Source organism: Pinus tabuliformis, chromosome 7, assembly GCF_031772625.1.
Source record: "Pinus tabuliformis cultivar Carrire ecotype Pingquan chromosome 7, CPIR1, whole genome shotgun sequence".
Lineage (NCBI taxonomy): Eukaryota > Viridiplantae > Streptophyta > Pinopsida > Pinales > Pinaceae > Pinus > Pinus tabuliformis.
Window position 1 is genome coordinate 953,562,188 of NC_142293.1, and position 72,089 is coordinate 953,634,276.

A 72,089-nucleotide genomic window follows, 5' to 3' on the forward strand; every position below is an offset into this window, starting at 1 on the left:
CATAGCACTCCTGAAATTCCAAGGGCAAAAATCCAATCAAAATAATCTCCTACTTCATCTACCAAGACAGTCCTAGGAGAGAAAAATTATGAATCTCCAACAACAGGGATAGCATTTTTCACCTCCACAGGAGAGCCCATTATAGTTGAAGAAGTAGGAATACCTGGTGAAGAATAAGAAGTAGAACCTCTCTCCCATAGTCCATTAATAGAAGAACCAGAGGAGGGAATAACCTTGCAGGTTGAACCCTATACTGACTCTGAAGAAACTATAATGGCAGAAGAAGAACAACATGGAGAATTCTCATCATTTGGAGGAGGGGGTAGAGGAAGAGGAAGAGGAAATAATGGAGGAGGTAGAGGTAATAATGGAGGAGGCAGAGGAAATAGGGAAGTAGATAACTCTTTTGGATTCCCTATAGTGGATGAGGAAATACATACCACAATGAAAAATATCTCACCATCTATCCTCCCAAACTTCTATGGGTTGAGAAGTGAGGACCCTGAAACATTTTTGTTTGAGTTTGAAGTCTTGTGTGGAACTTATGACTATCTAGAAGACTCTCAAAAACTTAAATTGTTTCCTTCAACACTAAAAGGAGCTGCTTTGAAATGGTTCATGGGATTAGTCACTCAATCCATTAGAACATGGAATGACATGAAAAATGCATTTTTGGATAGGTACTTGGATTATTGCATGCCTACCAATCATAAATATGAGGTGTTCAAAATGATGCAAAGAGAGGATGAAAACTTAGAAGATTTGATTGAGAGATTCAATTATAATTTGAAAAGAGCAAAGATGAACAATTTAGATGAAGAAACTTTGAAAGCTCTTTTGTTAAAGGCCATTATAGATGAGTGGATAGATGTCCTTAACATAATGGGGAAGGGAGATATCTCCCAACTTCCATTGAGTGATATAGGAGAATTGTGTGTTCATCTCTCAAGAGGGAAATTTAAAATAGGGAAAGGCCTGAGATACCCTTCTCTTGTTAGAGAAAACAAATCTGCAACTAGATCTATTACCAGGGCAGAAATTGGCAATATTCTTGATGAGTTTAAAACTGACATTCTAGGGAGCCTTAGTGAGCAACTAGACACCCTTAAAATTCAAAACAAGTAGAAAATAGAGGCTAATGCTCTAGCCATTTTTTGTCCAAAATGCAGAAAGAAACATGCTCTAAGGGAATTCCCTTTAGATGCAAAAATTGTAGAAACTTGTATGATATGTTCGGAAAGCCATGAAACCAATGATTTTCCTTCAATCCCAGGTGTTAAGGTTGTCTTTCAAGAGGAAACAGTCCCAAATTCTTCAGAATCTCTTTGTTTTGTTACAAGAAAACCTTGGTTGGGACCACAAAATCAGCTATTTAACAATCAAATGTATCTTCAACCCCCACCAAACTGGAATTCTTGGCAACAACCTTGGCCTCAACCTCAACCTCAACCTCAATCACAACAATGGGCACAAGGGGTACAAAATACTTATGGGATATTTTCTCAGTACTATCAATATCCTCCATCCTATCAGAATTATCCTCCCCTACATAATCAGCAACAAAATTAGCAGCCACAACTTCAAAATCAGATTCCTCAACTTTCATTGTCATTTCCACAATAACCCCCACAACAAAGTCAAAATCTTCAACTCTTGCTGCCATTTCAGTAGAAATCAAATCAGCTACCTGCCCAACCATTACCAAACCCCAACAATAAAAACCCTCAGAATTCTTACATGGTAGAAGGACAACAATTTCCAACTTACATGATTATCCTCTAGACCTTAACAATGTTCAACTCTGACAAGAGGAAAACCTATAAAATCCTTTCTTTAGGATATTGTTGGCCATCCATCTTCAAAGATGCTAAAGAATATGTCAGGAGATGTGACGGCTGCCAAAGAGTAGGGAAACCTGCTCACTCAAATGAAATGCCATTACAAACTCAGGTACTTATTGAACCCTTTGAAAAATGGGCTTTAGACTTTATTGGACCAATTAATCCTCCATCTAAGCAGAAAAAGTATATATTGGTATGCACTGATTATGTCACCAAATGGGTAGAAGCCAGAGTATTACCTTTCACTAATGAAAAATCTATAGTTAATTTACTTTTTAAGGATATGTTCACTCGTTTTGGCGTCCCAAGAGAAATTGTGACAGATCAAGGATTTCAATTATGTTGGCATTATGACACAGGTTGGCGCTATGGCACTGGTATGGCACAAGTGTTGTCCTTGATGGCAACTCACTCTGGTGATAGATCTCAGTTCAGGCTCTCAAAATGAAAGAAAAATATATATACGCAGGTTCACCATGACGAAGACGCGTATACACGCGGGTTAGTCGTTCAAAAGTCACGTATACGTATACATGCACTTTCATGCAAGGAAAAGCGCGTACATGTGGGAGAACTTATTTTTGGTCCATGGTATTTCGTCCTTGGTATTTGAACCTACGGTTTTGGGCCATGGTATCTCGTCAGAAGTGTTGATCCCAAGTATTGGGTCCATGGTATTGATTTTTTATGGTTTTGGACAATGGTATTGTGAAAGGCCTAAGACTATAAAAGAGGAAGGAGATCATTTGGCAAGGGATCATCTGAATTATTGAATATCTGATAAAAGTGCTAGATCTAGAATAATTGTGACTGGGTTATGGTGCAGATCTGGATCTAAATGAAGGAAGAACCTGAGCACAAGGAGAAAGATAAGTTCTATTGATGGGTCAAAATCTTAAGGCTTGAATAATAGCATATTTATATGATTTTAATCTGCTATATGTGGCGCATGCTTGATCTATAAATCTAGTAATCTGGGTTAACTAATGTCTGAATGTTTGAAAGAGTGAACTATCCTTTATAGATCTATACACAGGTTCAGTGAAGTGAAGGTGCGTATACATGCTGGTTCTGTGAGTAAAAACAACGTATACGCAAGTTGATCTAAACACAGAAGCGTATGCACACAGGTTTCTGGTTATTGAAGTAGCGTACGTCTTTTGAATTGTGTTCTAGCTACTTCTGTTTATTGCTGCAGTGTTCTGGGTTCAGAATTGGTGTGTGGTTACTGTTACTGTGTTCTGGGTACAGCTGTCAGAGAAGTGTCTATTTGATTCAGTGTTAATTTGTGGAAAGGAGATTGTTTGATGCAGAAATTCTTGATGATTGATTGATGTTCATGGATCCAGTCTGAAAATTTATGAAACGTGGTCCCTGGAAGCAAAGAGAAGGTTGTAGCCTTCTGCAGGTAGTAGCCTGCATACTAGTATCCTAGCTAGTACAAGAGCTAAGGGGGTTGTAGCTCCCTTCCAGGAAAAGCTGGAGAACGAGAGAGGGTTGTAGCTCTCTGCAGGTAGCAGCCTGCGTACTGGTAAAGGACTGCACCAGTACAGAAACATTGTAAAAAGAAGTTTCTAATTAAAAGAAGATAGAGATGAATTGCAGCAGGTGGTTTTCACCCACATTGGGTTTCCACCTTATATCTTGTGTTCTTGTGTGTGATTGTCTTCTACTCTATTTCACTGTTTCTGGTTACTGTTCTGATACACAGATTAATGATCAACATCTGTAAGATAAATTAAATTATAAGTCTACATGGTATATGCGGGTTTCCTTATCTGTAGTTGCGTATATACACGGTTTTAACAAACTAAAGTGGTGGGCCCCAGTATTGTAGCAATAATGCTACAACTCCTGGAACTCCCTTCTTTAATTTTATCAACCCGGTAGTTCGTACAAACTTGGAAGTGACGGTGCTGTATGCACAAGTACTAGCTCTTGTCGCAACTGTCACTTGGTCAGCTGGCACAAGTCCGCTAGGGCTCAAGCCAACTTCTATATGCTCTCAGAAGAAGCTTACTAAATGATGGACGAAGGCTATCTTAAAGGAAATTAATCTACTTTGCAAAAATGAACTGAAAGCCAACCAAAACATGGAAACCCTAGTAAACCCTAATCTGACTAGCTTAACCTCTAGGATGCAATGGGTGGAGTGCAAGCGTCTGGAAATGATGCCATTACTTCTAATGATGTAAAATGCATGAACTTAAACTACTTTTATTGAAAAGAACATGTTTTTGTATTTTTGCTTAAGTGGATGGAGTGATTATGAATTTGTTTCTTATTAGGGTTTGGCTGTGCAGAGGTGGTGTGAAGGGAGAGAAATCTTGGGAAAGGTCAGGAGGGCTAGGAGAGGTCCCAGAGGATCCCTAGCATCAGTCCATAGAAGTCCACAACGTTCAGGTGCTCGGCAACCGAGTTTGCAGGCTTCTACAGGATGTCTGCAGGGGATTCTACAGGAAACTCAGGGATTTCTACAGGAAGTTCTGGAATTCTTCTACAGGATGTTTCGAATTGGGATGTTCGAGGATGGATGGTTGATGGAAGATGCATGGATGGTTATGGAGGTAGGATGGGGGTATGAAGTGACCCAGGAACTGATGGATGGAGTGGTGAGATGATGTGGAAGGCTGACTTGCATCAACGAAGGTTTAGGCAATGGAAAAGCAAGAAGGTAGGATTACGTGGCAAAAGAGCAGATGGGAGATGAGGAAACAAACTTGGTGATGGAGGAGCTAATCTGGACGAGGCTCAGATGAAAGAGGAAGTGATTTAGGTGATAGAGATGCCCTGCACAATGCTCATTCAAACGAATCAATGAATCCTTGCAAACAAACCAAGTCCTGGCTAACTTAATCCAATTGTCAATGAAATGAATAAACAGCAGCTTTGTTTGGAAAGAGAACCACGTACATCATGTGAGTAAGAACATTAAAAAAGATCTAAATGCATGACAAACTCCTATCAATCGATTCTAACCATAAAAAGCTACTTTAACCATCAAAAACAACCAAAATAACAAAGCAAGATTTAAAGAGCAGATTTCAATTGAAGAACGCAGCAAACACATATAAAGATAAACAAGGGAGGTACTGGGCACTTGAGATGGGCCCAAACCCAAGAGCTACAGCCTCCCAAGAGATATTTAGAGCTGGTGTAAAGCTGGATTCATCTTTATTAAACAAGAATGAAGAGTTACATCAAAATTGTCCACAAGAAGGACTTGAACATGAGCTGAAAGCAAAGCTAGTCTATTGCATAAAAATCGAACTACAAACTAGCTAACTAATGGCTAAAACAAAATGACTAACTGGCTACAAAATGACTAACCACTAGCTAACCCAAATGAGGCCCTAGGCCTTCTTATTTATACAATTTGAGGACCCAACAGTCCTCCTAAAATTTAGGGACTTGGCTGCCCAAGACTTGTAGTTAACAGCAGTCCTACTTGACTTTCTTGGCTGCCCTTGTGCTCATTGATTTGGTGGCCTTTGAACTTCGAGCTGATGGTGGAGAATTCGAGGTAAGGGCCCATAAATGAGGGGGACACCTTCCTACAAATCCTCTAGCTTGTTCTCCCACGAATTTGGCTGCCAAGTGCTCATTAAGACCTTCAATTTTGTCTCCAAGTTGACCAAAAAGGCTACACAAAGCACCCATTAGACTTGTTGGCATAATGACTAACAAAATTCACTCTATTAACATAAAAATAATCAAAAACATGCAATAAACAAATGAGAATGGTGGACTAAGCCAAATTAGGAGGTTGAATGAGCCCAAATAATTGTACATTTTTGGGGCTCATCATCACCCCCTACTGAAAGTGTTGCTCATCCTCTGAGCAACCAATCTCTCTCCTCATCTTTGATGGCCCTGGTGGCCTCCTTGTCATGCCAAGCTTCTGAAGTGATGTCCTCTTTTCTGTCATGAAACCATGCTTCTTTGCTTCTTCCCACTGCCTGTTCCTTTTCCTAGTGAATTCTCAGCCTTGGTATGAGTGTGCAAGAATATTCAATCTGATGGCAGCAATGGTGGCAAAAGGAGATGAAACCAGTGGAGGATGGAAGAAAAGAGTGGTTGCATGTCTCCTCAACAGTCTTCAAGCTTCAAATCCCTCTCCATAATGGATTCTAGCCTACCCAAAGGCTTCTACAGGATGTTTCTGGTAAAAATACAGAACTTCCTGTAGAAAGTTGAACCATGACTAAATTGTGTCTGAACCCTGAAAAGAATGAGTGTTCATAGAGGGGATGGATGTGCTTAGGGTGGCCAACACAGGTGCTACCTCCTTAGCTAAAATCTCGGCCGATTTCTCCTTTTGCTGCCCTTTTTTCAAACTTCCTGTAGAAACAGTCCTCTGTCTTCCTGTAGAAACAGTCTGATAACTTTTCTCTGTCTTCCTGTAGAAACAGACAGCACCATTGTATCCTTCTTGGCTGTGGGCAATTCTCCTTTCAGCTTGGTTGTGGCAGCCTTCATATTCTCCCCCTTTCTGCTCTTCTTCCTCACTGTTAGAAGGACTGATATCTTTGGCCAAAATTCTTCATTCATTTTTGTGGCACATTCACTTAATGACTGTAGAAGAAAATAGGAAATGCTTAACTTCTTTTATGGAGGTGAATCAATTCCATGTCTAAGTGCACACAGCAACCTAAAATGATAACCATGGATAATGATGAATTATGAATTCCCTTGGCATGGTGAGAGTGCTTCCTTTCCTTATGCTTTGGTTAGAAAAGGAAATGTTGTTGATGGTTTCCCCTTGGACTCAAGGAAGAATTCCTGGGCTGTGTGATATTAATGAACAACAATTCCTTGGCTTCAAGACTTTTGCTGCCCAAATACTCGGCTGTCCGTGTATAAAAGGAAGACTTAGGTTTCCATAGACAAGGTACAGAGCTCAATTCTCATCCCCAGTGATCATACAGTCAGCTCGGAAAACCAAATCTGCCTTAATTCCAGGAAAATTCCTTTTTCTGGGGTCAGCAGTTCCTTCAGAATTGTCAGTTTCTTCATTACCAGCACAGTTGCTTCCCCGCAATGCTATAGAGCTCTGTCTAACCAACGCCAGGAGACCTTTCAAACAAGTCAAAGCCACAGATGGAAGTCTTTTAGCACATCGTCCAATTGCAGAGACTGCATCTGCGGCAAACTTTCTATCTGGATCCCTAATATAGTCCTGAAACTCTAGCAATATTGTATGAATAGATGATTCTGTTGCAATGAGAGACAAGATCTCCAGCTTGATTGCTTGCATATGGCATGTATCAAAAGATTGCACGAAGAAATCTTCAAAGAATGGCTCGAATAAGGAGGGCATTGCTGCAACAAATGCCAGATTTGATAGTACCACATACTGTGAGTCGTAAGAGGACCTGAGAAGGAACAAAAGCAGCTTCACAATTCTTCTCACATCCTTAACTGGAGCCATAAGCCAATGGACTCCAGCAGCAGCAACAACGACCCCACTGTTTTGACTCCATAACAAAGGCAATGTGCATTGCAATAGAAGTTTCAAATCACTATGTAGCTCAATAGTAGGAATAGCATCATCTGACTCCGATGAATCACTGCTCAAGGAAGTCGTCCTTGATAACTTACGTTGATCATTTCTCAAGCAGCTTGAAACCAGGCCCTTTCCTTCCATTTTTTTTTTTGACCTTCCTCTACGTTAGAGGCACTGCTTCTGCCATATCCGTGGTTCATAAAACCCTCTGATGAACTATCAGAATTTTCTGTTTCAATGTTTAGTCTCTTTGAATAACCTGAATTGAATGCGGCAGACATTTTTGAAATTCCATGCGCTCATTAATTTCTGCGTGATTGTTGGTGGAGTGAGGTGGCAAAGACGTGTGCTGGCCCATATGAACTGCTTTGTTATCATGAACTGCTGTTGTTAACTATTTGTTCTCTGCTTCTATTCAATTCCATTAGTTGCACTAGAGTTTAGAATATCCCCAACTGTCTGTGTTTTGTTTTTGAACTTCACGTGAATGGCTGATCCATGCATGCGTGATTTTTGCCTTGCTGAGTGCAATTGAACGTGGCTCTCTTCTTGGCTGAATCCACTCATCTCATTCATTCATGCATTGCTTTAGATTAGATCTATGCAAACAGATGAACAAGGTTTAGTCACGTACCTGAAATCAAACGGCTGCTTGTGAAGCTTCTTGCTGCTGCATGCTTTGATTCTGCTGCTGCATGCTTGGATCCTTTGATTGCATGAGGCTTGGCTAATGATGTTTGATTGCTTTTCCTTGTGCAGGTGTCCTCTGGCCGGATCTGAGCTGCATGCAATCGTTTCCACGTTCAACTCTGCCCGTTCAAGCTGCTGCTGCTGCATGGTCACAAAACCAGAACTTCTTTTTGCCATTTCTCCCAAACGGTAGATCGGATTGATCTGAAACTCGGTGAGCATGTTCCTACCATCATTATGCATCTCCCATAGCAAATTCGTGATCAATGGATGCACGGATTTTGAGAAAAATGGAAAATGGCTGAAGATTTCAGAGGTCGATTTCTCGGAAACCGTGCATCGGAATCGGCTGAAACTGCTTGGGTAGGTTACTATCACCCATGTGCATCTCCCCATGAAACAAGTTTTGAAACAGATGCACGGTTATGGAGAAAATGCAAAAATGGCTGATGGTGATGGAGGCTGATTTCTTGGAAACCGTGCACCGGAATTGCATGAAACTTCTCAGGCATGTTGTCATCAACCTTGTACAATTCCCCACAAAACGGTTTGTCAAATGGATGCATGGTTTTCAAGTTATGGCAAAAACAAATTTCGTTCTATGGATTTTTGCTTCAAGGCACTTTGCATGTGTTTGCATGGTATGACAAAATGAATTTTGGCTGTGATGCAGGTATGGAGATGATGGAGGAGGAGTTGGAAGATTGCATGAGGACTTCTGAACCCTTGAGGAAGCTACCATGTTCGCCAAACCACTTTTTGAAATGCATGCCTAGTTTCTCACAATTTCTACAGGAAGTTCCTGTAGAAGCACAATGAGGAGCACAAGGAGGTGGAAAAAATGATGGATGAAGGCAAGGGATGGACACACAAGTGCTTGTAGGCCTAATCAATAGATTCCCACCATTAGATTCACTTTTGAAATTGGATTTGGCTCGTCCAAAGGTTCTACAGGATGTTTCCTGTAGAAATACAGAGCTTCCTATAGAAGGCAAGAAAATTCCTTTGACCTTGATTTGAGTGCTCCTCCTGTGATGAAACGTCCTTCTTTAACCTGCAATGTCATTGCTGCAACATGAAATTATTCAATGGAGATTAGCTTTATTTTTCTTTTTCTTTTTTCTCTTTTTTTTTTTGAAAAACAACTAGGGCGCCTCATGGAGGTTTTCACCCTAATTGCTTGCCCTGGGCGCCTCCAAGGGAGGTTTTCACCCAGAGATCTTATTCTCTTTTCTCTTTTTTTTTTTTCAACCCATTGACCGCCTCATGGAGGTTTTCAATCAATGAGCCAATCTAAGGCGCCTTCGAGGAGGTTTTCACCTTAGATTTCTATTTTCCTCTTTTTTCATTTTTTTCTTTTTCTTTTTCTCTCTTTTTTTTTTTTTTTTTTCTACCCTACCCTACTTGAAAAACAAAATCATTTTCAAGTATAAGAATACTTCCAATGGAGCCATGTGCACATCGAGATTAGAGAAAAAATGATGTGAAGGCTCGGAATGCATGCTTGGACAAGTATCCAGATCTCAGAGACCAAATGATCTGATCTTGAAGGGGTCAAACATCGCTGAGGAAGAGAGTACTGCTGCAACTTAGTGACCTTCTGAAACCATATCTCAATATAGCTTTGATATCCTTGGTCATCTTGCTGATTTGGATCATTCTTCATGTCACCTTCTATCATGACCTTCTGATCTTCCTCTTTTTGTTGATCTTTCTCTTGAGTACATGGAGGATTTGATGATAACCATGAGGGAACTCTCTCGATCTCTGATTTAGATCTCTTCTCTTCATCAAGTGCAGCCCATGGTTCTTTGATCTCCTCTTTGGAATCTTCTTTTGCTTTTGGTCCTTCAATGTTGTCAATAGATTCTTTCTTTTGCAACACTCTTCTTGAGCTTTGGTGAACATCATTAGGCTCAAGAGGAGTTGTTTGGATATGTTGTGCCTCAGATTTGCAATGGGGTTGAGCTGCTCCATTGTGTGGCTTTGGAAATGGTACGGGTAGTTGAGTGGAGGTGTGAAATTGAGATGGAGATGGATGGCATTGTGGTTGGGTAGGCATTTGGGGTTGCCTTGGTGGAGGAGGAGGCGATGGTTGTGGATGAGCAGGTGGTGGAGGAAAATGAGCGGGATGAGAGTTGTACTGGGGCCTCCACCCTTGATAAGGTGCATTCCACTGAGGCTGTGGCTGAGCATAAGAGTGAAACGAATGAGCAGTTGGTTGGGCATAATATGGATCTGTGAAGGAATAAGGAGGAGGTGTGAACCAGGAAGGATGAGCAGGGGGACCCCAAGAAGGCATGAAGGTGGCTTGATAAGGGTCATAATAGGTCTCGGGTGTACCTTGCAGTTCCTGCTGGTAGGGTATGGGTCCATGTGGCCTCCTTTGGTTCATATAACAGAGTGATTCAGTGGCTCCCTTGGCTCTTTGATATGTAGCTTTGATTCTGGGCAAGGAAGGGCACTGATCTGGAGGATGGTATTCTTCACAGATGAAACACACTTCTAGGGAGTGCATTGGACATTCGTTCCTAGGATGCTTTCTAGTGCACCTAGGACAAAAGATGACCAAAGCCCTCTTGGATTCCTCTTGCTTCTTTTGGATCCGCAAGGTATCCAGTTGCATGGCAAGAAACTGCCTCATATCACTCTTGAAATCTTTGATCTGGTTTTCAAATTCATCTTTGGACAAGATGTTGCCCCCAACATCTCTACTTGTAGCCATTTGCTCCAGAGGAATGTTTTCTTCTTCTTCTCCCCTAGAGGTTCTTTAAATATGCCTTGATGTCCACCCAGGGGTTCTTTAATCACAGCCATCGAAGAAGAGATAACGTTGGCTGTGTGAAGCAGTGGGGGGTTGTGCAATCATTTTTCTAACTTATCTCTACTCCTACAAGGCATGAAATGAAATCTTTTTGGTTGATTTTTGCTTTTTCCTACTTCTACTTGCAAAACTAAAATAGATTGAACTGCAACTAACTATCTTGCGAAAATGAAAATGCGGAATTGAAATGAAAGCAGGAAAGGACTAATCTATTTTGCTCAAATCAAATTGCAAGAATGGAAATTCTAGTCTACGCTTGCAGAAAGGAAATGCTAATCTATGAAAGCAGGAAATGCTAATCTACTTTTGCATAAATGAAATTGCATAATGGAAATGAAATAAACTACTTAGCAGAAGGTTGTAGTAGAAAATAGAAGAATAGCAACAATCACCAATACTCTGCCGCTTCCCCGGCAACGGTGCCAAAAAGATGGTGGGCCCCAGTATTGTAGCAATAATGCTACAACTCCTGGAACTCCCTTCTTTAATTTTATCAACCCGGTAGTTCGTACAAACTTGGAAGCGACGGTGCTGTATGCACAAGTACTAGCTCTTGTCGCAGCTGTCACTTGGTCAGCTGGCACAAGTCCGCTAGGGCTCAAGCCAACTTCTATATGCTCTCAGAAGAAGCTTGCTAAATGATGGACGAAGGCTATCTTAAAGGAAATTAATCTACTTTGCAAAAATGAACTGAAAGCCAACCAAAACATGGAAACCCTAGTAAACCCTAATCTGACTAGCTTAACCTCTAGGATGCAATGGGTGGAGTGCAAGCGTCTGGAAATGATGCCATTACTTCTAATGATGTAAAATGCATGAAATTAAACTACTTTTATTGAAAAGAACATGTTTTTGTATTTTTGCTTAAGTGGATGGAGTGATTATGAATTTGTTTCTTGTTAGGGTTTGGTTGTGCAGAGGTGGTGCGAAGGGAGAGAAAGCTTGGGAAAGGTCAGGAGGGCTAGGAGAGGTCCCAGAGGATCCCTAGCATCAGTCCATAGAAGTCCACAACGTTCAGGTGCTCGGCAACCAAGTTTGCAGGCTTCTACAGGATGTCTGCAGGGGATTCTACAGGAAACTCAGGGATTTCTACAGGAAGTTCTGCAATTCTTCTACAGGATGTTTCGAATTGGGATGTTCGAGGATGGATGGTTGATGGAAGATGCATGGATGGTTATGGAGGTAGGATGGGGGTATGAAGTGACCCAGGAACTGATGGATGGAGTGGTGAGATGATGTGGAAGGCTGACTTGCATCAACGAAGGTTTAGGCAATGGAAAAGCAAGAAGGTAGGATTACGTGGAAAAAGAGTAGATGGGAGATGAGGAAACAAACTTGGTGATGGAGGAGCTGATCTGGATGAGGCTCAGATGAAAGAGGAAGTGATGAAGGTGATAGAGATGCCCTGCACAACGCTCATTCAAACGAATCAATGAATCCTTGCAAACAAACCAAGTCCTGGCTAACTTAATCCAACTGTCAATGAAATGAATAAACAGCAGCTTTGTTTGGAAAGAGAACCACGTACATCACGTGAGTAAGAACATTAAAAAAGATCTAAATGCATGACAAACTCCTATCAATCGATTCTAACCATAAAAAGCTACTTTAACCATCAAAAACAACCAAAATAACAAAGCAAGATCTAAAGAGCAGATTTCAATTGAAGAACGCAGCAAACACATATAAAGATAAACAAGGGAGGTACTGGGCACTTGAGATGGGCCCAAACCCAAGAGCTACAGCCTCCCAAGAGAGATTTAGAGCTGGTGTAAAGCTGGATTCATCTTTATTAAACAAGAATGAAGAGTTACATCAAAACTGTCCACAAGAAGGACTTGAACATGAGCTGAAAGCAAAGCTAGTCTATTGCATAAAAATCGAACTACAAACTAGCTAACTAATGGCTAAAACAAAATGACTAAATGGCTACAAAATGACTAACCACTAGCTAACCCAAATGAGGCCCTAGGCCTTCTTATTTATACAATTTGAGGACCCAACAGTCCTCCTAAAATTTAGGGACTTGGCTGCCCAAGACTTGTAGTTAACAGCAGTCCTACTTGACTTTCTTGGCTGCCCTTGTGCTCATTGATTTGGTGGCCTTTGAACTCCGAGCTGATGGTGGAGAATTCGAGGTAAGGGCCCATAAATGAGGGGGACACCTTCCTACAAATCCTCTAGCTTGTTCTCCCACGAATTTGGCTGCCAAGTGCTCATTAAGACCTTCAATTGTGTCTCCAAGTTGACCAAAAAGGCTACACAAAGCACCCATTAGACTTGTTGGCATAATGACTAACCAAATTCACTCTATTAACATAAAAATAATCAAAAACATGCAATAAACAAATGAGAATGGTGGACTAAGCCAAATTAGGAGGTTGAATGAGCCCAAATAATTGTACATTTTTGGGGCTCATCATAAAGTAGCGTATATGATCTGGGTTTGAAAAAGAAAAAAATTGACTTGATAATATTGATTCACCCCCCTCTCAGTATTATTTCCAACAATTCGTATCAGAGCAGGTCCTTCAGAAGAAGCTTGATCGCTTGAAGGAAGATCTATCATCATGAGCAACTATGAGAGAGAAGCATCAATCAGGCCACCAATTTTCGATGGGACCAACTTCGTCTATTGGAAGGTAAGAGTCACAACCTATCTTCAATCTCTTGGTACAGAAGTCTGGGATATCATAGATACAGGGTACACTTTTCCTTCAGCAACTCCTACAAATCCGACTGGTAAGAAGCATTTGTTCCACCTGAAATCAACAACAAGATGATGCATCAACTACTCCCAACTTTTGTCTGAGGTATTCAAAATTTTCCCTGGGCATTGGTTTTGTGAGAATATCAGCAATTTGTTCCTTAGAGGGAACATACTCCAATTTGACCTTTTGTTCCAATACTTGTTCCCGGAGAAAATGATACTTGATATGGGGCTTATTGTCAGAACGGATCCCGTAGTGGTAAAATATATGGATGGATATCCGCAACTTAAGGGGATGTTACAAAAGGCTGGATGATTATGTTTTATTGAAAAATTTGATGGCTACCACAAGGAAATTACTAAATCTTTTGCAAGATCATTTGATGGCAAGGAAGTGGAGATAGGGGATATCAAATTTGCAGTTATGGAATCCTTCATAGTAGAAGCAACAAAACTCTTGAGACTAGGAGAAATATGGTTTAAAAACAAGGAATTTCATGACGAATCTTGGAAGGTCATCCTTAAAAACCCAGGTATGGATCTTACAGTATTTACAAATGGGATTCCAATTTCAGCACTCAAGAACAAATGGAGTAACATGTTGTTAATATTGCAAAAATTCATTACATGTGAAGGAAGGTTTGGGTCTATGTATGTTTATCATATACGCTTGTTAATGAATTTTCTAGAGAATGGAACCATCAATCTTCCCTTTTTCCTTCTGAATAGTCTGAAAAGAATTTCCAAAAGAAATTTGAATCAATAGAAACAACTCTATAACATCATGGATTAGTGAAGATTCTAGTTGAATTCCATTTGAGAAGTATAGAGGATATGTGGGAAGAATTCTTGGTAAGGAATTTCTTCCAGGATGCTCCAGATTTATTTGAGGGAAGTCATGTCAAAAGAAATAGGAGAAATATCAGCATTAAAAACTCCTCACAAAAAGATGATGCAGAGATAGCTCTTAAACCAGAGGTTAGGAAGAAGACTAAACAAAAGAGAAAAATGAAAGAAAGGATTGACGAAATCAATAAGGACATTCCTGAACCTTCATCACCACAAGAATATGAACAGTTTCTCTCTAAAATACTAACCAAGATCAAGGAGCAAATCAAGAAAGATAAGGAGAAAAGAAAGAAGAAAAACGAGACAAAAGAAGAAACCATAAGCTTCCAAAATGTGAGGAGGAGCTCTAGACTTCGAGGTAAGGTGAGGAGGAAAAATCAAATGTGGCCCGGTTTATAAACTTAGAAGAAGAAACCCCAGTTCAGTCTCCTGACAATATTCCATCTGAACACAGTCCACATGACTCCCCTCAACAGAATTTTGAAGGCAGCCCAAGTAGAGCTTCTCCTGGTTTAGATCCAATACAATAGCAAATCTATGACTACATAGAGTCATTAGAGAAAAATAATACCTCGATAGATCCAGGAACTTCAACTAATCCAGAGCAGCCTGTCACCCCACAAGAAACTCTAACTAGCTCTCTCAAACAAGAAATCTTTGAGCTAGAAATTCTAAACAGGCACATCCAAAAATAAAATGAAACCTTGAGGGAACAAAACAAGTTGGATAGAGATATTCATGACAACACAATGCTACACTTGGGATTATGGTATAAGAAAAATAGGAATCTAAAAAGGAAAAATAAGAAGCTGAGCAGAACACTTATTAACCTCAAATACAGACTTCTTATGAGGAAGCCAAGGATGGCAGCCAGTGCAAAGAAAAGCATATGTGTTGGCAGAAGTGTCAGAACAAATGCAATAGGAGGAAGAAGTTCACAATTTTGATTTCATGGGGACATGCAATGGTTTTGCAGTGGGGGTATGTTGAGCCTCAAAACTACTCTTTCCCTAGCAACTCTTCTCATCCCTTTTCTTTGTTTTTCCATGAAGAAAATGCATTCTTATCATCAATGACCAGTATATATTGCCTTAAGGAGGACATTTAGTGATTTACATGTTATGCTTTTATGTTTTGCTGTTTGAATAAGTTTTTGCATATTAGCTACTGAACGCAGCCTATTCTGCAGCTTATCAACTGTTCCATAACTACCTTCGTGCTTTAACAGGTTCCAGGTGTCAGAAGGAGAAGTTAACCACATGGGCAGCTTGGAAATCATCATGACATGGATCGTGTCCTATTCACCTAGCCCAGGTCGAAAAGAAAGATGGTACAAGACTACGATCAATGGAGAAGTCAAAAATAGAGACTGAAGGCGACAGGACTTTGTTTCATGGATAACCAACACATTTCACAGTAATGGGAAGCGTTATCTGAAACAACTTCCTGAACCCACAGATTCCAATAGCAATTTGTGCAACTGAATCCAACAGCCACCATCTTGGATTTATGTCTCCAGCAGCCGAGGAATAAAATCCCATGTGCCTGTCTTCTACGTGTTTTTAGTTGTAGCTTATTTTTCTCCACAAACAGTTGCATAATTTTCTTATAAATACCTGTGTAAAGAACTTAGAAGGAGTTTGAATTTCCTCATGTATTAAGCTCAGACTTATTATTCTGTAATTTTGAAACTCATTTTCCTGTTTTTAGTATGAAGACTGCATGTTTTATGGATATATGAAAGAGTTTCTTGGAGATTGATTGAGCACACATATCCTGATGAGTTGCAGAGGGCCCCTGCGCTCACTAAGGTTTTATTTTATTTTGTTTTTACTTTTCTAGTTAAACTGTAAATTCATCATTTCTTCCATAGTGTTCATAACCATTTTCATACTAACCTTGTTTATAATGCAATATTTATCATTTCCTTACTGATGCAGAATATCTTCTTTCAGTGCAAAATAGCTTCTTTTTGTTTAATTTCTTTCTAGTTTTTATTAGTAGTTAGAAGTTGAAATTCAGTAGTGTAATGTATTTTGTTTCATTTAATGTTTCACTAGTCTTTAAATTTTCAAATAGACTGATCAATGCCATTATTGTTCTTTCCATTTTATTACTAGTTTATTGACTCATGGTGTTAATGAATGTTTCTGAAGAGCCCTTCTAGTTGATAACTCACCTTAAACTAAGTGGTTGAATACTTAATTCATACAATGAGCCTTTACTGCATTCCTGCTTTTATCTTCTCTTAGAATAATGAAGTACAGAATTCCTCAAAATGTCATCATAAGGAGATTTTTCTCCCAAAATTGAGAGGCATAGTAACTAAGTATTTCATTTAGTTTTGTTTCTGTAATAGATTAGACATTAGTTGCAATTTCACTTTCAGTTTTAGCATTTCATTTAGTTTTGTTTCTGTAATAGATTAGACATTAGTTGCAATTTCACTTTCAGTTTTAGTATTTCATTTAGTTTTGTTTCTGTAATCGATTAGACAGTAGTTGTAATTTCACTTTTTAGTTTTTAGTTCATGATTTGGAATCAATGATAAGCGCAGAAATAGAAACTTTGTTTTCATTTCTTGATTAAACTTTACTTCCAAATATTACTTAAAGCACTTTTATTTCTCCTTTTTTAGATTCTAAACAGTCTTTATAGAAGTTAGATTTAGGATTTTGACAGTTACATTGTAAATCATTAGGTACTAAAAGACCAAAAACCCCAAAACAACATAAAACATAAAAGCAACGAAGTAAGGAGGGTTATCTAGCACATACAGTGCACTACACTTCATCAGTGTACGATACCCGGATTGATCATTTATGTAGATCAATTTATGACACTAAATTGACCAAATAGGCACCCTCCGATTGGGGCACATGGCAGCCTCTTATTGGGCCACCTCAAATCATACCGCCAATTAAAACGAGCCACCTCCACATGTATAATGATGCCACATGTAAAAACCTGATTGGTCCATCACCAAATGTATCCTACACAGTCAACTAATGGAGTCAGTTGTACGAAATCCCCAGTCAACAGCCTAGTCAACCCTATTGTTGACTTTTTAGCCATTGGTCAAAAACTTAAAAACACCATAACTTTCACATATGAAATTGGATTGAGGTGATTCAAGCATCATTGAAATCAATATGGAGAAAACTACAACTTAACGTTGTTTTCGAGATATTCCGAGCACTTTCATTTTTGAGCCCATTTTTTTATCTCCGGATCATACCTCCCCACTAGGAACTTTTGGACCTCCAAAAGTCTATCTTCACTCCGCAAATAAGTGTGGAAAAAGATCATTTACTTTCCCAATCTCAATCATTCTTGTTCTGTTTGAAATGGAACCTTTAACCCCTAGTCAAGGTACTCCACCTTGCCTCTTGAAGTCCTTATCTTCTTGTCAAGAATTATGGCTTACTACAATTCCTCTAAACATTCATTAACAAAAACTTTGATGGATGGAATTTCAACATTCTCTCCAAAACCATATTTCTTTGCCTCAAACAAACTTCACCTTTAAGTCTCTCTTTATTGAAACCAAACTTGATTTTCCACTTGGAAATCATAAGCAACTTTGCTCACCATGCATTGCTTTACACTTTTCTTTATTGTCCTCAAGCTGCACTTGTACTCTTAGATGCACTGGCTTCACTTGTACTCTTAAATGTGCATTGGCTGCATTTGTTCAATGAAATTCTTAACTTTTTCCACATTATTATGGTATTCCTCTGCACAATCTTTACCAAAGATCAAATTCACAAGCAAGCTTCATATTGAAATACTTGTATGAGTGCTTGAAACAATTGTAGACATGTTGGATGAAATAAAAATGGTCATCCCAAAATCCCAAACAAATGGACTCATCATCAAGCCAAAATAGCATAACATGCCAAAGAAAGCACACTTGTTTCAGATAATTGATTGTACATGAACTAGTTTACAAAGTACTCAAACGAGAATATACAAGAAGTAATTACAATTTTACAAAGCAAGAAAATTGTACAAAACATTCTACCCATTATTTGCCTAACCAGACTTATGGGTTCTCTTTCTGCACCATCTTCGCTTCAAAGGATGCTTCAGGAGTTGCATCAACTTCCAATTTTCCACCTATTTCTTTTTTTGTAAGGGAAAGCATTACCTCTTTTTCCTTTTCGGGACGAAGATCCAGATGGATTTTCCAACACTTTTCATTCTGGTGCACATTCATGCTACAATGGGTATAAAAATTCTTATGCTTGCCCATCAACAAGGAATTCTTCATATCTGGGAGAGATTCCTCATATCTTGTCCCAAGGATTTGTTCCATTCTTTTGACCATCGTCTTATGTTTCTCACAATCAGCCACACAATGGTCAACTGCATCACAAAATGTGCAAGGAAATATTTCCCATAAATTATCAAAATCACCAACATTTATAGAATTCCCATGACATTTATACTTGTCCTTTGAGCTGTGACTTTGATGAGAAGAACTGGACTTGGCATGTCCCTTGGAACATTCATGCCTCTATCACTACAATCATGGTGTGACATATCATCACTTGATGATTTCTTTACCTCAACAATTTTGGAGCACCCTCCTATTTCTTCATGGTCATAACCAATCCTTCATACCGTGGTCGTTCCTTCACCTTGATAGGATTAGTGATGCCTTGGATATTGATTCTGAGGCCTCTCCCACCATAACTCATCTGAGTTAAAAGCTTCATACCAATACCTTTAGTATGCTTCTCAAAAGTTGCAAAAAGATGTGTTATCAACATTAGTTGAAGGACTAGAACAAGAAACACTAATTACCTCCGTTGGCCTATCACCTATATTTTTTGTCTTAGATGTTGATGACAAAGTGGATGATGAATCTAGCCAATCACTTTTACCAATTGGAACATAGGGAGAATCTTTCAGATGCTGACAAAAATTGCAAGCATCATTCTCAACATAGGGTCCATATCCTATATATGAACCATGCCCACAAACTGGCTTCATCTTGGATGGATTCTTAGTTTCTTCGAGGATGGAACACTCACTAGTTTGTTCCTCCACTACATGCTACAATTGTAGATGCATTTTCCTTTTCTCCTCCTCTACAACTTCAAGAAATCTCCTTAGCTCGACATTCGCCATTCAAACATATAGATTAATCTCCTCCAACTCTTGGAGTCTTTCATGCGTCAATTTCTTTCCCATACTTTCAACTTGGTAAAAACCTAGTCTGATACCACCTAATCCAAAAATGGGAGAAAAACACTCCTCGATAAAAACCGATCGTCCACTAACACTTTGAAAGCTAAAAAAATGGGTCTTAAAGGTAAAATAAGTTTCACAACCTCTTCAGAATGGTGAGTTAAGTTTTCACATGAACTTAAAAGAGAAACAAATTCACATGCAACTCAAGATGATAAAAATGAAGAGAAGAAATAAACATTTGATAACAAATTTCACCCCTTTCGGGCTACGCCTCCTGTCCCTGCTCCAATGGCTAGGATTTCCATCTTGATTTCAACATAAAATGAGTACATCACAAATTGATGACACAAGAGTGGCTTGTTTCTCATACAAATAAACATTCTCCTACAAAGGATTCTCACTCAGAAATATGACTTCCTACAGCAAGTCATGACTGTCAACAAAAAAAGGAATCTAACACAATAGGTCCTTGTACTCCACCTAAAATCCAAGCACAAAAATATACAATAACTCCACAATGAAGTGTTGAAGAGAGCTTCTCTCTTGAGCACATCGATAAAAGACTGTCAATAGTTTCTCTATTGAAGTAACAATTGTTGCAGATGAAACTAGAAGGCTGGAAAACCTCTGACTAGGCTCTCTCCATGCTCAAATATGCCTCCATACTGCCTCAAAATTTTCTCTGCCTCTAGTACTAAAAGTCTTGATTCTGCAAAAAATCCACGATAAAGTTCTCAAGTTAGAAATTTTAAGTTGCCATTAAGTTCAGGACACTGAAAATCCCATATCTATGCTCTTCTTGAGCTCAGAAAAATTAAAACCTGAGCAAGATATGCTTCTCCAAGTCAAGCTTTCCTATATGTCATGTGAATTGGCAAAAAGATGCTAACTGTGAGATGATTTCGCCCTTTATACAGTCCTTCGGGCGATAATTCCGCTCGGGACCGACGCGATTCTTACTGAAAAAGGTGCATTTTTTCACTTCATTAATGATCTGATTTAGAATATTAGATTGTTGTGCGAATATCCTCCTCAGATTAGAAACAAAATGCTTTCATTGTGCTTAAGGATTCATGAATTTTTGCAAGTGAAATGATGATTTTTTATGTTAATTTTATGAAAAATTTAACATAAATAAGAGACTGAACAACAGCATAAACATGTACAAAACATCATCAAAAACACATTACAACAGGAACATCATAAAGGAGTTCACCCCTCCTGGGCTACGTCCCCTTGGTCCAGCTTCCAATGGCTTGGGTCTATCTATTATGCTCAAAAGTGTAAAACAGTGTGTTTACAATGCTTAAATGCTTCTGAAACCTACTCCAATGAGTCCAGAATACTCAAAAAATGGTCCCCTAGCCTCTTTTTTCTCCTCATTTGGTCGAAAACTACCTTAATTATGACTTCTACTAGCCTTTCCACAATTTCCTCCTCCAAATCTGGCTAACTACAGTTAAAACATTATTCGGAGTTAATTCTGGTAGTTTCGTCGAAATTGGTGGTCTCGCCAACTTCCTCGCAAATGAACCCATCTATCTCACAGTTAAGGTTGAATGGCCATATGCAAGGTGGTTAGGTCTGGCGATTAAGGTGATAGTTCCAGTCATAAACTATCAGCACCAACAGCCCCATCGCAAATCGCAATCGGTGGGAACCGGCGGGTCTTACGGTTTGTGAACGCAGTGTGGGTGATGTGGGATTGCGATAATCGGCAGACCTGACAGACTATTAACAACAATATCACTTGTATGGCATCTGTAATATATCGCAATCGGTGGAGCCAAGGTAATACATGTAATGGGGCTTTACTCTATGTGATATATGATTGCAAAATCACAATTGCAACGTGATCCTGTCAAGGCCGATTTCGTAACACCTCCCTTCTGCTATGTGCGATTGTGATCGTCGCATCACAACCCTAACTTGATCTAGGGCCAATTCTTTAACACCAACCCACCTGCGATATGTTAGTTAAGAACCAACCTGTGGGTGTGGCAATAAAGATTGGTGTTGTTTTGGGTGAGGTCGTCGGTTCGACCTCGACCTCCCCACATAAAATTTTATTCGACTTTTGAGAGGGCACGTGGTGAGCTCCTAGTTTTCCATGTGTCACCCTCTCATTGGTCCACCTGTATAGAGTTCAACCAATAACATCCTTCCAACTAATGGTTGTACGAAGGTGTGACATGGAACTCAACCATTCATTGATGAGATTACGATGCCACCTTAACTGCACAGTCAGTGCCAACTGGGTAGCCTAGTCAGCAGTATAGACTATTGACTGGGTTGTCCCTTTTTGTTTTCCAAAAATTTACCTGTTTTCCAAATTGAACAAAACTCATTTCTAAAGCCATACGGTGTCCTTTCGCACAAAACGAGTTGCTCCAGATTCATCATGAATAGCACTATGTGGTCATTCTTGTTCCACACCATTTTGACAACTTTTATTTTTTAGCATAATTTTGAGCACCTGATCACTCCTCCCCACTGGAAGCCTTTTGGACCCCAAAATATCCCTTTCATTTGTCCAGCAGGTGAGGGTGTACTTCCCTCACCTTTCCAATCTCGATCCATTTATCACTAACTTAGAACTTGTGATCTACACGATGCTTGTTGTGCCTTGCTTTGTACTTGCCTTTGCCCTTTTCAAGTTGGTCTTTCACTATTTGATGCACCATCTGGATTCGTTCAATGAACTCTTTGGCTTTGTCCATGTTACTATCAGTAGCAACATCCTTCTTACCAAGATGATACAACACATTATGATGCAAATGGTAAAAAATTACTCTACTTGATTCCTTTGACTCAAGCTTGAATATATGTCTTGAAAGTATGTATTTTTCTTAACTTAACTTTCATGTAAAACAACATGATGCTTGAGGAAAGTAGTTATACAAACTATAGGCCTAGAAAATACGTCAACAAAATTGCCACTTATACCTTTCTTATACCTTTTGACTGAGTGGAATAGTAGAAGAAAACCCATCCAATGGAAGTGCCTTTGTCGCTGCAACTTAAACATTGTACCAATGAAAATTTCTAAATGAAATGATATGGGCTTACCATATTGCATAAAGACTGCGCCCATGGCATAGTCACATACATCAACCTGAAACTCAAATTACTTTTTCAAGTTTAGAAGAACAAGTATAAAGGCTGAACTGATCTTTTGTCTTAAATCATAAAATGCCTCTTGTTGTTTTCTTCCCCACTAGAAGACCTTTTTCACAACTGTCAAAGAATGAAAATGAGCTACAATAGAAGAAAATTTAACAAAATATTTCCTCCAACATTGGGCTGCTCCCAAAAAACCTCTTATCAAAATGACTATCTTGAGCATTGACCAACCTGTAATGGCATCAATCTTGGAAAATTCTAAATTCAGCTCATCTTATCCAATATCATGGCCCAAGTACATCAAAGAAGTTTTATCCAACATATACTTTGACATATTCAATAGCAAATATTCTTGACATAAGACATCAAGTATTTCTTTCTCATACTTGACATGTTCATAATGAAATTTTTCTGAAAATGAAAATGTCATCCAAGTAGACTATCATCTCTAGAGATGGTTGCAATACATCTTGCTTCATATCCATGAAATTAGTAGGACCATGGAAAATACCAAAATGCATAACAAGCCATTTAAACAAACCTTGCTTGGTTTTGAATGTCGTCTTCCATATGTCTCCTTTAACAACTCTACTTTGATTAAAACCACTTCTTGAATCCCATTCAATGAAATGCTTACCGTTATTCTTGGGCACCAAAACAAGAGGTGAACCACATGGTAAAGGAGAAGGTCGAATGATCATTTGTTCAACAATCCTTGGCTTTTCTTTGTTATTTCTACACTTTCCCTTCTTGACATCCGATGCATGTCAATGTTTGAAAGAAGACACTTTTGCTTCAATGGTATTTCATGTTGGATTCCCCTCTTGGAAGTAAATCCTTTTACTTTCTGAAACACCTCATCATCATGGTTAGCAACATCAACCAAATCAGTTTTCGAATTTGAATTACAACCATCAAATGCTTCATAATCAATATCAACATTGGGTTTTGTCATAATAAGCACTAAATTCTTGCTTGAATTCACTAGTCTTTTCATTTTCCCTGCATTAACTAATGAAAGATTTAGTTTATTGTGATGAGCTTGCAAAATATACTCCACACCATCCTTGAACAATTGGTACTTGTTTTCATGATGATAGAAGATTGATTTTCTATCATAGAAGTAAGGACTACCCAAAACAGTTTTTGATATATCAAGCGGTACAACAGCTAATTCAACTTCGTCAATGAAGTTTGTTGTGATTGAAAACCGAAGAATACATTTTCTTATAACTTGTAAGTTTGTGTCCTTGCATATCCAACCCAATGGATATGCATTGGGATGTAAAATGATTTCAAGATAAAGTTGTTTATTTAAGTTATTAGATATCAAGTTTGCTTGAGACCCACCATCAAAAAGTGTGTCAATTTTTGTATGTTTTGAGAGTACTCTCACATGAAATAATTCAATCCTTGTTTCTTCATTTGGAATACTAGTGTGACAATTTGGTATACTAGTGTTAGCAATGGATTATTTTCCTTATATACGCATGGTTGTAATTTTAGTTTCATCACCCGAATCGGATCCCAAATCCTCTTGAATGACGATAGTTGTCTTTTCTTTTCCTTTGTTGTTGATTTTTTTTGGTTTCATTTCAGGATAAAGATTCCAAAAATGAGGTTCATCGTGACCCTCTCTCGAACAATGTTTACATATTGTTTTATCTCCTTCCTTTTTAATGGATGCATTTTTGTTTCCCTTGAAACCCTTTTCTTTGTCTTTACCCTTAAATGGATTTTTACTACCTTCTTCTAGAGTGTATTTCCCTCTTGCCTCAAGATGAGTGGCTTGCACACACACATCATCTAGATTATTGGGATTAAACATTAAGATAGTATGCCTAAGGTAACTGTGTAAACCCCCTATGTACTTCAGCAACGTGTCCTGTGATTAAAAATATACTCCTAACATCAAAGACCCTTTTCTAAATTCTTGGATGTAATCTTGCACATTTTGACCTTTAAGCTGTCTAAAGTTTTGCCAATTCATGATGACTTTCTACATATAAGCTAGAGGGTATAATTGTCTTTTGATTGCAGCAATGAAATCATTCCAAGAAATTGACGGTCCCAAAATTGGTGGTCCTGCTAACTTCCCCACCAACAAACCTGTCTATCTTGCAGTTAAGGTCGAGTGGTCATATGCAAGGTGGTTAGGTCCGGTGGTTAAGGCGATGGTTCCGGTCATAAACTATCGGCACTGACAGCCCCATCACAAATTGCAATTGGTAGGTCTTATGGTTTTTGAAAGCAACATGGGCGATGTGCGATTGTAATAAGCAGTGGACCCGATGGACTATCAACAACAGTATAACTTGTATCACATCCGGAATATATCGCAATCGCCAAAGCCAGGGTAATACATGTAACAGGGCTTTACTCTGTGCGTTATGTGATTGTGAAATCACAATCCCAACTTGATCCTGTCGAGGTTGATTTCGTAACACCTCCCTTCTGCAATGTGCAATTGTGACGATCGCATTTGCAACCCTGACTTATTCTGGGGCCAATTCTTTAACACTGACCTGCCCACGATATGTTAGTTAAGAACCAACCTGCGGGCATGATGGAAAACCTTGGAGTTTTTGTGGGTGAGGTTTTTGATTCGACCCCAACCTCCCCACATAAAATTGTATTTGATCTTTGAGAGGGCATGTGGCGGGCTCCGGGTTTTCCACGTGTCACCCTCTCATTGGTCAACCTGTATAGCCTACAACCAATAGAATCATGCCAACTCATGCATGTACAAACGTGCCACATGACACTCAAGCATTCCCTAATGAGATTATGGTGCCACCTTAGTTGCATCTTCAGCACCAACTGGGCAGCCTAGTTAGCAGTACTGACTGCTGACTGGGTTGTCCCCTTTTTTTCCAAAAATTTACCTATTTTCCAAAGTGAACAAAACACGTTTCTGAATCCATATGGTGTGTTTCGTGCGAAACGAGTTGCGTTGGATTCATCACAATGAGCACTAGACGATCATTCAAGTTCCACACCATTATGACACCTTTTATTTTTTAGCATAATTTTGAGCACCTCATCAATTAAATTATGTTATAAACCATTAAGTGCTAAATTAGTTCTACGTGACACCCATGTGGACAAGGGATGGCGTTAATGGCCTACCCCGCTAGCTAAGCCCTTTGTTCTATCAGCATGGTCATATGATAGAAAAAAGGCCAGGGGTCTAGGCAAACTGCCTGCCCCCAATGACTTTTCCCTCTATTCCATCAAGATAAGGTGACATGGAAATTGATGTGGCTGGGGCTGGACTAGTCACTCACCCCCACCAACAGAGCCCTAATTTGTGGTCATGTGGATAAGGCATGACACTAGTGCCTAGGGCTTAGTCCCTGCCATCTTCATCATAACACTCTATCGGTGGTCCTGTGATGAACATCAAGACCAAGGGTTGTAGCCTCTTGCTCTCCCCTTTCCCTTCCGCCTGTGGACACGTGGTTCCCTCATGACCAGGGGCTAGTGCTCACCACCCGGCCCCTCCACCCAAATCGTCGAACCATTGTAACTTAAATATAACTAGTGGCCTATACGGTTAAGAACCAATCGTATGGCGTGATTATGGAACGTTAAGTGTGGTAGGTCTAGGGGTTGAACCCCATCGAGGCCCTTAAGCCTGTTATGAATTTTTTGACTGATCATAGAGGGCCACATGGCGCTCTCTAATTATGCCACATGACAGCCTGTTATTGGGCCATCTCAAATCCAAACATCAATAAAAATGAGCCACTCGCACCTATATGATGATGCCACATCTTAAAAACTAATTGGTCCACTTCCAATCGCTCCTTGCATGGTCAGTTGATCACATATGTTGTATGGACTCCCCAATCAGCAGCCAAGTCAACCCTGTTGTTGACTTTTTATTTGTTGGTCAAAAACTTCATAATTCCATAACTTCCTCATATTACATTGGATATAGGTGATTCAAGCATCGTTCGAATAAGGAAGACGAACACTACAACTTGACACTAGTTTTGGGAGATTCTAAGCACTTTCCTTTTTGAGGCATTTTTTTATCTCTGGATCATTGGACCCATTAATCCTCCAAGAAAAAGATTGATTATGTTGCTTAATGGGTAGAGGCTAAGCCACTAAAAAATTTTGTTGATACAGTTGTTGTTACAATTCCTTTTAAGGATATTTTTCACTCACTTTGGTGAAACAAGAGAAATTGTGACAAATTAGGGTGCACATTTGTAACAACCCCAGGTTAAAAGTTCATGTAATAAAGTTAATAAAGGAAATATAAGACCAAAATCATGGGACATGTATTCCAAGCTTAATGTTGTTCAGATCATCCTAGTGGGCATCACTTATTGTTTATTATGGCTAAGGGGAAATTGGCAAAGGCTTTGAAAAGGAAAAAATACATTATTGCCATTTTATTTATGAAAATAAAGGAAATAAGGAGAAAATGAAGGTGAAATCTCACACGTTTCATGTGAGGATGAAATTGAAGGAAAATACAATAAAAATGAAGAAATTAGAGGAATCAATAATAAAAAGGATTCAGAGAATTAGTTTGTATCCTTTTTCTAGTTTAGTTTTGGAATTTGGTTTCAGAGAGGAGAAGAGAACCAAGAGGAGAAATCAAGCAAGAAAAGGAAGGACAAGGAAAGAAAAAGAAGGTCAAGGAAAGAAAAAGAAAGAAAAGGAAATCAAATGAAAGCAAGGATGAAGCAAGGAAAAGTTGGATTAAGCAACTTCAAAGGGAAAATTTGTAGGTAACAGGTTGCATGTATGTTTTCCTAGATAGATTTGGCATGAATGGCATATACATGGGTGTATTTGGTTCATCTTTTGTCATTGTCATGGGTTTTTCCTAGTTTGATAGTGGTTTCATCCTTGCCTTGCAATTTCCAGATAGTCATGGTGTGACGAGATTCATTCTTGGTTGAGCTTTGTACTAGCAGAAGGTTTTGGATCCAAGTGAGGTGGCCTAAAGAAAATTCCAAGGGTTGGGGGTGGATATCATTTTCTCTAGGAATCCCTCAATAGTTGTGTGGATATAGGAAAATTCCTCAAGGGATGGTGAAGGAATTCTAAGGCATTCAAGCTTGGTTTGGTTTTATGATCTCGGGACTGGTTTAGGTGGTATCACAATATTGTGAGGGTGGAGGTGGTTTAAAATTAGGATTCCCTTGGTTGTTTATGGATTGGTTTATCACATGAGATCCGACATTCATGCTTGTAATATGGCATGAGGTTGATTGGCAAAAAGAAATATTTTTTCTAGCTCAATCTATGGTGAGGTGGTACGTGGATGTCCCTGGCTTTGTTGGCTTTTGCATATGAATGATAAGAGCTATTTCCACTTGTAGTTCATGAGCAATTATACTTGTTGATATGTGGATTTAATGGATATTCTATTAATGTTATTTATCTGGTTATATGTTGGTTATAAGCATGGTTTTATGAGATATACAAGTTATGGATCTTATCATGTTCGATTGATAAATGAATGGTGAATGAATGCATGACCTAATAGATGTTATTGTAGCTATTGTGAGATGGAATTAGTCCTTCTTGGTAAACCTCAGATAATTGTTAGGTCCCTATGTTTAGATGTGCATTCATGACCTGTAGATCTCATGTTCTCAATGTCTTTGACAGAATCAATTTCATCGTTAGACCGGGCTAGTCAAGTCCTTGATTAAGTTTGTCTTAGAGGATTTGTCTCTATATTATTTATCATATATGTGAGTTTAAGTTCTGGGCAGAGGTATGGATCCTATCCCTGAAAAAGTAACTTAGATATCACGGTCTCTAGCATAAAATTGCCTGAAAGAGGTTGCAATAGCTAGGAAGTAGGATTGTGAGAGTGACTGGAGGGTTCCAGTCACATGGAGGCCTTGTAATGGTAGCGACTGGGGGTCTAGTTCACTGAAAAAGAAATTTAACTCAAGGGTTGGGCACCTGGAGTGGTTGGCTAGCTCTTGGGGGTCCTGTAGCACCAGAGGGAAGTCAGTGAGGTCTTGTTTTTTCAACTCCATTTCTTTAAGGTTATCTAGGAGGTTGGTTCATTTCATAGTATCCCTTGGCTTATGTTTGCCCCGGGAAAGCCGATTAAAGTGGGTAGATATGGGAGGAGGTGTTACAAAGTGGTGTAAGAGCAGTTTATGTTCTCTTTGGGTTATATATGATACCAAATAGTGGTATTAGAGCATGGTTCAAATACTTAGACTGGATTGGATCGATGCATGTGGTTATGCATGCATTGTCATGGTTATGGTTTCCATGCATGAGATCATGGTATGCAGTTTGTATTATCGTGCATGAAGTTGATATAATGATATGATTATTATTATATATGTATCGTGCTAATGTGGACTCATTTTTTAGATGAGATAAACCTCCGATGAACATCATTGAGGTATGATTTTAGTTATGGTATATATTTGGTTTATCTGACATGGCATACTTACAGGAAGAAGATAATCAAATATGGCAAGAACAATGGTGGAATACAGTGCATGTAACTCTCCTTATAGATAAATTGGGTAGCATGGATATGGGTATTATTCTAATATAGAAGTCACACAGAGGAGTTTGAGGGCAGAGATCAAAACTTACAACGTAAACAATGACAGGTTGAGGCTTAGGAAGATTTGCAAGGGCTCATGAAAATCAAGAAGAGGTCAATGCAGTGATTCTTCAGAGTTTTTCAGACTTGTAGAGACAAGGACAGTTGAGGATTAGTCAAGAGCAAGAAGAGAAGAATCATGGAGCTTATGCGAGCAGGTCTTGGTCAGAATATATGATGTATAGAGTGGACACAGTCATAGGTGGCATATCATTGGATACACCTGACAGGAGGACTAGTATGTATGGGTATCACTCTATGTTGGGATGGGGTCCATGGGATCAATTTTGTTGAGTTTTGAGTCATTTTTGGAATATATTTTTGTAACGAAGGTAAAGTCTCTACGAAATGTGCAAAGTGGAGCGCAAAGCTAAGTAGAGTCAAAGGGGCTTTAGTCCCTTAGGTGGGGTGGGTAGGTAATAGAGCTTTTTGAGACCCACCCATGGTCTGCGGACAATGGTATTGTAAAGCAAAGGCTATATAAAGTTGAGTCATAGTGAGTCTTAGAAGATATCTTATTAAGAAGAATCATTGTAAGGGCAAGATGCTAAGGCAACTATTAGGTTCCTATAATAATAGGGATCATAATTTCGAATTGGCTATGTTAAGTCTTGTAATATTGTACATACTTTTTCTTTTTGCAAATGTTTTCCATATTAAAAAATGAAAAGAGGGTATGTCCTAAAAGAATAATCAAAGGACCAAAAGAAATAAAAATAAAAGAAGATATAAAATATGAACCCCACAAAAAGAAAAAAAAAATACATTTCGAAAGTGTTGCACATTCAAATGCCACTACTCTCAGTTTACTTTTCTTTTGCAAATAAAATTGTGTGCAGCTTGTCCAAAAATGCTACAATTCATGATGATCACACAGTTTAATCTTGATTATTCATGTTTTAAATTTCATGTTATGATAGTTAGTGAATAAATATCTAAAAAAACCATTTAATCTTGGCAAATCATTAGTTAGGTAGAGAATAAAAATGAGCTCATAAGTTTAATCTGAACCATTGGAAGATATAAGGTTAGAAATGAGTTAGTTTTCTTATCAAAGGAAAATAAGAGGGTCAGCAAGCTCAAATGCACCCAATAAAGGAGATAAAAAATGCTAGGGTAAATAAAGGGTAGGTAAAATAGGTTTTGGAATGCATAAGGTTGCTAGCTCAAATGCACCTTCATCATGCTTAGTCCTATGATTCAAGTGCGGGAGGAATTATCAAAGAAGGAGGACATTCACAAAAGTTATATATTACTTTGGGTATTTACCCTAAAGTTTTATGTAATCTTAGTCCTAAATATTAAAGTTCATTCACTAATTTCCCCTCATTTACTACACCCCTTACATGTCTATTTATTAATTTCCCTCCATTCATTTTTCCCCTCCACACCCATTCCCTAAGTTATTTGTTCCGTAACTTACCCATTATTTACATATTCCCTTCATTACCCCTTAATTTTTTTTCATTCCCTAATATTTTTCCCATCCTAAAAACCCTTGTTCCTTTGAAACATCCCCTTCTCCTTTACTAACTCTGCTTGATAAAGTTTAATTAAAAACTTATTTTAATTAAACTTAACCCCCGCTTACATATTTCCCCAACATTTATCATTTGATTTAATTAAAACTTAGTTTTAATTAAAATAGTATTAACCCCCCATTGTATTAATACTTGACCCCACTTCACACCCTTCCACATACATAATACCAATCCCGGCCCTACATCTTTGTAAACTGCCCGTCAACCTTCCAATCATCTTTTATTGGATCCAATGTCCCAAAATCCTTTTCACACCCCCCAATGTCTGACCTTTAAAATCAAGGAAGGGTTGAAAAATGTGTGGTTTCACCCATCCCCTCCCCTACCACGTGGCGCCACCACATTGTATTGCATACCCTAGCCCCAAACCACCATACCATCTTTTGGCGATGCGATAAACCACCAAACTGCCTCCAAAACACTATGCGATAAACCTTCAAACTGCCTCCAAAGCACTGTGCGATAAACCGTTGCACTATGTAAAAACCCGCCAATTCCCAAAGAAGGTGAAATAACAAAAACCCCAAAAATTGGTTATTTCACCATGAACTTGCGAGAAAATACCTAAAGCTATCACCAACCTAAAACAGAGCCCCTGCTACGGCCTAGACCCTTCTGCAACCGAAATTCACTGTTTTCCAAGTAACTCTAGTACTCTTCTCCATCAATTGAACACAGAAATTGATAAATTGAACCAAATTAATGGCTTCCCATAGCATTCAAACTGTAAACGCTCTTCAGCCTCCTATTTCAGATGTCGAACACATGCCCTTAGCCGATAAAGACTTTAAAATTATTGATCCAATGGCAGATTCCAACCATTTGGAGCTCAACTGCTGGAACCATGACAAATACATTGACAAGGCTGATGACATCCATATGTGAGAGTCAAACTTTCCTAAATACATATTCCCACAGACCTACCAATTCCCTAAAATCATCAGACTATGTCAAAACAACTATTTACTAGATGAAAGAGCCATAGTCACCCCCGCCCAAGAAATCCTATTTAGTATCACTGCTCAATCTATCAACCAATTGCTACAGATTCAACCACAACCAGAGGGAGTGCCTTTCTCCATTGAAACCCTTACTGAGATTTACCTAAAGCTAGTATTTCCTAAGAGGTCTCAAATCTTCCAAACCTTCCTCCCTGAAATAGCTCAAAATCCTAATAAGAACCCACCATACTCTGCTGACATGTTCCTAGAACAAACAAGGCAAATTGTAACCATGTTATCTTGTATATTAGGATACTTTACTAGTGAGCATGTAGATGAATCGATCCTGGGTTTCCTCTCTATCTTTAGCCTAGGCCAACCTCCAGCTATAACCTTCAACTTTGCCCAATTCCTAGCAGACACAATGCATGATCAACTAGTCAAGCTGCCAAAAGAAGGAGCTTTCAAATACTCCTCAATTTTGTTCCACATGTTTTTATATTTTCAATTAGAAAGGTTTGCAGTCAGCCTCCAAAAACTGGACACAGAGGGTAATCCCCAATTTGTTGTCTTTTGGACATCCTTGTTCAGAAAGGATTCCACAAAATTTAGCTACAAAGACTTCATTGATTTATTTATTTATCTAGTGGTTAATATGCTAAGAAGTAGCATTCAGCCTAGAATCAATGAAGAGATAAATAAGGTGTTAGAATTGTCAGAACAAAGTAAAACAAGAGACTGGTATTTATACCAAAATCATACAGAGATCAGAGTGCATGTGTTATGAAACTAGCTCACAAAAAGATAGAAAAGATAGATCAACGCCTTAGAAATAAGCCTCTTCGAGGGGGAACCTCCTTTACATTACACAAATGAACAATTCTTAGATGATACAAATGATAGACCTCCTTTCTATATATAGGAGTCTAAGGGGTCATAATATAATCAGAGCCGACATAACAATAATAATGTAAGGGCACAATAATAACAATAGTGGGCTTCTATGGGGAACAATAGTAACAATATGGGGACTACATTGGTACAACAATATAATAAGGGGGTTGTACTAATAACAATAAGGGGTTACACTAGTAGTATAGGGGCCTAACATGCCCCTCTCCTTCAAAAAGTGTTGTCCTCAAGGCTTGAGTAGTTCTTGATGCTTTTGTAAAAAATTCTTGTCCTCCCATGTGGAATCTTTAGCGAGTAAGTTCTTCCACTTGATAAGATACTCTGAAATTGATCAATTTCGTAGCTTTCGGCTTCTTATTTCTATGACTGCTCCAGGTTCCAATATGATTTTTCCTTCCTCTTCAAATTCTCACAATATTGTTTGAATTGGGATCTTCTACAACTTTTGAATGAGTGGCATCACTTATTCATCCTTCTTCCATTCATCCCTTGCTTCGTTTATCCAATCCGGTTGGATAATAGAAATAGCACAAAACAATGATTCCACATCCTCATTCTTTCTTGAGAGTGCATCTGCAAAATTTTTTTGCTTCCCTTTTCTATAGATGATGTCAAAGTCATAACCCAACATATTTGTGACCCATTTTTCTGTTCTTCTAAAGATAATATTTGTTCTAAAAAGTATTTAAGACTATAATGATCCATTTTTACCTTGAAGTGTCTTCCCATTGGGTAAGGTTTCCATTTCTTAAGTGCATGTAGTATTGCCAACATTTCCTTCTCATAAATAGCTTGCTTGAGATGTAGCCGTAAAAATACCAAATCTCCTACATCAAAACATTTTTCATTGCGATGTTGATCTACTTATTGTTTCATTCAATTCTGCACCAAAGTGGCGTTATCCTTTAAAAGTTGGAGAACTTGTTGTTGATGCTCGATGTGATCTTTCACTGCTTGAACCTTTTTCTTACTGATATGTCCTTATATCTTTAGAATTTGAGGAGTGGTAATTTCTTCCAATGCTTTACAAGATATGTTTGGATTCATTTCTTGATGCTCGATGTGATCTTTCACTTCTTGAATATTTTTCTTCTTGATATGTCCTTATATCTTGATAGTTTGATGAGTGGTACTTCCGGCTAATGCATTACAAGATATGGTTGGATTGATTTCTTATTTCTCGATGTGATCTTTCATTTCTTGAACCTTTTTCTTCTTGATATGTCCTTCTATCTTGAGAGTTTGAGGAATGGTAATTCTTGCCAATTCTTTACAAGATATGGTCTGATTCATTTCTTCTTTCTCTGGGGTTGGTTCCTGGTGTATATCCTTTTATTTTGATGTTTCTTAATCCTTTTCCTCCTCCTCTTGATAATCTATGTAAAATAATTTCTTCTCAGCACACTTATGACCTTTATTGCATTTTCTATCACAATTGTAACAAAGCCCTCCCTTTTTTCTTCCAATTCTTGTGGTGTCACCCTTGTAGGTTGTGGAAGGCTAGGAGAAACAACACTTCCATGTTTATAGTTGTGAGGGCTAGAATTCCTTGTTTCCATAATTTTTCTTTCCACTTTTCTTGCCAACCTGAATGCCTTCTCCAATGAATCAAGTTCCCCAAAGATGAGCCTCATGTTGAATGTTATCCTTTAAAGTCCTTATGGAGACATCAATCCTCTGCTTCTCTAGAATATCATTTTCCCTTATATTCAATTTTTGAAAGTCCTCAATGTGCTCTGCCATTGAACACTCTTTTTTGAGATTTATCAATCAGCTAAAGAAGGTGTTTCTCTTTGTATCCTCATAATGTGTTATCATTTCCTCCAAAATTGACCACGTGACAAGTGGTTTATGAGAACAAAGCCCTTTATACCATAAAAATTGATTCAGTTCTAAATAATTAGATGCAATACATACCTTTTGTAGTAGTGGTACACCATGTAGATCAAAATATTTCTCCATCTGTAGTATCCAATTTATCAGATCCTTGTCATCAAACTTCATCATCTCGCTTTTTCTTGATTTTAGGAGCTCAATCTTGAAACAACTGTAACTCTGTAATTTCAGATCTCCCAATTCTGAAATCACGACCTATAATAGTCCTCTGCGTCCTCTTTCCAATTCCACCAGTATAATCAAAATTGGATTCTCCAAGAAAGAGTTATGCATAATCTCCTAAGATGACCTGATTATACACCTTTTCAGAATAGTGAACTTGTATGATGTGCCACGTGTCACTATTTTGACCTTCGGATCTGAAACATATACACAAAAGGCTAAAGTCCGTCATCCTTCTGTAACTTCTTAAGAAATTTCAATCTGATGCTCAGAGAGAAAGTTATGATGATTTTTCCAAGGTCACCTGTTTAAGATGTAATTTGGGAGTCTGCAAAAACCCTAACTTCCTCAGATCATATATCTGAACATATAGTGAGACAAGATCTAAAATTAGGAACCAAGGTTTAGACCAATTTCTTGTCAAATGGTTTTTTATTTTGTCTTCTAAAAATTTTTAGCAAAAACGTTATAGTGAAAATTCCACGATGACCTGTTTTAAATGAAATTCTAGAGCTTGCAAAAATTATAACTTCCTCAGATCATATTTCCAAAAATATAGCAAAACAAGCTCTACAATTCATATCCGAGGTTTAGTGATAATTCATCTCAAATGGGTTTTATTTTTAGCTTCTGAAATGTCACAAAAATAAAGTTATAGCGAAAATTCCATGATGACCTGTTTGGAGCAGCGAAAACCCTAGAATCCAAAGCTCTGATACCAAATGTTATGAAACCAACTCACAAAAAGATAGAAAAGATAGATCAACGCCTTAGAAATAAGCCTCTTCGAGGGGGAAACCTCCTTTACATTACACAAATGAACAATTCTTAGATGATATAAATGAAGGCCTCCTTTCTATATATAGGAGTCTGAGGGGTCATAATATAATCAGAGCCGACATAACAATAATAATGTAAGGGCACAATAATAACAATAGTGGGCTTCTATGGGGCACAATAGTAATAATATGGGGACTACATTGGTACAAAAATATAATAGGGGGTTGTACTAATAATAATAAGGGGTTACACTAGTAGTATAGGGGCCTAATAGTATGGAAGCCAGCTAGTTCCATACAGGCTTCCCAAATACCTCCCAATGAGAATATTTTCTTTGGAATACATCAGACAAATCTTGAATTTTAATGAGATCCATTTCCTTTCAGCCAAAAACAAGACCTAGTTCAAGATTAAAAACCAAATAGGTCCTTTTATATTCAACAATAGAAATGCTAGAAGGGAAGCAGACAAATGTTTCCAAGGTTTCAAGTTTAACAGCAATTTCAAATGGCATTATGACCCTTTGGGTGTCATAATTAAGTTAAGAGTCAAATTCAAATTGACCCATTTCATTCATGAGTCAAAACCTGAAATTGAAAAGTATTCCATCTAGTCAAAGTGGTTGGAAAACACTCTATAGGAGGTGGATAAGCAGATTGATACTAGTTCCATCCTGCATACTCCAGACCCAAAATATAGAAATTCAAAAAGGGCTAGAGAAGAAGGCTCTTACTCAACAGAAACTACTTTGGATACTAAATTCAATCTTGCGAGTAGAAAAAAAACCAAGCTAAATATAGTAATAGAGCAGGAAAAGGGAACTGAAATAGAAGAAGAGATCATTATCGAGGATGAGGCACTCACAACATATACATAAGAAGCACCTTTGCCATCATATTCCAGTATATAGATCATTCAAAACTAGAATAGTGCAGAGGTTTCATCATCTAGCAAACCAATTGAGAAAGAGAAAGATATCATGGAAAAGTACAAAGAGATTAAAATCAGAAATGAAGCATTAAAGGCTACAATATGTACACAATACTGGAAACAAACTCCCCATGATCAAAGTAGGTTTCTTTTAGATTTTGACCTAAAAACAAGGAAGATGCAGATGACCTTCTTACAGCCAGAGGTAAAGGCCCCAAGAACTTCAAAAGATTATAAGAAAACAACATTTGAAATTCAGGCCCAGGATGTGCATCCAATCGACCAAATTGAATTTCAAAAACAGGCTGGTGAAATGTTATATTCAACCATGACACATAAAGATCCGAGTGTCCAGAAATTGAAGAATTCTCTGGAAAATATACAGTCGCAGTTAGAGCTAGAAAGGGCCTCTTCACACACAAACGACAACAGGATTAAATCATTGGAAGATTTTGTAATTGAAATTGGATATAATCCAAATGAAATCAAGGCAGTGGAAAAAATCATAAAAAAGAAGAATGAAGACATATCTGCATTGAAGAAATAGTTAAAGCTACCAACCACTGAGCATCCACAAACCAAGGAGGTTTTAAAAGCAGTCAATCAAAAGGATGAGATGATGAATTTAATCCTATAGTTGACAACTCAACTAAAGGAAATGGAGACAGAAATGGATAAGCTTGTACAGGAAAAACAAGCTAGTATGGAAGAAATTCCCATTACTGCTATTCCCATAGTTTCTAAAAAAACAACTACATCTATAGCAGCACCTGCATCTACATCAACACCTGCATCAACATTATTTCCAGTAGCTACAACAACAATAGTATCAACAATACCAACAACCCCTCCCACTGATGAGGCCAGCCAATTGATTAAATCAATGGAAGACATGTCTAGTCAAACAACACAAGTTAATAAGCTCAAGGAATAGGTAAAGAGCTTAGAAGAGGAGAAGAAATTAGCAGAAGTCATGCATCAAGCTGAAAAAAAAAAGGCCAATAGACTGAGTGACAGAATCCACAAGCTAGAAAAGGAGTTGTCACCAAAAAAGCCTTTAGCCCAAGCAAAGCAACATTTTTGGGCCAATATCATTAACTCGGTTAATGGTATTTGGCCTTCTATATAGGTAATATTTGAGCAGAATGATTTGGTGAAGGAAGATGGTGAGGCAATTCAAAGGGTAAGAGAAGAACCTAGAAAGAAACCAGAGGAAACCTCTAGAATAATCTAGTTCCTAAATTCAAAAAACAAGTATGAATTGCAGGATCTTGGAATAACTGACAGAACAAAAACTATACTAGAAGTGAAGAAAGTAATCACCAAAAGAAATCTGATGATACAGCTTGAGGAGAAATGTCAAAACATGCAGCTTGCAATAAATAGGTTTTTTGGCAAGTTTGATGTATTGAGACAGAAGGGTTTTCCTAATCCTTTAGTAATCAATGATAAAATAATGAGACATGAAGACTATGATAAGAAGATAAAGGAAGTAGCCAAAGAGAATTCCAATAGTTCATCCATGAAAGGTGTACCCATAGGCAAAGTGCTCCTCTAGACTTTAGAAAACTTCTTTTACCTCCAACATGAGGCAAATCACCTTTTTGTGAATAAGCCTACATTTGCCAAATATATAGAGGCTGATGAGATTTACTAGAGGATGATGAAAATCAAACTTCCAGATGAAGAAACATGGGGAAAATGGTGTGATTTACTATGAAGGGTGAAAGGAGAAAACAGGTGAAAGGAGCAAGTAGGTGAAAGGAGAAAGCAGGTGAAATGAGCAAGCAGCGTGAAATACAGGCAGATAAAAGCAGGAAGGTCAAAGAAAAGCATATGAAAGAAGTAGGCAAGTAATAGCAAGAAAATAAAAAGGGACAGATCTCAGTCAGTTAACAGGTGTCACTATCTTTTTGCATAAAGATATTTATTTTCCTTGAATAAATCCTAGTCAGTTGACAAGATATTTTTGTAAAAGTTTTGTATAAATACTTCATCATTTGAAGTATCAAGGGTGGATTTCTGAATACTTATATAGCTGACTGATCTATTACTTGAGGGTGATTGTACCAACTTCCAATTGACAGATAGAACAAGTTATAAAGAGACTTTCTTTACAGGATTCATGTGTTGAGCTATCTCAGTGAAGTACAAATTTCATTTGTTCATGTTCTTTTCTAAGTATTCCATAAATTCATATGTGTTCTAAATTTAAATGTTATAACAGGAATTTTACTGCAGAATTTGCTTAAATATTACACTCTGCTTTTACTGTTATACATTTCTATGTTTTCTTCTGATATCTGGTTTAGAGAACTCTTAATTTCCCTTTGATCCTGATTGATTCTCTTCATCCTTCTTCATTGTCTGGTTTAAGGAATTCTTAATTTCTCCTTGATCCCGATTGAAAAATCATTTCACCATACAACGTTTGATATTTCTCACCTATCTTGCCCTGTAAAACTTTCTTTGTAGTTTGTTTTTGTTCTATTTTTTCAAAATCATATTGACTCCATAGCCCAATGGAAAATGGAAAAACACTTATTCCTATAAGTCACTAATTCCACCAACACAATCAAAATCAACCCAATTAAGCATACATAACTAGCCTAAAATCCATTAAAATAAACAAAGTTAAATCATATAGAGAGAGCCCTCTTTGAGTTTAGGAAGGCTAGATCCTAAGCTCCAAAGTAGGTTTGTAGTTACCTCTGATATTTCCTTTTAATGCATTAGACAACCCTTGGAAATTTTGGAGTGCTAATAGAAACAAAGGTCTGTTTCTTGTACTTAGGCAAAAGGGGAAGGCTCCTACAGCTGAGTGCGCAAAGACCTAAGTAAGTCCACAAGATGAGTGCGCGGGCCCCTGCAGTTGAGTGCGCAAGGATAAAGAGTTTTTATATGAATGTTTACATCTAATAAAGATTGTTTTCGGCCAAAATTGATGCATCTGTGTTCATTTATTTACTTCTGCAAAGTATATGTATCTTCGCTCTGTAATCTGTTTTATATGAATGAATTCTTATTTACTGTGCGAACCTGGTAGATCTATAATCTTTATGCATAATAAGTACAATTAAGTACCTTCGCGAAGATCTGAAGGTCATTTAGATAAAGTTGCAGTAGTTGTCTATCAAAAGGATTAGATTTGCGCAAAGGCAGATCTAAGCCGTAAGAAATTTAGGAAAACATCACCTAGGCCTCTCGATGCATAAGTCTGGTTCTAGCATCCCCCAATACTACTTCAAGTGAGACTGCAGCCCACACTATGCAGGTTGTTTCTGAAAGGGCCAACAGTTAGGATTTTGTTGGTTGGTGTAGTTAAAGATGAACCTGGGTCAGGCCCCATCAAGCCAACAAATGGTTCTGTTTCCGGGACTGGGATCTATTTTAGGAATGTGTGATGTCAAATAAGTGTTTCCCTACTAAGAAAGAAATTGATAAGTTGATTGATAGGAAGGAAAACGTATTCGCAACTCAAGAGAACAGAAACTCGCAGTTATCCAAGGATTAGTGGTTGAATAGATACCTATAATTAGACGAAACCGAAGCCTTTTTATGTTTCTTCCCCTGTAAACTGCACAAGTGGCTGTCTAGATTGGCGGACAGCCAGGGTACGTGGAGGCTTGATGATCCTATTGTGTGGACACCAGAGCTGGTGAGGCAACTAGAAGCTTTAGAAAATAACATCACGCAAGTTGTTGATCACTAGATTGATCATATCATAGGTGGACTTTTCACTGAGCTTGTGATTGATACGTCCATCAGTTATAGCAAAGCAGAGCACAAGCTCTTCAAAGGATCGCAAAGTAAGTATTAAAATTGCTGAAAACTTGGATTATGTTGTTGTGTGAAAAATAGATTATGCCATTACCTTGATGTTCAGGACTATGTGAAGCAGAAAACCATTCAGAAGGAATGGAGAATTGGGCCCTGAATATAGTCCGTTATTGGTATCCTCTTCAAGCAACAACGAAGGAACTATCCTGAATACACCATGAAGTGCATTGCAATTGGTAAGTCAGGGTATCCCAAGAATACCTCATCCATCCACTCCACCTCCACCTTCGTCGCATACACCTACACCTTCACCTCCACCTCCATCATTTAACATGGAAAACAAAATCAATGGGTCGATCTTTATAGGGGTAGGGAGTGAATACCCCGAGCAATTCTATTTTTTTTAAATTGTTGTGTGGACAACATAGTTGATCATTGATGATAATATAAAGAAAGCATAGATAGTTACAACACTGCAGGATAGGGAGTTGACTTGGCATATAAAGTTCTGTCAATAAAAACCTGGCACGTCATTGGTAGAGACTCAGCAAGCATTGAACAGTGAGTTTAAGAAGCCTAAGTCTTAGGCACAGTTTGTCACAGATTTTAAGGAGATACAACAAAGGGTAAATGAATCCTCATGGGATTTCAATCAGAGGCTTAAATGCCTGATCTGGTAGGCTAATATGAACATCACAGATGAACAACACAAATATTGGTACATTGCTTCATTGTTGCCTCACCTAAGATTACCATTATCACAACAGAAGATAGCAACGCAAGAAAAAGTTGTGGAGATCGTGATGAGGTTGGAAGCCTCGCCAGTACAAGATATGAACATTAGAGTACAACAGATTCACTCACAGCTGGAAAGTCTGCACCCAGAGTTGCAGAGCCTGAAAAAGGGAAAGGAAGCCCAGCCTGAAGTTTGCACAAAAGTTTTGTGCTTGAAATGCAAGGGCCACAATCATGATAAGGATCATTATTCGGTTTATCAGAATTATCTTCTTGGGGACGGCTTGTACCCCTGAAGCCAAAAAATACCGTTGGGCCGAGCACAAGAGTAGCGTCGTGGTGCACTATTTGTCAAGTTATAGGACAACATGCGACAGACAATTTTCATCTACTACAGAAGTTTGTACAAACCCCCCAACAATTTTTTTTCAATTTCTGCAAATTTGTAGGTGACGATGAATTCCATTGTCGAAGTTATGAATTAATGTTGGATAGAACCCATACCTATCGAATGCAGGTGGAAAATCAGCCTCAAGATCATAGCGTGGGTGCAGCGCACAAAGGTTTTCAAGGTCATGGAAGAGGAAGAGGAGGAGGGGCTAGCAGAGGTCGTGGACAAGTTATTTGTTATAACTGTGGCAAAGCTGGACATTTTGTGTGTGACTGTCAAAACCCAACATATCCATCTTGTCAATATTGTAGACAGTTCGATCATGTGATAGAATATTGCCCGATACTTATAGCAAAGATGCAAGAAAATAAGGCGCTGACCCTGAAGTCTATGCAGAATATGCATATGATGAGGGCGGAGCCTCGCGAAGAAGACCATAGTATTAATATCGTAACATGCAATGGTATGGTCACAGGATAATATAAGGGAAAGAAACCAGAAACCGAAGGATGGGTGTGCAATGTTGCTGAAAATGAATTCGGGTTTAACCTCAACCGAGCTAAAGAAAATTTTATGGAGGCCAAGAAGAATTTTGCTGAAGCTTCTATGTCTAGGAGTCAAGAGAAATCAGCTGGAAATGGCGAAGCACAAGATGTGGATCCTTCGTTGCTAGCCACTTTTCTTAAAACTTGTATGAAGCTATTGAGGGATCAGAAGGCAGTAGAAGAGATTTAGGACCTAAATGACAATTTCATGGGAAAAATTAAGATTCCTACAAAAAATTACATTCTAAGGAAACTAGGTAAACACAAGAAGCGGATTGGGCATGAAATGAGGCTGACCATGCAAATCGAAGAGTATGAGATGGACCAAGTCATCCTAGATTTGGGTTCTGATGTGAATGTACTGCCTAAGCATACATGGAAAATGATGGGGAGACCTGCACTGCAATTGTCTCATATACAACTACACATGGCCAATCAATAGAAGATCATTTCTATGGGGAGCCTGTATGGGGTAATAGTGGACATCGAAGGAGCAATAACATTGGTTGACTTTGAGGTAATTGAAATAGTGGATGTCAACAATCCTTACCCTGCGCTACTCGGAATTGATTAGGCCTTCAACATGGATGCGGTGATTAATTTGAAGAAGTTAAATATGAAATTTTAGAAGAAGGCGCTCAAGGTTATTGTGTCACTAGACCCTCTGAAAGGAGCATGGTACACTGAACCGATCCGCGACTATGAGAAGGACAATGATTTGGATCAAATCTACAAGATCAAAGCATGCGATGAAGATTGGATCAATCCCACTACAGATGGGTGGATCGCGTGGGATAGAGACAACTCTTGTACCTCATACTTAGATGAAGAGCTCGAACACTAGCATAATAGGTTACATGAGGTTTCAACGCTACGTTACAATATGATGACAAAATCATTGTAGTGCGTATCTATAGAGGCAAGGAAACTTCCTCATTATGATGGCTTAAATGATGTTAATATTTTTTTGGATGAGTTTAAAAGGGAGGTGCCCTAGGAACATTGTTTCTGGGCACTTGAATTGGCACTACACGCTATGCCTACCCATTGGTGGGGTATGCATAAAGAAAGATTCATTGACTAGAAGGAATACAACAGGATGATGAAGCTGAGGTTTGGATATGCTAATACCTAGATGATTGAGAAATGTAGTGGAAAGGATGATCTGCACAACCACTTGGTGTGATGGACCAAAGCTTAGGGAGAAAATCCATAGGAAGAATGGGTACATATCTTCTGTCATACCCTCGATACATTGGGATACTATCCCAATGAACTTGTATTTGGAAATAGAGCTACGCCATGGGTCAACTGAATGGGATATCTTGAGGGAAAGCTTCTTGTTAACTTTTAGCTTGGAGGATGGGTTTGAGTGCATTGATGAAGTGCTCTAGGAGATTAAGGCTTCTATATTTTGAATGCCTAAAGAGCCAGTAGAATGGGTTCAACCGAACTAGAGTACACAGTTGTGCCATGCGTTGGAATGCTATAATCTGACTATAGAAGAAGAAGAAGATGATCGACGAAAAATAAATATTCTAGAGACTGATGGACAATGCAAGGTTGAAGGACCTAAAGAAGAGAACCCTAATATATCAAAATCATTGAATACTAGGAAATTAAACATTGGATCCAATGTGCAACTTAAGTTTGCAAAGATGGGGAATTATTGGGATGAAGATACAGTTGATAAAGTTGCGGAGCTATTGCACAAATACCAGGACTTGTTTCCTACCAAGTTCCTATACATGAAGGGAATAGTAGGGGATATGGGAGTGATGAAGATCACTTTAAAGCTTGTTCTAAAGCCCATGAAACAAAGGCCTTACCGACTGAATCCAAAGTACAAGGAAAAGGTGTGCAAAGAGCTAGACAAAATGCTGGAAGCAAGAATTATCAAACCAGTAGAAGAATATGATTGGGTGGGCCCTATGTTAGTTCAAGAGAAGAAGTAGTAGAGTGAAATCAGAATATGTGTAGACCTCAGGGAAAATTTTAAGAACCCCCCCTAAATTTATAAATATAATAAATGGGCGAATCTCCATGGTATATAGGAAAAATGGAAGGCGATTTTATCAATAATATAATATGTATATATAATTTTTTGGCGAATCTCTCACCAGGCATGGCGAATATTTTACTCAATTATAAAATCTTGTAATATCTTGGCGAGTCTTTCACTAAATAATAAAAATTTGTAAAGTCCTAGTGAATCTTAGCATAGGCTACATGCTGGTTTAATTCCCCCATTTAAATAGGCTACATTCCAGGTGAATACCATGGGTCAATACCATGTGCCATTTTGGTGAATACCATGGGTCAATACCATGTGCCATTTTTATTTTTATTAATTCTAGGGATAATAATGGTTTTTTGCATGGTATTAATAACAATCTACTCCATGGTATTTGTCCCATAGTATTTTGGCCATAGGTTTCACTTAAATATAACCCATTTTTTTAGTGTTCCTAAATATAAGGTGACTTATGGAGTAAATACAAAAAAATGTTTTATTTGTTTACCATACCTCTCGTTTATTTATATTTTTATTAATTTACCATACCTCTTTTACAAATATGGTATTTGGCCCATAGGATTCACTTAAATAAAACCTCTTTCTTGAGCCTTCATAAATAGAACAAGGGTTATGGACTAAATATAAAAAGAGGTTTTATTTATTTACGATACGTCTAGTTTATTTATATTTTTATTTATTTACCATACCTTTTGAGTAAGTATAAAAAGACGTTTTATTTATTTACCATACCTCCACTTTACTTATATTTTTATTTGTTTACACCCTTACATGTATATAAGGTGACTTATGGAGTAAATATAAAAAATGTTTTATTTATTTACCATACCTCTCATTTATTTATATTTTTATTAATTTACCATACCTCTTTTATAAATATGGTATTTGGCCCATAGGATTCACTTAAATAAAACCTATTCTTGAAAATGGGCGAATGGAAGGTTGTAAGTCCTAATTTCAAGGGCTAAATTTACCTTTTTTACCCTCTCCCTTAAAATAAGGTGGGCTATTTGAGGTTATTTGTAAAAATGTACTATGATACAAAATATTCGCCCACTAAAAATTTAAAACCCCTTAATTTCGCCAAAGGGCGAACATTCGCCCCTAAAATTATCCTTGGTAGACCTGAAGACGCTCAATGATGCATGCATTCATGACCCATTTCCAACACCATTTATGAATGAAGTTTTGGAAGATGTTGTAGGGTAGGAAGCTTATTCATTCACCAATGGGTTCTTAGGGTATCATCAGATTAAGATCACACTAGAGGATCATAGTAAGACAACCTTTGTGACGGAGTTGGGATTCTTCCAGTACACAATGCTTCCATTCGGGCTGAAGAATGCACCCACAATATTTTAAGAGTTGTAATTGCAACATTCAAATAATTCATCCATAAATTCTTAGAAGCATATTTTGATGACTAGACTATGTTTGGGTTGCTAAAGCACCATTTTACAAGTCTGCGCCTCATGTTGGATACTTATTGCAGATATCAAATTTCTATAAATTTGAAGAAGTGTATCTTTTGCGTACCTTATGGGATATTGTTAGGTCATGTAGTCTGTAAACAGGGATTAATGGTAGATCCTGCGAAGATAGAAGTGATTGTCAATTTAGAAGCGTCGAAGAATGTATAGCAGTTAGCACAACATTGGGGCACACTGGTTGCTATAGAAAGTTCATCAAATATTATGCATAGATCACCATGCTGATGGAGAAATTACTAAAGAAAGACGTGACCTTCTGTTGGGATGAAGAGTGTCAGTGAAGTCTAGATGTGTTAAAGTAAAATATGGTGACTGCACATAATTTTTAGTTTCCTGATTAGAAGAAATAATTCCATGTACATGTGGATGCCTGTTGTATTGCGCTGGGTGCAGTATTGACCCAAGTAGGCGAAGGTGAGATCGATCACCCTATAGCCTTCGCGAGCAGGAAATTATTAAAGGCTGAGAAGAATTATTCAACTACAAAGTCTGAAGGATTGGTGATGGTCTACACACTACAGAAGTTTCGACATTATTTGTTGGGCGCACATTTAAAAATGTATACAGATCACTCCGCTCTAAAGTACCTAGCAAACAAGCTTGTGTTGGGGGGAAGAATTTCTAGGTGTTTATTTTTGTTTCAAGAATATGATTTTGAAGTGATTGTGAAACCTGGACAGTTGAATGCGGGACCAAATCATCTATCCCAGACAGGCGAAGAACCAACTAGTTTGGAAGAAGGGTTGCTAGATGCGCAGCTCTTTTCTATATGGGTCACAAATGATCACTTTGTTGATATAATTCAGTTTCTAACTACTGGAACAACCCCGGAAGGATATTCTACTCAGCAGAAGAAGGAGTTGGTGGTCCATGCAATTGACTTTTATGTGATTGTGGGACACTTGTATAAGATGGGTACTGATGAAATATTGCGCCGATACATTCCGGAGTTTGAATGATCTAGTATCCTCACCGAAGAACATGGAGGAGTGGTAGGAGGACACTATGCAGGTAGAGCAACTGCGCAGAAGATTCTGCGTGCAGGATTATGGTGGCCAACGCTACATAAGGATTCTAAGGCATATTGCAAGGCATGTAATGTGTGTTAGAGGAAGAGAAATACATTGTGAAGGGATGAATTTCCTTTAAATCGTCAGATTTCACTACAGGTGTTTGACAAATGGGCTATTGACTTTGTGGGTTCGGTAGAGCCACCAGGGAAAAAGACTGTCGTGCAGTATATTATTACTGCAACTAAATACTTAACAAGGTGGGTAGAGGCACAAGCGGTGAAATAATGTACCATTGCTATAGCTGCAATAAGTTTCTATTTTAGTATGTCTTAACAAGGCTTAGGTTTCCTAAGATACTAATGAGTGATAGGGGTACAAAGTTTTTGAATGAAAATATTGCCACAATGCTCGAATAATTTCACTTTTATCATCAAAAGAGTATGCCCTATCATGCTCAGGCTAATGGTATGGTTGAAGCATTCAATAAAATCTTGGAGAACACATTGATGAAGGTCTGAAATGCACAGAGAAATGATTGGGACCTGTACATACCAGTGGTCCTATTGGCATATAGGACGACATGCAAGAAATTAATAGGTCAAACTCCATTCAAGCTGGTCTATGGGATAGAGGTTGTGATGTCCATGGAGTATATTGTGCTGAGTTTACGAATTGCAGTGTTTACTAATATGGTGGACCGAGATACTATGGAGGAGTGCCTCGCGTAGTTGTTGGAGTTAGAAGAAGATAGGTTTTTAGCAGGATTTCACCAACAAGTGAAAAAGGAGTGCGAAAATGAATGGCACAATCGACATATTAAGTTGCACACCTTCAAGGTGAATGATCTGGTCTTACTTTATGATTTCAAGTTCACAGAGTTCCCTGGGAAGTTTCAAATGCACTTGTTGGGGCCTTGTGTAGTCAAGGAAATGACAGATGGTGGCACAGTTCAACTCGCAAAGCTGAATGGGGAAATATTTCTAGGAAGAGTCAATGGGAGTTGACTGAAGTTATATCAAGGGGATGCTACCCCTGTGTAATGACTACATGGCATCAGGATAGTCTTAGTACTCTAGGCAGCTGCGAGGGAGTATGGAACTATAAACTACACTACCTAAAGACTGGGAAAACAAAGTAAGGGGGTTGCGAAAAGGAAGCCAGAAGTGCACCAGGAGGAGCTGTGCCATGGAGGATGGTGCCATGCAGATGGGTCCAAAAATAGTTGTTGGGTGCACTGTAGCTAATTGGATGGTGAAAATCTCGTTAGGAGTGGGTAGGCTTCATTTATGGATCAAATCTTTGGTAATCTGCCGTCAAAGATGCATTTATGACAGCATTTTGGAGGGAACGGTAGGATTTGAATTTGAAATTACCTATAAATATGGTATGTTGGCCTACAGTAGAACACTTTTCCTTCTGAAAATTATTTGTAAGCTCTGTTTTCTGAAACCTATGAACCAAGAAGCTTGGGAGAAACTTATGTCACCGTCGTCGTTCGCAATTTTCGTAAGTGGAACCATGAGCTCATCCTTGAGCAAATGTCTGCAACTAATCCTACAAAAGTTGTTGTCTCTGGAGCCGATGTCTCTAAAGCCATTGTCTCTGATGCCACAGCCCCTGAAATTGTTTCGGCAAGGGAAGCTACAACATCTGTGCCTACGGCGTTGAGGTTGCCTAGACCTAAACCATCTGCTTCTAAGGAAAAACAGAAGAAACCACAGGTTGTATTAGTGCGGCAGTCACTGAGGAAGAATTGTATGAAGGTTTGGTAGAAAGGGAAAATAAACAAAGAAAAATAGCCATACGAACCCTTAGATCTGGATCAAGAGGAGCTTCGTGATGAGATTGAAGAATTGGATGTTGAGGAGGGCGAGCCTATCACTAGGCTCCCGGACTATATCCCTCCATGAAAGGGAAAAGAGAAGGTACCCAAGGATCCCGATTCTGACAAGTTTATGGTCTCTACCCCACTATTACCATAGAAAGTTACCATTTGAAGGCATGTAGTTAGGATGCATTCCCACCCTCAAAATGGAAGATTGGGATCTAGCTGATCACGAAAAATTTCTGCACTTGGAAGCAAATAAATATTTGGCAAAGATATATTATGAGGAGACCAGAGTCACGCGACTAGAGACTATGAAGTGGGTCACAGGGGTTGAAAAGGTCGGGTTGTTGAATATGTTGTGGGTACCACACTTTAGCCAAACCACTATCAACATGGTGTGCGTACGCTAATTGCTTACACTGGTGCATGATGGGTATCTCTACCTAGGAGATCCCATCCCTATCGTAGATATGTTGATCCACTAGATCACAAGGTTTCCCTATGAAGGGTTGGATCCCACCAAGGAGTTTGGAGGTAAGAGCCAAGAGAAACAAATCATGGACAAAATGAAGTTCGAGTATGTCTTATTGAAGAAGTCACATGGATATTCTATATGTTCCATCACCAATCGGGCAGTGCAGTTTACTGCCCAGATATTGGCTTATATTATTATGAGAAAGTGTCGCAGGGATTAGGTGTCAACGCCAGTCATTTCATTGGATCCACAATGCGTGAATGGGTGCAATATAATTGGGTGCAGTAACTCTATAAATAGTTCTTGTTGAATTGTAGTGAATTACAGGACGACGGTAAGGAATTCCATTATTTCTGGCTACTATTATTGATTGTCCTCGTTGCATGGAGGCTTCCGAAGGACATCCAGTTCCCTCCATAGGACGATGATTTACAGGAGGCCATGGATGACGAGAGGGTCATGGAGACGAAAGTGTTATGGGTGCTAGTTGAGATGGACTTGTGCATTGTGATCAGCCAGAGGCCAAGGTTGTCGCCAACATTGTTTGGACAATTGGAGGCCTATTCAGGAGTTTAAAGAAGACTTTCATAACGTATCCATCCACATGAGGTGAGACCCTAAGAAAGTATGGTACAAGTTACCATAGCTGGCAACAGACACAGATGTACATGAAGTCGTAGGGAAGTGGCCAACTGAGTGGAGGAAGCCATCAGATCTCAGCACAGGAACAAGAACGGCTGGGGAAATTTCCTTTGCGTAGGCCATAATAGCGCAGAAGATAAAGGAAGTTGCACAAGCTTCTTCTCGTGAGAAGGCAGTGCAGAAAAACAAAGAGGTTGAGCAGGAAGAAACCTGGGAAAAAGCAGAACATGAAAAGAAGAAAGTTGTTGCTGAGGTAGCCGCTAAAAAGGAGCGCACCACGAAGGAGGCTACATAGGAGAATGAGGAGTCTACTTCTCAACATACTGCAAACAAGGAAGGGTCTAAGGAGGAAGGAGGTGGTGGCAAGGAGCAAAGCACTCCATTTAAATTGTACAAGCAGACCAAGGAGACAACTTTTGGGCCTAGGAAGAAGCAGAAGTCAGATAAGAAGGCACATATGAATCCAATGGTCGTCACTGAGGGGGACTTAGATGAGATCGACAACAAGGTCCACGACACCACGACGGTGCTTTGGACATAGTTTGAGTAGAAGTACATGCAGACGCTAGGGAACATGCAGAAGGATCTATGTGAGTTGCAGATTCAGACAAGACAAATTTAGGCGAGTGTGGGACAAGCAAGCCTACAGCAAGCTAGCACATTGCTACTAGACACAGACAGGAATCTAGACCTCAAAGTTATTTTGTTACCAGAAGGATCACTATGCACACAAGAAGATGAAGAAAACACCTAGCTCGGGAAGCTCAAGCATGTCAATGTCAACTTAGCCACACTTCATATTCATTCCCTCCACGCGCTTTATCAAGGGGTCTCAGACGAGCTCAGGATCAGGGAGCAACACACGCTATCCATGATAAGTGAGGTCAAGATGAACAATAAGAAGATCTTCACAGAAAAGGCTCAGGCCCTGAAAGAAAGGCAAGAACTAACCGCACGAAGCCAGAACTTGGAGGTAGCAATTGCACAGGCATGCAAGATGTTGCCATAACTTCACATTCCAGAGGATGCAAAAGCAGTAGTGAAGATTTGGAAGTTGGTTGTCGCAGTTAGAAAAATGAAGGATGAGATAGGCCAAGTAACCTTTGACTTTTAAATGAAGATCGTAGAGCTACAATTAAAATTGCATCCAACCACTCCGCTAGAGGTCTGGGAGCAGCGCGGAGCAGCCATCAGGGAAAGCATGGCCACTTTGGATGCAGAAGTCACAAGCTGCACATTGATATTCGAACAGGCCATGGATTTATGGACAACTCTGCAAGGAGGATCCAAATCTACAGAAACATGGCAACATATAGGAAACACAATGACAGTTTGATGAAATCATGGTGACTGCGTGCACTTTGGTTCCAGTCTAGCGCCTCACTCAATTGCAGGAAGGAAAACAGCAGCAGTCACAAATTGAAGATCTATAGAGAAAAGAGGTCATTTTAAAGGATAGCATACAGCCATGGATGGAGGAAGCATGTCAGCTTACTCTATCAATCTAGGACAAGTTGAAGACACTCCAGCAAACACAAAGAACGATGCACCTAGCAATGGAAGGCCCGAATATAGAAAAGCCGGTGGAGGAAGTGCAGCAGGTCGCAGTACAGGGTTCTGCTGACATAGTTGCATTACATCTCAATATCAGTGAACTCTACAATAAGATAGAGGTGCCAGCCGAGTGACTCGAGGGAAAGTCACCATATTTGTGTTGGGGTCCTGTTGGGATGGGGTCCCTAGGGTCAATTTTGTTGATTTTTAAGTCATTTTTCAAATATAATTTTGTAGCGAAGTTAAAGTCTCTGCGAAAAGTGGAAAGCAGAGCACAAAGCTAAGTAGAGGCAAAGGGGATTTAGTCCCTTAGGTGGGTAGGTAATAGAGTTGTTTGAGACCCACCCATGGTCCGCAGACCATGGTACTGTAAAGAAAAGGCTATATAAAGTTGACTCATGGTGAGTCTTAGAAGATATATGATTAAGAAGAATCATTGTAAGGGAAACTTTGTACTAAGGCAGGGAAGGTTTTGTTTCATGTACTTAGGCAAAAGGGGAAGGCTCCTGCAGTTGAGTGCACAAAGACCTTGGTAATTCTACAAGATGAGTGCGTGGGCCCCTGTATCTGAGTGCATAAGGATAAAGAGTCTATATCTAAATGTTTACATCTAATAAAGACTTTTTTGGGCTGAATTTGATGCATTTTTGTTCTTTTATTTACTTTTGCAAAGTATATGTATCTTCACTCTATAATTTTTTTATATGAATGAATGATTATTTATTGTGAAAACCTTGTAGATCTATAATATTTATGCATAATAAGTACAATAAAGTACCTTCGCAAAGATCTGAAGATCATTTAGATAAAGTTGCAGTAGTTGTCTGTCGAAAGGATTAGATATGCACAAAGGTAGATCTAAGCCGTAAGAAGTTTAGGAAAACATCACGTAGGCCTCTGGATGTAGAAACATGGTTCTAGCATCCTCTGGATTGTGAAGTTCTGGCATAAATTTCATAGGCATGCAAGACGCTGCCAAAACTTCACATTCCAGAGGATGTAGAAGCAACAACGAAGATTCGGAAGTTGGCTGTCGTAATCAAAGAATCGAAGGATGAGATATGCCAAGTAACCTTTGACTTTGAAATGAAGATCACAGAGCTACAGTTGAAATTACATCCAACCACTCTACCAGAGGTTCAGGAGCAGCATGGAGTAGCCATCATGGAAAGCATGGGCACTTTGGATGCAGCAATCACAAGATGCACACTAATATTTGAATAGGCCATGGAGCTATGGACAAGTCTACAAGAGGATCCAAACCTGTAGAAACTTGGCATAGACATCCGGGAGACACAATGACAATTCAATGAAATCAAGTTGATTGCACACACTTTGGCACCAGTCCAGCACCTCGCTCGATTATAGGAAGGAAAACAACTACAGTCACAAATTGAAGAGCTACAGAGAAAACATGTTGTTTTAAAGGAAAGAATATAGACATGGATGGAGGAAGCATGTAATCTTACTCTGTCAGTCCAAGACAAGTTGAAGACACTCTAGCAGACACATAGAATGATGCACATGGTGATGGAAGGCCCGACTACAAAAAAGCTGGTAAAGGAAGTACAGTAGGCTGCAGTACAGGGTTCTGTTGACATAGCAGCATTACACGTCAAACCTCGGTCAAGCCCCATCAAGCCAACACTTTAGTTCCTCATCTAGGAGACATCATCACAATCATCACCACCATCATCCTTATAGAAGGAGTGAGTACTTTCCTGAGGAGTTCAATAAAGTCAAGCCACCTACATTTGAAGGAAAGATGAAGAAGTCAGAAAATGTAGAGACGTGTTTGCTTGGGATGGAGAAATTATTCAAATCGCATAACTATTTAGAGAACATAAAAACCAAAATAACCACTTTTAGTCTTAAATGGAAATAAGATATCTAGTGGGAAGATGTGAAGAATTTCAAGGGAATTCAAGAAGAAGAGATGATTTGGGATGTGTTCGATAGACTATTAAAGAATAAGTACTTGTCTCAGAGGTATTATGATGACAAAACTAAGGATTTTTATGAGTTTCAGATGGGGTACATGACAAATGATGAGTACACTAGTAGGTTCCTAGAGTTGTTGAGGTATGTTCCTGACCTAAAGGATGAGAAAGCGAAGATTCAAAGGTTCATCAGTGGGTTTCCAGCATCATATAGAGACCAAATTGAGTTTGATGAGCCATGGTCGCTAGAGGAATCCATCAGGAAACTGAAGCATTGCTATGAGAAGTCAAAGCATAAATATGAGACTAAGCATGATTTGAAGGGGAATGAGAAATTTAAATGGAAGTGGCCACTGAAGCAAGGAATACCTCAAGATGTAGGTGAGAAAGAGAATGTGGTTCCTTACAAGAAGTTCAATGCAGTTGAGAAGACACATGGGTCGCAACCTGGACAGCACTAGACTAGAGGTGATGGTAGGGGACCATTGTAGTTTTGGTTATGTGGCAAAGCTCATTGCAAGAAGGATTTTCCATTGTACTAGGGTGCTAAGCCTTAGATCTACATTGCTCAAGAGGCACATAAAGTTGGGGATGTGGGTCATAGCATTCCTCATATTTATGCAGTTGTTGAAAACAAGCAGGAAGATCACCAGGAATCCATTATTGCAATGGAAGGTAAGCTTTGAGGTTAACTTGTTTCTATTGTGATTGACCCTGGATATAATTATAGTTATGTTAATTCTGACATGGTGTATAATTGTGGTTTGAGAAAATATGTGCATGCAGAGTCTTGGTTGGTGCAATTGGCTACAAGAACTAAGAAGAGAGTTTATCATTGGGTAAGAGCTTGTGCATTTGAGTTGAATGGTATGCCTACATAAACACATCTAAATGTGCTTCCATTATGGTCATATTGTATGATTTTGGGTATGGATTGGATGTTCCCCCACAAGACCAAAGTAGATTGCTATGACAAGGATATTGAGTGCTTGGATGATAATGGGGAAAAGAGAATCTTGTAGGGAAAGAAGAATCCTAACTTAGTGCAAATACTTACAACTATGCAAGCTAAGTGCAATTGCAGGAAGGGGTGTGTACATTTGTAGTCCATATTTCTAGTGACAAGGGTAAGGATGTTGAGGATGCAAAAATATTCGAGAGATACCCTGTATTGTGATATTTTCAAGATGTATTCCCAATAGATATTTCAAAGTTTCCTCCTCACATGGAATTGGACTTTTCTATTGAGTTGATACTAGGAGTAGAAGTAATATCGAAGGCACCTTATAGGATGAGCACTCCAGATTTAGAGGAACTAAAGTTGCAGTTGAAGGAAATGATTGAAAAGGGATACATTAGACCAAGTGTATCACCTTGGGGTGCACTAGTGTTGTTCCTAAAGAAGAAGGATGGTACTCTTAGATTGTGCATTGATTAGAGGCAGCTGAACAAGGTGACCATCAAGAATGGGTATCCATTGTTGAGGATCGATGAATTTTTTTACTAGTTGAAGGGAGCAATGGTGTTCTCAAAGATTGATTTAAGATCAAGATACCATCAGGTACTCATCAAAGAAGAGGACATCTACAACACTTCTTTCCAGACTAAGTATGATAATTATGAGTTTGTTGCGGTTCCTTTCAGTTTTATTAATGCTCCAACTACTTTTATGTGCCTAATGAATAATGTGTTACGCCCTTATTTGGACAAGTTCGTAATTATATTCATTAATGATATATTGATATATTCTACGAATGAGGAAGAGCATGTCGAACACTTAGCAGTAGTATTGAGATTGCTAAGAGAACATCAATTGTATGCCAAGCTTAGTAAATGTAGTTTCTTCCAGATAGGGATACATTACTTGAGACATGTTGTTTCCAAGGAAGGCATAGTAGTGGACCCGTGAAAGATAAGGGTTTCCATGGAATGGGTAGCTCCTAGGAATGTGGATGAGGTCAAGTCATTCATGGGGATAGTAGGTTACTATAGGATGTTTATTGGGAAATTCGCATGGATTTCATATCCTATTACATCCTTGCAGAGAAAAGGAAAGAAATTTGAATGGACGGAAGAATGTGCAGCAAGTGAGAAATTGAAGTAGTTGTTGGAAAACACTTTGGTGTTAAAGATTGTAGATCTAGACAAAGAGTTTGTGTTGTGAGCAAACGCTTGCAAGAGAGGAGGAGCCCTGATGCAGGATGAACAATTGGTGAGTTGTGAGTCAAGTAAACTAAATCAGCCCAAGCATAGTTATGTAACTCATGACCTTGAGTTGTCAACGGTCATTCATGCATTGAAGATATTGAGGAATTATGTTCTTGTCAGGAGTTTTGTATTGACGAGCGATCATAGTGGGTTAAGGTACCTATTTGACCAACTGAATCTAAATTCCAGGAAAGTTAGATGGTTGGATACTCTTAGTGAGTTTGAATTTGAGATCAATTACATTAAGGGAAAGGAGAACAGGGTTGCAGATGCTCTTAATAGGAGAGTGCAGGTAAATCATGTTTCAACTATGAGTTCTTATGGGACGTATTTACATGATCAGATCTTATAGACATGACAATAGGATGATAGCTGGTACCAACATCTTCGACACAGGTTACAGTAAGGTACCATGATCAGAATGTGGAATATTGTCTTACAACAGATAGCTTGTTCAAATTCAAGGACATGATCTATGTGCTAGATGACAGTGAGCTCAAGAAACTTACCTTGAGGGAGTTTCATGTCAAGACATATTCGGGTCACCTAGGATATCAAAAGACATTGAAAATGGTGTAGAAGTTCTACTATTGGTCGAATATGAAAAAGGAAGTGGCAGAGTTTGTTGCTAGATGCTTGGATTGTCAACAGGTGAAATTTGAGTGTAAGCATCGAGATAGTTTGTTATAGCCTATTCCAATTCCAGAATGGTAATGGGAGCCCATTTCCATGGATTTCATTATAGGTTTTTCGAGGACATCAAAGCAGCATGATTCCATCATGGGTTTGGTTGAAAGGCTAAGCAAGGTAGCTCACTTCATTCTAGTGAAGACTACTTCTTTAGCTAGTGAGGTAACACAAGTCTTCATTAGGGAAATAGTGAGGTTGCATGGTGTTCTAGAGAAGATTGTATCAGATAGAAATGCTAATTTCACTTCTAGGTTTTTGAAGGAGTTATTTTTAGGTTTGGGTAAAAATTTGGCCTTCGGTACAACTTATAAACCACAAATGTATGGAAAAACAAAGAGGGTCAATAGGATACTAGAGGATATGTTGCAGATGTATTTTATGCATCAACAGTAGAAGTGGGAGGAGTATCTTCCACAGGTTGAGTTTTCTTACAAGAATGGTTATCAAAATTTTCCAAGAATGAGTCTATTTGAGGCATTTTATTGGCAGAGTTTTAATACTCCTATCAGCTGAAGTGATCTAGCGAACAAGGTGTTAATGGGGCCATACATGTCAGCAAAGATCGAACAAGAAATTCAGGTTATAAAGAAGAATCTAAAGGCAACACATGATAGAAAGAAGATTTATGCAGATCGACATAAGGAATTTGAGTTTCAGGTTGGGGAGCATGTTTATTTTTGCATCAAGCCCAAGAAGAGATCCTTGAGGATTGGATCACATGCCATGTTGGAACTGTAGGTTTTAACCCCATACAGAAATTACCTGCAAGCGAATTCTTACACAAAAACACAAAAACAAATACACAGAGATTTTCCTCTAGATCCAAAAACTGTGACTACCATATTGATTTTTCATTATGTTCATTTCCATGCTACAAAACATATATATACATTCCAAATCATTCATAAAGCCCAATCCATTAACCATGGATTAGAACATAACCATAGTTCCCTAAACTAGGTCTACAAAATACCATGGGCAGAAAACCATCATGCCCAAAACCATGTGAAAAAACCATGCACAAAACCATAGGTAAGTCCGCCCACCTAATATAGAGTCCAAAAAAAAATTATCGGGGTGCTGCCCCAAACCCCGTCTAGGGGGGTTACTGCCCCCTTGTTGCACCTAACGTAATGAGAATGAAGGGTTCTCAATCCCCCGCGTGTGTGACTAGTCATGGAAGGAATATAACGCACACCCAACATTCTCCCACTTTTTGTTTTCTTTTCCACACAGGCGGTCATAGGAGATCTTAGTCATTGGTCCAACCCTGTAATGCCCATTGTTTCTCTACACCAAGAAAACTTCTTAGTGCTCATAGACTTTGCTAGTGGATCTTCAGCATTCTTAAAATTGTCCACCTTTACCAGCAACACCTTTTTGTCCTTAACCATATCCCTCACAAAGTGATATTGAACATCAATGTGCTTTGTCTTTGAATGATAAGCAGGGTTCTCTGATAAGAAAATTGCACTTTGGTTGTCACAGCCTATCCTTATAGATTGTTTTACTAACCTCATACTTGAACACAATATTTGCAACCAAATTGCATCCTCTCTTGCATGAGTGGATGCCATGTATGTTGGCATTATGATTCAGGTGTTGTCCTTGATGGCAAACCCATTCAGGTGATAAATCAAGAAGGACGCAGGAAATATGTTCAGCAAGTGCGTCCCCGCAGATATACCATACAGAACCCGCGTCCAGGGACGCAGGCCAGCCGTTCAGGAGGTGCGTCCGCCCAGTGCACACATTTCAAGGCAGAGAAAAGCACGTGGGGGTTTCTTGTGTGGTATCTAGCCGACGGTTTTGTGTTTCTATGGTGTCGGCTCGTGGTTTTGTTCCATGTTTTGGGGAGAAGCTTGCCTATATAAAGCAAAGGAGTTCATTTGGATTAAGCATCATCTTGGTTGAATATCTTTTGGTAAGATCTAGTCCAGATCTATGAAGGCGAATCTTCTAATGGACTGTGATCTCTATGACGCATGATCAGATCTGTGGATCTGAGTGTTTGGGTTGGTTCTGAAGTCCTCATATCTTTTATATCTGAAGGGACGCAGGTTCAGTGAAGGGAAAGTGCGCCGGGACGCTGTACAGTAAAGGCTCAGGTGCGTCTCTGAGGCAAAGGACGCGGCGCGACTGTGTTATTGGGTGCGTCTCTGAAGCAAAAGACGCGGCGCGATAGTGTTTCTGAGTGCGCCGGTCGCAGCAAAGCATAGAGGAACAGTGCGTCGGCACGCAGAACAGTGGAAGGTAGACTGCGTCCAGTCGCAGGTCACAGAAAGAAAATATGCGTCCCTGTCTTAAGATGATCTGTTGACTGTATATTTCTGTTCATAAGGTGTTCTGGGTTATTTCTGTAATTACTGATCTGATATCTGTAGTGGACTGTATCTGTTATATACTTGTTGATCATTTGATTCTTCATGAAAAGAAGTAGGGGGTTGTAGCTCCCTTCCAGGAGAAACTGGAAAACGAGAGAGAGTTGTAGCTCTCTGCAGGTTGCAGCCTGCGTGCTGGTAAAGGACTGCACCAGTACAAAATCATTGTAAAAAGAATTTCTTGAAAGAAGATAGAGACATATTGCAGCAGGTGGTTTTCTCCCGCATTGGGTTTCCACCTTACATCTTGTGTTCTTTGGTGTGACTGTCTATTTTCTTTATTCATGCTCATTGTTTTATGGTACTGATATGCAAGAATAATTCAAAAGATCAAATAAGGAAGATTTGGTAAATTGCTTGATAATACTGATTCACCCCCCCTCTCAGTATTATTTCCAACAATGTATTCTGCCTCTATAGTTGAAAGTGCCACTACAGACTGTCTCTTGCTCATCCAAGTGAATGCACCTCCAAATAGATTAAAATCATACCCACTTGTAGATCTTCTCTAATCTAGATCTCCATCCCAATCTACATCAACAAGCCCATGGATGTCCAAAACTATGTCCAATCCTGGTCTTCCTTGGTAGCAGAGACTATAATCACTAGTAACACACAAATACATGAAAACCCACTTCACTCTTGTCTAATGCTCCTTCCCTGGTTTTAATATAAACCTGCTCAATACTCCCACTGCATGTGCAATGTTTTCTCTATTACTGACCATTTCATACATTAGACTGCCATCTTCACTTGTGTATGGAGCATAGGACATGTCCTCTTCCTCTTCTTTTGTCTTGGGACACTATTTAGAAAATAACTTTACACCTAGAGGAATAGGAACCTTCATCATTTACTATCCTACATATTAAGCCTCTGCAATATTGTCTCGACATACTTCCTCTGGTTTAACCAGATCTTCCTCTTTTCCCAATCTCATTTAATTTCCATGCCCAAAATATAGTTGCAGCACCAAGATCCTTCATGTCGAACTTGGAGGATAATTGGGTCTTCAAATCATGGATAATTTCTTTGTCATTTCCAATCAACAACATATCATCCACATACAAGAACAGACAAATAACACGGTCACTAACTAATTTAAAATACACACAGTGATCTACTTTTCTTCTAGTGAAGCCAAGTCCCCGTATATATGTATCAAATTTATGATACCACATCCTTGGTGACTATTTTGACCTATACAAAAACATTTTTAACCTGCATTCTAGTTCTTTCTTACCCTTCACCGCAAATCCTTTAGGTTTCTTCATGTAGATATCTTCTTCCAGATCCCCATGAATAAATTTTGTCTTCACATCCATCTATTCTACCTCAAATCAAAAGAAGCAACAAAAGATAAAAGTAATCGAATGGAAGCTACCTTAGAAACAAGAGAAAAAATATCACCAAAATCAATTCCCGGCACCTCGGAATAACCTTTTCTGCCAACTAAGCTTTGTATTTCTCCACCTTTCCTTCTACATTCATCTTCTTCTTAAACACCCATTTTATTCCAATGGGTTTCCTTCCAATTTACAACTACACCAAATCCCAAGCCTCATTTGTATCCAAAGATGCCATTTCATCAACCATATCCTCTTTCCATATTTTTTCATCCCCTAAATCTACTACCTCCCTGACAGTTTTGGGATCATCATCAATAATAAATAAACAAAATTTTGAACAGAAAGAAGATGGACTATACCTTTCTGGTTTCCTTGTTTCTCAAATTGATCTTCTCATAGCTGGAGTTTGTGGCTCTTCATCTTTCAATTCTTGTTCTGTTGTAGAGTTTGATTCTTCCTCCTTTAGCTCAAACTCTATCTTCTCAAATTCTTTTGGTAGGACTTCATGTTTAATAACATCTTTCATCTCTCTAAACACCACATCTCAGTTGTACACAACCTTCCTTGTTTCTAGGTTCCAAAGCTTATAACCTTTTAAACCATCATTATACCAAATAAAGATGCACCTTTTAGATTTACTATCCAACTTGGTTTATTTTCACCTTTGGAACATGTAAATATGCATCACATCCAAATACCCACAGATGTGAAAGAGAGCATTTATTACTAGTGCACACCTCATGTGGAGTCTTATCCTCCAACGTTGATGAAGGTGATATGTTAACCATGTAACATGCAGTCTCCATCGCCTTTGCCCAGAATTCATGTCCTAACTTGACTCCAGTAAGCATGCTTCTTGTCTTTTCCATCAACGTTCTTTTCATTATTTATGCAACTCCATTTTTCTAAGGTGTGTATGTGTTGAAGCCTCGAAAATCGGGTCGACAACAAGGGGGATACCCGCCCGGTCCGGACCTTGGTTGGTAGCTCCTTATCCGTTTGTAATAGCGGGTCCGACTGGGGATAATGGGACCAGTTTCCCAATATATGAGTGTGTGTGTGTAGAATTTGATGTTGTTGATCTAATAATTCCTATTTAAGATATTCTAATTCTAACTTTAATCTAATTCTATGCTATTGTAATCTAATAAGCAGTAACATCTAATTCTATACTCTCCCGGGATGTAATTCTTCTATTATGTGATCTAAAGAGATTTCAAATAACAACTGGTAATAAATATCATTCAGCTATTATAAGAAGGAAATCAATAAATATGAACCACTTCGCATAAAAAGTTAGACGAAACAGTTGTGAAAAACATATCGCATAATGAGCTATTCATACATTAAGCATAAATAAATAGCTATCACCGTACAAAAGTTCCAAATGATAACTCAGGCATTCATGCAATAATACATAAACAACTCAAAATTGTATATAACTTTAACATATAAGCAGAAATGGTCAAGAGACAAAAGTACCATTTATGACTAGTCCTACTCATAAGCTTCAAGCGACAATGATTTATCTCTCCTTGCTCTAACATCCACTAAGAGTACATAAGTGCAACATCAGAAGCAGATATCAAATGCAAACATCAACAAATCTTGATCCATTCATTCACCAAAACCTCCTCTGAGGGTGAAAAAGTGCATGTTCTGAAGACCAGTTTTTGATAAATTTATGGACCCTTCTCTAAATGCATGAGAAGGGTTTAAATACTACTTACTAAATCTAATAATAACTTATTTACAAAAATTCAGGATGCGGTTTAAATGACCGCCCTTTTTCTAAGCAAAATTAAAGCGAAAATTGAATCCAGAACTAAACTACTTTTGTATTTGGTCTTTAAAACTGCATGTATGCAGCATTGGTTTAAGGAGAGTCGGATGGCTGACTTCTGCTTTTAGCTGAGCTGAGAAAACGAAATTGATGAGAGCTGGTACCATTTTTTTGGCCGCATTTATGATACACTTAACAGTCATCCACTCGCTATGCGGCTTCACCAAGTATTCCCAGTAATATTCCAAATTTAACCTGTTCAACCCTTGAATTGCTTTTGCCTTTTCTTGCGCTCTCTGTTTCCATTCTTCCTCTAGTCGTAGTTTGTTCAGTAAATATCCTGGGGTGGTTTCTGCGATCAAATTTTCCCTGTGCAAATTCTCATTTACACAATCAACAAGACTGCTTGCTACCGTGGCTGTTGTTTCTGCCGCTTGTTTTGCCTCCCTGATTTGATCGTCCCATTTGTTAAAGAGAAGTTCTTTATGGTTCTCATTTATCCTTGGTGCGCCTGCCCTTTTTCCCTCATCTTCATCCTACCAAGCCAAGTACTCAGTCACCCGTTTATCAATTAGATCATAGTCACTTCGTAAATCAACCACTTGATTAGTGATCTTATCACTAAGTTCACAATAATATCTCCACTATGATATCTTTTGGCCCAACACTTCTTGCTGTTGTAGTAATTGTTCATTCAAGGAAATATATTCTGAAATAAATCTATAAGCTTAGGGTCATCTTTGTGCATCTCTTGTAAATCCTGTAACTGCTTTCCTTTCTCATCCAAACTTTTCTGATATCCTATCTGCATTTGCTGGAAGTCCTGCTGCAACCTTCCATGTTGTTTCTGTGCTTCATTATTGGTGTTAGCTTGTTGCAATTGTTGTTGCAGTACTTGTATCTGATTTTCCCATTCTTTTAACAACTGTTGTACTTCAAATGCTTTATCAATAGTCGCAGAGGCGTATGCTCCTGCGATCTGAGATAGTTTGGTGAGATTTGCAGTAGGATTGCTAGTGGGATCTTTCCACAAGACGTTTAGTTGTTCTGTGTCTTGAGAGAGTGTATTTTCCAATTTCCTTTTGTTTCTCTGTCTTCTTACCACTGCTTTATGCTGTGGGATATAAAATACATCCAGAGGGGGAATTTCTTCTATGTTGAGTATAAGCTCAGAAGATGGGGCAACAGGAATATGCTCCGTCTCTGAGACATCGCTGACTATTGTTGTGACTACTTCTTGTGCTACCTGTGTATTGCTCACAGGTGTTTTTAGGGCTTGTCCTTCAAGATTGATCATTTCGTTGAAGGTTTCGCATTCTTTATCTAATTCGATTGTGACTGGTGGTGCTTGAATGATGAGAGGAGGAGGATCTCTTTGCGGGGAGGCAATAACCTGCTGTTGTAGAAGTTCCATTGACTGAGAAGTATCCTTAGCTGACTCTTTGCTCCTATCCTGGTCATTTCCGGATCTTTTAGAGTGTTTGGGCATTTCTTGTTCAGACTTGGATTTATATCCGTTAGTGCTTGAACTCCCACTGAGACTAATGCTTGGAGTTGGTTCTCTTGCGGGTAGTCGTAGTTTCTCCAGAGGAATACTGGCTAATATTCTTTCTCTGTATATCATGAACTTTTGAAAATCTTCTGGAGACAATTGCAATTGGGCTTCGCGCAAAATCTCTTGAAGTGTGCTTTTCTGTTGGAATATATCATCAAATAAATCCTTTTTCCCAACGAACACTTTTATCTTGACTGTAGTTGTGAAATTCTGGGCAACCTCATTCGGGTCAAATGGTCTTCCAGGGAATTTGAATAGTTGTAAACACGTCATATTTTTTACTTCAGTGAGCGCGTGACCTACATCAAATAGCAAAAATGCCCCACAGACTACAGGAAACTGTGGCCATATAGCCTTCTTTTTGTCCTTTAAGTCTTTAGTTAGGCCACCTTCTCCACAAGTTTGATATGCAATCTCTCGAGCTAAGAGTTTATCAGGGATATACAAAGGTAGAACATGAGGGGGTGCAGTACTTCCAAATACCCTAACATAAGTGAAAAATTCCTCTCCGAACCATATTGCGATGGGGATGATGTCTACCTCTGCTTCAGGTGAGGACCTTGGGGGGTCTTTATCATACAACATTCTATACAAGGGTAGCATAATTCCATGACAAATTTGGTAGAAGAATGGAGTGAACTGAGAGTCCCACAATTCCTTATGATAGACATGGATGGGTAAGGGGTCTTGAGTTGTCCACTTCCAACCCATAATAGGAAACTTAGAAACATAACATATTGAATCCATAATATATGCAAACAGGTAAAAAGGAGGATAAATTCTTTGAGACGTAGCTCTTTTGGACCGGTAACTGACAATAGCCGTGATTAGGTTATCAGATAAAATTTTGGCCCAATCTACAATAGTGGCATTTGTGGCAGCATCTAGTAACGGTAACCATTCGGATGAAAATTTATTGGTATCTGGCATTCCAAATATTCTACAGAGCATGGCAGCAGCGAAGCAATATGTGGAGGTAAGGGAACCAGTACTGTACATACCGTGTTTATCTTTCTTGAGTGGTTCGTCTTTCCTGGACCAGTCTTTGGTGGTTTCTGCCAGGTTCTGGTTCTCCTTTACGAATTTCTCTATGAATTGCGTGTTATAAGTTTCCTGTGGCTCAAGCAGATGATACATGAGCTTTAAATCCTGCGCAGCGAATGAACCGATGAGTCCTTGACCATGAACCTTGAACTGTCTATTTTTTATTTTTGCGCTATCAAGTATCCACTTGACCATATCTGTGTATGGGAGGATTTTTGGCCTTGCCGATATCCAATGTAGGAATGAGCAAGCTAGCTCTGTTAGGGTTGCTTCAGAAGAACTCTATGAGCCCGCAACAGTAGTAACTTCCATTACTCTGGGGTTCTCCTCTTCGAGCAGCCTATACATGCCTTCCCACGTAGCTATTCCCGTGTCTCTATTACAAGCCGTGTCTGTATACAAAGGTGCCATTTCCTTTTCTTCGGAGCTCAGGGCTTTGTTTTTCTTTCCCATTTCAACCTGCATATTGCTTTGTATCGTCCTCCATTCTCCGTTCTTGCAATTCACAAGTGAAGTAGAAATGAATGACCAGGAAGGGTGATGGGAGAGTTTTAAATGCCGCAGACATACCAAATACACCACCTTACGTGAAGTGATTCTTCGAAAAGCACGCATTCATATTCTATTAATAACTGACAACTAACTCCTTTATTAGCATTTAAAGCGCATAACCATGTGTCAGCTTATGGAAAATACTTTTCTTGAATATCGTGCCCGAAAGATCTGCGATGGAGCGATTTTGCGATTTGCTTCGCAACATCGCAGATCGCACCATCGCATATCGCAACATCGCAGAATCACACAAACACAACGTCGCTATTTTGATCTGGCCTGACATCGCAATCATTGCTTTATCGCGAGATCGCGATATCGCAATATCGCAGATCGCAGGAGTTTTATGTATAAAAAATTTCGTTAACCTGTTTCTTGCGAGATGCGATCTTGCGATCGGCGTCATCGCAAATTAGTAAATTCTGAAGTGTTTCATGTAAGTTTTGCTGAATGTGATGCGATATTTGCTTATTGCCATGATCTTGCAAATGTCGGGATTGTACTTGAATGGTGGCATCCCGTTATCTATTTTTCGATGCGATTTTAAAGATTTTACCCTTATCATAAACTTAGATTTTAAGTATTCAAAGGCGTTTCCTAAGCTTATGATGGTAACTTTATTTGCAGAAAAAGAATTTAAGCACTACTTTTGCTTTTCCTAGATTTTAACTAAGGGTCCCCACACATTTAGCATTTCGAATGATACTTAAATGAGAGGGGGGTTGTTGCTGGTCACAACAATTGGCGATTCACTTGGAAGAACCAGTTATCTCTGTTTTCCTATTGAATTTTCTAAACTTCCAAAACAGAAAATTTTCCGAAAAGTTAAACTTTGTTATGGAAAGATAAAGTACATTATGCTCTAACCTGTTAATGACATTTTGTTTAGACTATTTTCAATTTTGATTATTTGCTTCCTTAGGCTTTTTCTTGTATTTACATCAGTCACTACTTGGTCTGTAAAAGATAAAACAAATTCTTCTTTGTAAATAAATTTAAATATGCTCATTTGTCGTAGGTAGAGCCTCTGCTGCCAGCAAGCGTTTATAGCCTCGACAGGGTTACCTGTTACCCAGCAATGATCCTGTATCCTACTTAAAGCAGCCTACAACTTTCAAAGAAAAATCCATATCCACACTTATTGCTTTGATTTTCTTTTTTATTCTTAAAGAACTATGTCTTGGTTTGGTAGCCAAATTATGGCACAATCATTCACTTGATTTATAACTTTGCTGAACAAGCAGGCTCGTGATGAGACCCCTTGTCTTTTGATTGCAACAATCTTGAGTCATTGCCCTGTTGTGGTGTACAGTATTGGCAAAGTCAACAAGTTATAATATTTGTGATTATGATAAGCTGGCTCGTGATGAGACCTCTTATTCTTCAAGATAAAGTGTATGCTTGGGTTATTCCTCTGAAAGTTGTGATTTCCTTAGCAAGGAGGAAGTCATTGTTTCCTTTAGATGGCTCTGGACGACAATAATAGAGTTTTTGGAAACAGTTGTTCTACAGAGAATCTTTATTTTGTTATTGATACCTTTCATTGTACTGAGATAAAACAATTTCTTCACTAAAGGTTGCTTTCATCAAACTTTATGAAGTTGAAACTAGTATCATCTCTAGGCTAGAGTCTTTAACTGTATCTATCAATAACAAAGATCAGTTTTCTAGAAGATTTGCTATTTATACAAGTGAAAAGTTCAAAATCTGCAAGAGAATTGGTCTCTTTTCGTAAATGCCAAGTGCAGTTATCGACAGCATATTATGGAAAAACATATTTAAGAAAATGAGAGGTAACTATTCCCTTGGATTATTTATATGATATGAAGAGGGCTAATTACTTCTTTTATTTTGCCTGCAAACTGTTAAAAATAAACTATCAAGCTAACAAACTAACTAAATTAATTCTACTCCTATTTTAACTATATACATAAAATTGACTAGGTATAATGATATTTTCAGTGTAACCATTTTCTCATTTTTATTCCTGGACATATATACATTTCAAATATTAGTACTAGCAACAAAAATTTTCCTGAACTAAAAACATTAAATGTGAAATTAGAATGCACAACTATTGTTAGAATTTTGCTCGAAATCTCCTTCTTATGAAATTTTCTTTGCAATTGAATACCTATTGGATCATAAAAATCAGGATGAGTTTCCATTATGGATTGGTAAACGTTCAATAGGAAAGATGACATGCCAGATTGAGAATATGAATTTTTGGATTTAATAGCCTGTAACGTATTATTAATGTTATGCGTGAAAGCTAAGCTTTTGACAATTTCTAGTGAAAGAAAAGTTTCCAAATATATCTCTCTGAATGAATCAATGAAGAATGGATGGAAATCTCTCAAAGGAAAATTATCGATTAACTTGAATTGTTGGCAATTTTCTAAAAATGCATTCTTTTGTTGATATTGTTTTGGATAAGATAGAAGCTTTTCAAAAAACCTTGATATTGATTGGAATTGAAATTGAAATAGTTCTACATTCTTTTGAAAAACTTCAATTTTCCAAAAGGGTAAAACATCACTCGAATGTTTGACAGTAAGGTGCTCAGTATGCCAGAGTAATATGTCAAGAGTCTGAAAATTAAAATCTAAAGCAAAACGGAAAAGAATGCAATGATTATCTGTACAACTAGTGTTATAGCACAATTGGGATTGTTTTGAAATATTTTCCCTTTCACAAGGATTGGCCAAAATGATGGGATTCGAGTAATTTCGAATTCCATCTTTTGAATTAGAAAACAAATTATGATTGTGAATAGGCGTGAAGTTTTGTTCATGATATGAATCATAGATTGGAATACTCTCTTGGTTAGTGAAATCATGCAGATGATTTGCTGCTTTAGAATGAGGATCGGTTGAAATGATTTTTGATTTAAAATATCTCTCATTCTCAGATATTATTTGAAGTTTTTGATGATTCTCTCGAGATAAATCAACATCTTCCATATCAAAGTAATTATCATAAATGACTTCACAAGATTCCCTAGATTCCTATTTTTCATCCATTGTATTCAAACAAGGAGGGACAAGTCGTTCATGTTTGTTAATGGCAAAAGGGTGTTCTATAGTTGCTTCTCTATCTTGAAAACCTAATGGTGATTCATTTAGATCAACCTCTGTATTTTCTGAAATATCGTTAATACTGAGGGGGGAAAATTACCATCATTAAAAATATCAGGATAAAGAGAAAAATGTGACTCTGAAATAATGCATTTAAAAATATCTTTCTGTGAGAACTCTTGTGCATTACGTTCATCGTAGATTTCAGGTTTTAGATCATACCTTTGTGTGCTCATGTTTTTTGGAAGAAGATTATTTTGTTGTTCTAACCTTGGCATTTGCATTTGTCGAGTTGCGATCATATTTTCTGACTTTGTCTCAAAGTTGCTTTCTGATTCCAAGGCGGCCTTTCTTCCAAAATTGTCACTTTTGTCTTCTTGTATTGGATCAAACACATCCTCTAAGATTTGGGAAACTTCTTCTTCATGATTTATTTGCACATCCAAATGGAATTTCTCATTTATATTAGAATAAAATGGAACAAAGCTTGGACTAATTTCCACTGGATCGGGGATAGGAGGCAGAGAATAATTGTGATCAACACAATCTAATGATTCTTCACTTATGGTTTCATTTTCAACATCATATTTCAAACAATTAAGATGAAATCGAATATTAAAATCTTTAACGGATTCATCTTCTTTGCGTAGATATTTCAATTTCATCATATACCTGATCATAACCATAGCAATCAAATTTACAAACGAAAACCGTGACAAATTGATCCCAGCTGTGAATTGAGGCAACCGGAAGGGTTCTACACCAGTTCCTAGCTTCCGCTACAAATGTGAGAGTAAAAATTATGCATAAAATGCCTTCATTAATTCCTTGAAAATTTGAATTTGAAACATTTTGAATAAATTGAAGGGCATGATTAAAAGCAAAATAATTTCTCTTACCATTGAATTTTACCTGAGACAAGAGTCTTACCACTTCGGGTGGAGTGTTGGAAGAGGCACGAACATGGATACAACTCCAAATGGGAAGTTTAAGAGAGGCCATCCTAATTCAAATGTTACAATTGAAAACAAACCCCAACAGACAACATGTTTCAGGCCCTCCTTCTAGCGCCAAATATGTTGAAGCCCCGAAAATTGGGTCGAAAACAAGGGGGATACCCGCCCGGTCCGGACCTTGGTTGGCAGCTCCTTATCCGTTTGGTATAGTGGGTCTGACTGGGGATAATGGGACCAGTTTCCCAATCTATGTGTGTGTGTGTAGAATTTGATGTTGCTGATCTAATAGTTCCTATTTAAGATATTCTAATTCTAACTTTAATCTAATTCTATGCTATTGTAATCTAATAAGCAGTTACATCTAAGTCTATACGAGCCCGGGATGTAATTCTTCTATTATGCGATCTAAAGAGATTTCAAATAACAACTGGTAATAAAGATCATTCAGCGATTATAAGAAAGGAAATCAATAAAGATGAACCACTTCACATAAAAAGTTAGATGAAACAGTTGTGAAAAAAATATCGCATAATGAGCTATTCATACATTAAGCATAAATAAATAGCTATCACCGTACAAAAGTGCCAAATGATAACTCAGGCATTCATGCAATAATACATAAACAACTAAAAACTGTATATCACTTTAACATATAAGAAGAAATGGTCAAGAGATAAAAGTACCATTTATGACTAGTCCTACTCATAAGCTTCAAGCGACAATGATTTATCTCTCCTTGCTCTAACATCCACTAAGAGTACAAAAGTGCAACATCAGCAGCAGATATCAAATGCAAACATCAACAAATCTTGATCTATTCATTCACCAAAACCTCCTCTGAGGGTGCAAAAGTGCATGTTCAGAGGACCAGTTTTTGATAAATTTCTAGACCCTTCTCTAAATGCATGAGAAGGGTTTAAATACTACTTACTAAATCTAATAATAACTTATTTACAAAAATTCAGGATGCGGTTCAAATGACCGCCCTTTTTCTAAGCAAAATTAAAGCGAAAATTGAATCCAGAACTAAACTACTTTTGTATTTGGTCTTTAAAACTGCATGTATGCAGCATCGGTTTAAAGAGAGTCGGCTGGCTGACTTCTGCTTTTAGCTGAGCTGAGAAAACGAAATCGATGAGAGCTGGTGCCATTTTTTCAGCCGCATTTATGATACACTTAACAGTCATCCACTCGCTATGCGGCTTCACCAAGTATGCCTGGTAGTATTCCCAATTTATCCTGTTCAGCCCTTGAATTGCTTTTGCCTTTTCTTACGCTCTTTGTTTCCATTCTGCCTCTAGTCGCAGTTTGTTCGGTAAATATCCTGGGGTGGTTTCTGTGATCAAATTTTCCCTGTGCAAATTCTCATTTACACAATCAACAAGAGTGCTTGCCATCGTGGCTGCTGTTTTTGCCGCTTGTTCTGCCTCCCTGATTTGATCGTCCCATTTGTTAAAGAGTAGTTCTTTATGGTTCTCATTTATCCTTGGTATGCCTGCTCTTTTTCCCTCGTCTTCATCTTGCCAAGCCAAGTACTCAGTCACCCGTTTATCAATCATATCATAGTCACTTCGTAAATCAACCACTTGATTAGTGATCTTATCACTAATTTCACAATAATAACTCCACTGTGATATCTTTTGGCCCAACACTTCTTGCTGCTGTAGTAATTGTTCATTCAAGGAAATAGATTCTGAAATAAACTCTGTAAGCTTAGGGTCATCTTTGTGCATCTCTTGTAAATCTTGTAACTGCTTTCCTTTCTCATCCAAACTTTTCTGATATCCTATCTGCATTTGCTGGAAGTCCTGCTGCAACCTTTCAAGTTGTTTTTGTGCTTCATTATTGGTGTTAGCTTGTTGCAATTGTTGTTGCAGTACTTGTATCTGATCTTCCCGTTCTTTTAACAACTGTTGTACTTCAGATGCTTTATCAATAGTCGCAGAGGCGTATGCTCCTGCGATCTGAGATAGTTTGGTGAGATTTTTAGTAGGATTGCTAGTGGGATCTTTCCACAAGACGTCTAATTGTTCTGCGTCTTGAGAGAGTGTATTTTCCAATTTCCTTTTCTTTCTCTATCTTCTTACCACTGCTTTATGTTGTGGGCTATAAAATATATCCAGAGGGGGAATTTCTTCTATGTTGAGTATAAGCTCAGAAGATGGGGCAACAGGAATATGCTCCGTATCTGAGACATCGCTGACTATTGTTGTGACTACTTCTTGTGCTACCTGTGTATTGCTCACAGGTGTTTTTAGGGCTTGTCCTTCAAGATTGATCAGTTCGTTGAAGGTTTCCCATTCTTTATCTAATTCGGTTGTGACTGGTGGTGCTTGAATGATGAGAGGAGGAGGATCTCTTTGCGGGGAGGCAATAACCTGCTGTTGTAGAAGTTCCATTGACTGAGCAGTATCCTTAGCTGACTCTTCGCTCCTATCCTGGTCATTTCCGGATCTTTTAGAGTGTTCGGGCATTTCTTGTTCAGACTTGGATTTAGATCTGTTAGTGCTTGAACTCCCACTGAGACTAACGCTTGGAGTTGGTTCTCTTGCGGGTAGTCGTTGTTTCTCCAGAGGAATACTGGCTAATCTTCTTTCTCTATATATCATGAACTTTTAAAAATCTTCTGGAGACAATTGTAATTGGGCTTCACGCAAAATCTCTTGAAGTGTGCTTGTTACACAGCAAATTGCCACCGTTTTCCACCATCCCTGTTACCCCTTACCCGCACACTGGAGGACTCATTCTGGGACCTGTGAGAAGTGACATGACCTGAAACCACTTGCATTATATTCCTCTAAGTATGAGCCTCAATTGCCCTGAAGACATCTCCTACAAAATCTCCATGAAAACAGCTCTTTTTGCATTAGCGCGGGTCCACAGTTCACTACCCGCGCCAATGAGGGAAATCCTCTAAAAAGGGCGCGCCATTGGCGCTCTGTCTCAGAGTCGCACTCACGCCAACCGAATTGAGTAAAGTTTTTAACCAACAAACTCCCGAAGGTTCTCTTCAACCCATTCACCAACTGAATCTATGTTGAGCTAGGATGGTTTGGCTTCGAATCTCCATAGAAAGGAAAGTGGTTTGCCACCTTTCATGGAAGTTTCCAAGTGATAAAGCCAATCCCATGAATAATGTGGTTGATCCTATCTCTTTCTTCTCTATCTATAAAAGCTTGCCTCTATTCCTTGAGCAAGCTAGTCATAGTCAGAGTTACAATAGTTCCAGTTCTAGTATAGTGATAGAGAGTTTGAAGCTGCAAGAGCCTTCTTTGCACCCATAAGGCCAAATATAAGTAAGGAGATTCTTGTCACCCAAAGAGAGAAAGGCTTGTTCCTATTCCAACAAGATTTGCAATACTTGTGTAGCTGACTACCCAGCCAAAGGAGGATTTGACGTCAGAACAATGGTTGTATTCTTCTTTGTTATTTATTTATAATAGATGACTATCATTATGGTTCCACTCTCATTGTCCTATGTTTGATGTTGAGTTATATCTTTTCTGACTGATATATAAGTGCATCTACTAGATTTTATGCTTGTTTTCAAGTTGT